We start from the raw sequence: 64020 nt of genomic DNA on the forward strand, positions 1-64020 counted from the left end.
ATGGTAAGTTGGTGGTTGAAGATATCCCTCTAGTGGTGTGGGGGCTGTGCTTTGGCAAAGTGGGTGGGGTTATATCCTTCCTGTTTGGCCCTGTCCGGGGGTGTCCTCGGAGTGGGCCACAGTGTCTCCTGACCCCTCCTGTCTCAGCCTCCAGTATTTATGCTGCAGTAGTTTATGTGTCGGGGGGCTAGGGTCAGTTTGTTATATCTGGAGTACTTCTCCTGTCCTATTCGGTGTCCTGTGTGAATCTAAGTGTGCGTTCTCTAATTCTCTCCTTCTCTCTTTCTCTCTCTCGGAGGACCTGAGCCCTAGGACCATGCCCCAGGACTACCTGACATGATGACTCCTTGCTGTCCCCAGTCCACCTGGCTGTGCTGCTGCTCCAGTTTCAACTGTTCTGCCTTATTATTATTCGACCATGCTGATCATTTATGAACATTTGAACATCTTGGCCATGTTCTGTTATAATCTCCACCCGGCACAGCCAGAAGAGGACTGGCCACCCCACATAGCCTGGTTCCTCTCTAGGTTTCTTCCTAGGTTTTGTCCTTTCTAGGGAGTTTTTCCTAGCCACCGTGCTTCTTCACCTGCATTGCTTGCTGTTTGGGGTTTTAGGCTGGGTTTCTGTACAGCACTTTGAGATATCAGCTGATGTACGAAGGGCTATATAAAATAAATTTGAATATTATCTATCCTGATGACTAGTCACTTTACCCTGCCTTCATATACATATCTACCTCAAATACCTTATTATTATCTATCCTGATGTCTAGTCACTTTACCCTGCCATCATATACATATCTACCTCTAATACCTTATTATTATCTATCCTGATGCCTAGTCACTTTACCCTGCCTTCATGTACATATCTACCTCAAATACCTTATTATTATCTATCCTGATGACTAGTCACTTTACCCTGCCTTCATGTACATATCTACCTCTAATACCTTATTATTATCTATCCTGATGACTAGTCACTTTACCCTGCCTTCATGTACATATCTACCTCTAATACCTTATTATTATCTATCCTGATGACTAGTCACTTTACCCTGCCTTCATGTACATATCTACCTCAAATACCTTATTATTATCTATCCTGATGTCTAGTCACTTTACCCTGCCTTCATGTACACATCTACCTCAAATACCTTATTATTATCTATCCTGATGTCTAGTCACTTTACCCTGCCTTCATGTACTACATATCTACCTCAAATACCTTATTATTATCTATCCTGATGTCTAGTCACTTTACCCTGCCTTCATGTACACATCTACCTCAAATACCTTATTATTATCTATCCTGATGTCTAGTCACTTTACCCTGCCTTCATGTACATATCTACCTCAAATACCTTATTATTATCTATCCTGATGTCTAGTCACTTTACCCTGCCTTCATGTACATATCTACCTCTAATACCTTATTATTATCTATCCTGATGTCTAGTCACTTTACCCTGCCTTCATGTACTACATATCTACCTCAAATACATTATTATTATCTATCCTGATGTCTAGTCACTTTACCCTGCCTTCATGTACATATCTACCTCAAATATCTCGTACCTCTGCATATTGGTAGGCCGTTATTGTAAATAAGAATTTGTTCTTAACTGACTTGCCAAGTTAAATAAAGGTGTAAATACAAATAAATAAATAAATACAACATTTGATCTGGTAATAGCATTGATATTGTAATCCCTGTATAAAGCTCCATTCTTGTGTTACTTATTTTATTTTATTTTTATTCTGCATCGTTGGGGAGAACTCTTAAAGTAGCATGTCACGGTTAACTCTACACTCGTTATATTCGGTGCTTGTGACAAATCAAATTTGATTTAGACTGTTGTTTATGAAACTGTTTTATGAAATGAAAGTATAACTATGTCCACTAGGTGGAGGTATCCAATTTATTGTCTTCGTTTTGACCACTGAAATTCCGCGGAAGAAGAAGAAGGAAGCTGAACTCCGTCACAGCACTCGGTTTATTTTGCTCCAGTGTTGTGTGGTTAGCTACATCAAATAGCCATTCCGTCTCTTGTCTAGTTTCGTCAAATTCCACCCACGTTTTTTTGTTGGGGGGGTGGGGGGGTGGGGATTGTCTTAACGGAGTAGAGGTAAGGTGTATTCGAGATACAATAATTGCACAATTCGTTGTTGAACCGAGACACTATCTGTGAAACAAGGGGCCTGCACAGGCACCCGTTGGCGATAACAGCCACAATGAGCTCGGAGCAGCAGAGCGACGGCGTGGACCCGGACGAGTCGCAGGACACGTCCAGCAGCCGGGTGTCGGACAAGGAACAGGACCCGCAGACAGATGATTCCGCCGATGAAGACAAGACACCGGCGCGTCCTCCGCAGAGCAGCCGAGAGGAGAGTAGTCTTCACCCGAGAAGCTCCAGGGCGGATTCTGCAGCCGCGCAGGACAATCCCCGGTGTCAGCCGAATGTACAAGGCGCCTCGGGGCAAGGGAGGGGTACCTCTATGGCTGGCCCTGGTTCGGTTGAGAGTAGCTCCAACAGCCTGTTCTCCATGCTACAGAGCAGGACTATAAGGAGAGGGCTGTTCGTGGATCCATCTAGAGATAACTTTAGGACAATGACGAACTTGTATTCTTCCATGAGTCCGGCTGCAGACTCGGTCAATCTCAGTACCCAAACTCATGGCGCAGTGTTCAATTTGGAATACTCCCCCGACGGGTAAGGGCAGGATGAAAATGGATGTTACGTGTTTGTTCATTTTTAGACCGAAGTTTTATCCATATTTGTGCAAAATGCACACAATCCACAGACAGACATTTTACATTACACAAGTTGACTTAGGCGAGGTATTTTGGTATTGTATTAGGATCCCCGTTAGCTGCTGCAAAAGCAGCAGCTACTCTTCCTGGGGCCCACACAGAACACAGAACACAGAACACAGAGCACAGAACACAAAACACAATACAGACTGGGCCTGTTGTTGTGACCTTATATCTCACCACTCCCCAGGTCTGTCCTGACAGTGGCCTGTGAACAGACGGAGGTTCTCCTGTTCGATCCCATCTCTTCCAAGCACATCAAGACCCTGGTGGAGGCTCATGAAGACTGTGTCAATAACATCAGGTACCATAGATAGTGGTGTGTTCTCTGCCCCAGTATCTGGGCGTTTAGAGATGTCGACGATGAGTATGTCGTGTCTCCTCTCAAACACCCTGGGAAACTCTCATTCAAACTCCCAATAGACAGCTTTGCAAGCTTTACGTCAAAATATGTTATTTATTTACCAAGTATAGTGTCGCTGAGCAACTACGATCATTTATGGCCAACATGTCCTTCCAAAGAATGGCTAAGTAAAAATGTACAAGCATACAAAAATGTGCCTATTCAGCACAACAGCAATCAATCATTACTGCCGGTCAGAGGTCAGAGGTCAGACATTTTTGACATAACACTTGCAGAGCTGTCTGATGGGAGTCTGATGGGAGTCTGATGGGAGTCTGATGGGAGTCTGATGGGAGTCTGATGGGAGTTTGAATGGGAGTTTCATGGGCCTTTAATGGAGGCACCTCCTCATTGACAACGTCTCTTAACGCCCAGATACTGGTGTTCTCTATCCCAGCCTTTCTCAAACCTTTCCTCAGGTACATCCAGACGTTCCATGTATTTTAACTCTTCCAGAGTTATCACACCACATTCAACTTGTCCTTGTCAACTAGTTATCCAGCCCTTGTCAACTAGTTATCCAGCCCTTGTCTACTAGTTATCCAGCCCTTGTCTACTAGTTATCCAGCCCTTGTCTACTAGTTATCCAGCCCTTGTCAACTAGTTATCCAGCCCTTGTCGACTAGTTATCCAGCCCTTGTCGACTAGTTATCAAGCCCTTGTCGACTAGTTATCAAGCCCTTGTCGACTAGTTATCCAGCCCTTGTCGACTAGTTATCCAGCCCTTGTCGACTAGTTATCAAGCCCTTGTCGACTAGTTATCCAGCCCTTGTCGACTAGTTATCCAGCCCTTGTCTACTAGTTATCCAGCCCTTGTCTACTAGTTATCCAGCCCTTGTCTACTAGTTATCCAGCCCTTGTCTACTAGTTATCAAGCCCTTGTCTACTAGTTATCAAGCCCTTGTCTACTAGTTATCCAGCCCTTGTCAACTAGTTATCCAGCCCTTGTCTACTAGTTATCCAGCCCTTGTCTACTAGTTATCCAGCCCTTGTCTACTAGTTATCCAGCCCTTGTCTACTAGTTATCCAGCCCTTGTCTACTAGTTATCCAGCCCTTGTCAACTAGTTATCCAGCCCTTGTCAACTAGTTATCCAGCCCTTGTCAACTAGTTATCCAGCCCTTGTCAACTAGTTATCCAGCCCCTGTCTACTAGTTATCCAGCCCTTGTCTACTAGTTATCCAGCCCTTGTCTACTAGTTATCAAGCCCTTGTCTACTAGTTATCAAGCCCTTGTCAACTAGTTATCCAGCCCTTGTCAACTAGTTATCCAGCCCTTGTCTACTAGTTATCCAGCCCTTTTCTACTAGTTATCCAGCCCTTGTCTACTAGTTATCCAGCCCTTGTCTACTAGTTATCCAGCCCTTGTCTACTAGTTATCCAGCCCTTGTCGACTAGTTATCCAGCCCTTGTCGACTAGTTATCCAGCCCTTGTCAACTAGTTATCAAGCCCTTGTCTACTAATTCAGGGCTAGAAAACAATTGCGAAAATGAATGTAGGTCCCCAAGGAAAGGTTTGTAATTGTTCTCCTGTTCTCTCCTGTCTGTCTATCTTCCTGTCTGTCTGTCTTCCTGTCTGTCTGTATCATCAGGTATGCAGGCTGGGTGTTCCCCATCTCTGGTCCAAGGCTTTTCCATGTGACTAACTGATGCTGAGTCTTGAGCAGGACACAAACTCCCTGGACCAGAGATACTGCTAGCTGGTTCCCAACCCGCCTCATGTCTGTCTGTCCTCCTGTCTGTCTGTCCTCCTGTCGGCCTGTTGGTCTATTTGTCTGTCTGTCTTCCTGTCGGTCCTGTCTGTCTCTGTCTATTTGTCGGTCTTTCTTCCTCTCTGTCTGTCTGTCGGTCTGTTGGTCTATTTGCCTGTTGGTCTATTTGTCTGTCTGTCTGTCTGGTCTCCTGTCTGTCTGTCCTCCTGTCTGTCCTCCTGTCTGTCTGTCCTCCTGTCTGTCTGTCTTCCTGTCTGTCTTCCTGTCTGTCTATCCTCCTGTTGGTCTATTTGTCTGTCTGTCTGTCCTCCTGTCTGTCTGTTGGTCTATTTGTCTTCCTGTTTGTCCTGTAAGTAGTCTCCCCAGGTCTGCTCCAGCTCTGATACATGGCTATATATCTATATATCTATATCTAGACTGCTATGGCATCCTGCAGTGGGTTTATTTATTTATTTTTCTTCCTCCACCTTTATTTAACCAGGTAGACCAGATCACCTTTATTTAACCAGGTAGACCAGATCACCTTTATTTAACCAGGTAGACCAGATCACCTTTATTTAACCAGGTAGACCAGATCACCTTTATTTAACCAGGTAGACCAGATCACCTTTATTTAACCAGGTAGACCAGATCACCTTTATTTAACCAGGTAGACCAGATCACCTTTATTTAACCAGGTAGACCAGATCACCTTTATTTAACCAGGTAGACCAGATCACCTTTATTTAACCAGGTAGGCCAGATCACCTTTATTTAACCAGGTAGACACCAGATCACCTTTATTTAACCGGGTAGACACCAGATCACCTTTATTTAACCGGGTAGACCAGATCACCTTTATTTAACCGGGTAGACCAGATCACCTTTATTTAACCAGGTAGACCAGATCACCTTTATTTAACCAGGTAGACCAGATCACCTTTATTTAACCAGGTAGACCAGATCACCTTTATTTAACCAGGTAGGCCAGATCACCTTTATTTAACCAGGTAGACACCAGATCACCTTTATTTAACCAGGTAGACACCAGATCACCTTTATTTAACCAGGTAGACCAGATCACCTTTATTTAACCAGGTAGACCAGATCACCTTTATTTAACCAGGGAGGCCAATTGAGAACAAGTTCTCATTTACAACTGCGACCTGGCCAAGATAAAGCAAAATAGTGTGACACAAACAACAACACAGAGTTACACATGGGATAAACAAACGTACATTCAATAATACAGTAGAAAATTCTATATACAGTGTGTGCAAATGGTGTGAGGAGTTAAGGTAATAAATAGGCCAATAGTAGCGAAGAAATTAAAATTTAGCAAATGAACCCTGGAGTGACAGATGAGCAGATGATGATGTGCAAGTAGTGATACTGGTGTGCAAAAGAGCAAAAAAAAGCTGATGTTTAAAGTTAGTGAGGGAAATATAAGTCTCCAACTTAAGCGATTTTTGCAATTCGTTCCAGTCATTGGCAGCAGAGAACTCTAAGGAAAGGCGGCCAAGGGAGGTGTTTGCTTTGGGGATGACCAGTGGAATATTTGGGGATGACCAGTGGAATATTCCTGCTGTAGCGCGTGCTACGGGTGGGTGCTGCGGGCAAAGACTTATAGATGACCTGGAGCCAGTGGGTTTGGTGACGAATATGTAGCGAGGGCCAGCTGACGAGGGCATACAGGTCGCAGTGGTGGGTAGTATATGGGGCTTTGGTGACACAACGGATTGCACTGTGATAGACTACATCCAGTTTGCTGAGTAGAGTGTTGGAGGCTATTTTGTAAATGACATTGCCGAAGTCAAGGATCGGTAGCATAGTCAGTTTTATGAGGGTATGTTTGGCAGCATGAGTGAAGGATGCTTTGTTGCGAAATAGGAAGCCGATTCTAGATTTAATCTAGGATTGGAGATGCTTAATATGAGTCTGGAAGGAGAGTTTACAGTCTAGCCAGACACCTAAGTATTTGTAGTTGTCCACATATTCTAAGTCAGAACCGTCCAGAGTAGTGATGCTAGTCGGGCAGGTGCGGGCAGCGATTGGTTGAAGAGCATGCATTTAGTTTTACTAGTGTTTTAAGAGCAGTTGGAGGCCACGGAAGGAGAGTTGTATGGCATTGAAGCTTGTCCGGAGGTTAGGTAACACAGTGTCTAAGGATGGTCCAGAAGTACACAGAATGGTGTCGTCTGCGTAGAGGTGGATCAGAGAATCACCAGCAGCAAGAGCAACATCATTGATATATACAGAGAAAAGAGTCGGCCTGAGGATTGAACCCTGTGGCACCCCCATAGAGACTGCCAGAGATCTGGACAACAGGCCCTCCGATTTGACACACTGAACTCTATCTGAGAAGTTGTTGGTGAACCAGGCGAGGCAGTCATTTGAGAAACGAGGGCTATTGAGTCTGTCAATCACCGTATTGGCAGAGTCGAAAGCCTTGGCCAGGTCAATGAAGACGGCTGCACAGTACTGTCTTTTACCGATGGCGGTTATGATATCGTTTAGTACCTTGAGCGTGGCTGGGGTGCACCCGTGACCAGCTCGGAAACCGGATTGCAAAGATGAGAAGGTACGGTGGGATTCAAAATGGTCGGTATTCTGTTTGTTAACTTGGCTTTCGAAGACTTTAGAAAGGCAGGGCAGGATGGATATAGGTCTGTAGCAGTTTGGGTCTAGAGTGTCACCCCCTTTGAAGAGGGGGATGACCGCGGCAACTTTCCAATCTTTGGGAATCTCGGACGATACGAAAGAGAGGTTGAACAGACTAGTAATAAGGGTTGCAACAATGGCGGCGGATAATTTTAGAAAGAGAGGGTCCAGATTGTCTAGCCCAGCTGATTTGTGCGGGTCCAGGTTTTGCAGCTCTTTCAGAACATCTGCTATCTGGATTTGGGTAAAGGAGAAGCTGGGGAGGCTCGGGTAAGTAGCTGCGGGGGGGTTTCGGAGCTGTTGGCCGGAGTTGGGGCAGCCGTAGAGAAATGCTTTTTGAAATTCTCGATGATCGTGGATTTATCGGCGGTGACAGTATTCCCTAGCCTCAGTGCAGTGGGCAGCTGGGAGGAGGTGCTCTTATTCTCCATGGACTTTACAGTGTCCCAGAACGTTTTGGAGTTAGAGCTACAGTATGCAAATGTCTGTTTGAAAAAGCTAGCCTTAGCTTTCCTAACTGCCTGTGTATATTGGTTCCTGACTTCCCTGAAAGTTGCATGGCGCGGGGACTATTTGATGCTAATTCAGAATGCCACAGGATGTTTTTGTGCTGGTCAAGGGCAGTCAGGTCTGGAGTGAATCATGGGCTGTTCGTAGTTCTACATTTTTTTGAATGGGGCATGCTTATTTAAGATGGTGAGGAAAGCACTTTTAAAGAACAACCAGGCATCATCTACTGATGGGATGAGGTCAGTACCCTTCCAGGATACCTGCGCCATGTCGATTAGAAAGGCCTGCTTGCAGAAGTGTTTTAGGGAGCGTTTGACAGTGATGAGGGGTGGTCGTTTGACCGCGGATCCATAGCGGATGCAGGCAATGAGGCAGTGATCGCTGAGATCCTGATTGAAAACAGCGGAGGTGTATTTAGAGGGCGAGTTGGTCAGGATAATCTCTATGAGGGTGCTAGATTGTAGGACTGCCGGGGTGATAAGTATATCCCAGTTTAGGTCACCTAACAGAATGAACTCTGAAGATAGATGGGGAGCAATCAATTCACATATGTCTCATGGTTCGGCCTACATGTCTATCTCAATGAATCCATGCTTGATTCCTCTCTTGTGTCTGTTTCAAAACTCATTAGATGATAAGGTCTGAGGGGAGGGACCCTGGACCTTCTCCTCCAATACGATAGAGAAGGTGGCAAGGAATTAGGAGGCAAGGAATCGCCTACGTACGCTATTGTTATTATAATGTATGTTCTGCTCTTCTCTTTACAGGTTTCTGGACAACCGTTTGTTTGCCACCTGTTCTGATGACACCACCATAGCTCTGTGGGACCTGAGGAAGCTCAACTCTAAAGTGTGCTCTCTGCACGGTCACGCCAGCTGGGTCAAGAACATAGAGTACGACACCAACACAAGACTCCTTGTCACCTCTGGCTTTGACGGAAACGTCATCACCTGGGACACCAACAGGTGTGTGTGTGTGTGTCAGTGCGTATACACGTTTCCACTACAGCATGTTTAATTAGTAAGTTGACTTTCATAATAATGTTTTGATTTCACTTTAGAATAACACAGTAAGGTTGTTTTCTGTCTACGTTGAGCTCAGTGTTATCTGTCAGTGTTATCGGTCAGTGTTGTCGGTGACAGGCCGGTGCTATCTGTCGGTGACAGGCCGGTGCTATCTGTCGGTGACAGGCCGGTGCTATCTGTCGGTGACAGGCCGGTGCTATCTGTCGGTGACAGGCCGGTGCTATCTGTCGGTGACAGGCCGGTGCTATCTGTCGGTGACAGGCCGGTGCTATCTGTCGGTGACAGGCCGGCGCTATCTGTCGGTGACAGGCCGGCGCTATCTGTCGGTGTTATCTGTCGGTGATAGGCCGGTGTTATCTGTCGGTGATAGGCCGGTGTTATCTGTCGGTGATAGGCCGGTGTTATCTGTCGGTGTTATCGGTGATAGGCCGGTGTTATCGGTCGGTGTTATCGGTGATAGGCCGGTGTTTGCACAACAGACAGGCTGTGTCCCAAATAGCATGCTATTCTCAATATAGTGTACTACCATAGGTTTCTGGTCAAAAGGAGTGCACTATTTAGGGAATACGGTGGGTGCCAATTAGGATGCAGCCCCTGACTCTTATTCTCTCCTCTACCTGTAGATTTACACAGGATGGCTGACTATTCTCTCCTCTGCCTGTAGGTTTACACAGGATGGCTGACTCTTCTTCTCTCCTCTACCTGTAGGTTTACAGAGGATGGCTGCCCCCACAAGAAGTTCTTCCACACGCGCTACCTGATGAGAATGCGTCTGACTCCAGACTGTTCCAAGATGTTGATCTCCACTTCATCTGGCTACCTGCTGATCCTTCACGACCTGGACCTCACACAGTCTCTGGAGGTGGGCAGCTACCGTATGCTGCGGGCCAGACGCACCCCCCTCAGCTCAGGTGAGACAATGTCACTGCACCACCCCACCCTCACCTCCCTCAGCTCAGGTGAGACCATGTCACTGCACCACCCCACCCTCACCTCCCTCAGCTCAGGTGAGACAATGTCACTGCACCACCCCACCCTCACCTCCCTCAGCTCAGGTGAGACCATGTCACTGCACCACCCCACCCTCAGCTCAGGTGAGACCATGTCACTGCACCACCCCACCCTCACCTCCCTCAGCTCAGGTGAGACCATGTCACTGCACCACCCCACCCTCAGCTCAGGTGAGACCATGTCACTGCACCACCCCACCCTCACCTCCCTCAGCTCAGGTGAGACCATGTCACTGCACCACCCCACCCTCAGCTCAGGTGAGACCATGTCACTGCACCACCCCACCCTCACCTCCCTCAGCTCAGGTGAGACCATGTCACTGCACCACCCCACCCTCAGCTCAGGTGAGACCATGTCACTGCACCACCCCACCCTCACCTCCCTCAGCTCAGGTGAGACCATGTCACTGCACCACCCCACCCTCACCTCCCTCAGCTCAGGTGAGACAATGTCACTGCACCACCCTCACCTCCCTCAGCTCAGGTGAGACCATGTCACTGCACCACCCCACCCTCAGCTCAGGTGAGACCATGTCACTGCACCACCCCACCCTCACCTCCCTCAGCTCAGGTGAGACCATGTCACTGCACCACCCCACCCTCACCTCCCTCAGCTCAGGTGAGACAATGTCACTGCACCACCCCACCCTCACCCCCCTCAGCTCAGGTGAGACCATGTCACTGCACCACCCCACCCTCACCTCCCTCAGCTCAGGTGAGACCATGTCACTGCATCACCCCCCCCCCCCCCCCCCCATCATTATCACCTCAGGCGATTTATTGTGAATCTGTCTCTAGATGGCTCAGCGTCTGCGTCGAGGTCAAGTGGAGCTCCTCGACAGGGTAACGACTCCAGCAAGATCCACCCTCACAGAGAAGGTCAGTTAGAGGCATGCTGGGCTTACTTCAGACAACAATCCTATTGTAGAACAACCATTCAGACAACAGTCCTATTGTAGAACAACCAGTCAGACAACAGTCCTATTGTAGAACAACCATTCAGACAACAGTCCTATTGTAGAACAACCATTCAGACACAAGCTATTAGGTCGAGGGAATAAACACCTAATGAACTCCACCAACGGAGTGGAGCAGAGACCAGGGACTGGATTCACAAAACATTACTTACGGAAAAAAAACGTATAAGGTTAGAAAAAAAATAAGTTTATAAGATAGTTTTGTAAGTGCACTTACGTATGTAAGTGCACTTACAAAACTAAGTGCACTTACAAAACTATCTTATAAACTTATTTTGACATTAGTGACGTGCTTGAAACCAATTAATAAACCTATGTGACAGGGAGGATAAGATTTAATATAATAATTAACTATAATAAAGTGTTGATTTTTCTATTTTATTACATTTATTTATCTGCTTTATGTCTCAAAATTATATATTTTTTTGTTGGCTTGCGAACCCTTTATGCACAAAAAAACAAATGTAATTTTTTTCTCACACATTATAGCCATCAGACTAGCTATATCAAAAACAAAATGGATAACCAGGGAAATAAACAAAAAACTAGAGCAAACAAGAGGTTGAAGTGATGGTGGAGGAAATGGCAGCCAGGAAAAGATTGATGTTGAGGAGACTTGATAACTGAAGGGGTCACTGCAGAGACCAGAAAGAGAGGACGGGCGAGAGAGGCTCTGCCGTCGAGGGTATGGCAGAGGACCGTAGTATGGCAGAGGACCGTAGTATGGCAGAGGACCGTAGTATGGCAGAGGACCGTAGTATGGCAGAGGACCGTAGTATGGCAACAAAAATGAAACGTCCCTTTTTCAGGACCGTGTCTTTCAAAGATAGTTAGTAAAAATCCAAGTAACTTCACAGATCTTCATTGTAAAGGGTTTAAACACTGTTTCCCCATGCTTGTTCAATGAACCATAAACAATTAATGAACATGCACCTGTGGAACGGTCGTTAAGACACTAACAGCTTAAAGACGGTAGGAAATTAAGGTCACAGTTATGAACACTTAGGACATTAAAGAGGCCTTTCTACTGACTCTGAAAAAACACCAAAAGAAAGATGCCCAGGGTCCCTGCTCATCTGCGTGAACGTGCCTTAGACATGCTGCAAGGAGGCATGAGGACTGCAGATGTGGCCAGGGCAATAAATTGCAATGTCCGTACTGTGAGACGCTTAAGACAGGGAGACAGGATGGACAGCTGATCGTCCTCGCAGTGGCAGACCACGTGTAACAACACATGCACAGGATCGGTACATCCGAACATCACACCTGCGGGACAGGTACCGGATGGCGGCAACAACAGCTGCCCGAGTTACACCAGGAACGCACAATCCCTCCATCAGTGCTCAGACTGTCCGCAATAGGCTGAGAGAGGCTGGACTGAGGGCTTGTAGGCCTGTTGTAAGGCAGGTCCTCACCAGACATCACCGGCAACAACATCGCCTTTTGTCTCACCAGGGGTGATGGTCGGATTCGCATTTATCGTTGAAGGAATGAACGTTACACCGAGGCCTGTACTCTGGAGCGGGATCGATTTGGAGGTGGAGGGTCCGTCATGGTCTGGGGCGGTGTGTCACAGCATCATCGGACTGAGCTTGTTGTCCTTCCAGGCAATCTCAGCGCTGTGCGTTACAGGGAAGACATCCTCCTCCCTCATGTGGTACCCTTCCTGCAGGCTCATCTTGACATGACCCTCCAGCATGACAATGCCACCAGCCATACTGCTCGTTCTGTGCGTGATTTCCAGCAAGACAGGAATGTCAGTGTTCTGCCATGGCCAGCGAAGAGCCCGGAGCACATCTGGGACCTGTTGGATCGGAATGTGAGGGGTAGGGCCATTCCCCTTCCCCCCCCAGAAATGTCCGGGAACTTGCAGGTCCCTTGGTGGAAGAGTGGGGTAACATCTCACAGCAAGAACTGGCAAATCTGGTGCAGTCCATGAAGAGGAGATGCACTGCAGTACTTAATGCAGCTGGTGGCCACACCAGATACTGACTGTTACTTTTGATTTTGACCCCACCCTTTGTTCAAGGACTCATTTTTCAATTTCTGTTAATCACATGTCAGTTTGTCTGTTGTTGAATGTTCATACAAATATTTACACATGTTAAGTTTGCTGAAAATAAATGCATTTGACAATGAGAGAACGTTTATTTTTTTTCAGAGTTTTATTTCTATATATATATATAACACACACACACATTCTGTGTTTGAATAGAATCAACTATATGCACTGAGATTGTCTGATGCTTTAAGCACACTGTTTGATTAAATAACTAAGACACATGACTCAAGAAAGAGCCTGATGGTCACATGGTGTTAAAAAACAAAACAATGACAGCGAGTGCCTGTGTGATTGGTCGTCTCTTTCCTCGGTACTGCAGCGAACCGCAGCAAGTTGTTTATAGCTCTGTCCGTGCTGAAGCTGCTACATCATTACAGCCATTTAGTTTCTGACTGAAAAGTTACTGAAATCCCTCATTTTGTTTTGGACAAACATTCCATATTCCCTCAACCCTTGCTCTCTTTGTGATACATGTAAGCATCGCAGGCAATGTGATCAATAGCCTCTGACCTATAGCCGATCATAATCACGTCAATAAATTGGTTATAAACTGAACACCGTAACATGACAGCAAAATGGATGCAGGGGACGTGACAAATATACTCAAAACAGTCAAATGTTTACTGGTTGCTCAGGAGGGAAAGGAGAAGAACAGATGTGTGGAAGACATTTGACTTCGTTGTGGAAACTACTGGAGATCCAGACAAAGGAGGGTAAAGGAGCAGGCCTCCAGCTCCATGGTGGTTCTACAAGGCTGCTATAAGGAGGGTAAAGGAGCAGGCCTCCAGCTCCATGGTGGTTCGGTACTGAGTCTACTAATGATAATGACATATTATTATAATGATGATCGTAACAATAATTGTAATACCAAGAAGACGATCAAGGAAATGGAGGATATCGGAGTGAGAGCTGTGTGGATACTGTGTGACGAGCAGGTGCCGTTTACAATATTATATTTCTGCCCAGTTTGGAACAGTGTAAACAACAATAAATAAATATATTTAAGTAATACCAGTCCGTTCTCACGAAAAAAGAAAGTGCAAAGCCTTTATTACACCAAACCAAGAGATTAAAAACAGCCGAATCGGTAAAATGACTTTATCCAACATTTTGCCGTTACATGAGGATCAGAGCTCCACGTAATCATTATTATTAACCTAATACTCTATTCATATAATATTATTAACCTAATACTCTATAATATTACTAACCTAATACTCTATTCATATAATATTATTAACCTAATACTATATTCATATAATATTATTAACCTAATACTCTATAATAGTACTCACCTAATACTCTATTCATATAATATTATTAACCTAATACTATATTCATATAATATTATTAACCTAATACTCTATTCATATAATATTATTAACCTAATACTCTATAATAGTACTCACCTAATACTCTATTCATATAATATTATTAACCTAATACTATATTCATATAATATTATTAACCTAATACTCTATTCATATAATATTAACCTAATACTCTATTCATATAATATTATTAACCTAATACTCTATAATATTACTAACCTAATACTCTATTCATATAATATTAACCTAATACTCTATTCATATAATATTATTAACCTAATACTCTATAATAGTACTCACCTAATACTCTATTCATATAATATTATTAACCTAATACTCTATTCATATAATATTATTAACCTAATACTCTATTCATATAATATTATTAACCTAATACTCTATAATATTACTAACCTAATACTCTATTCATATAATATTATTAACCTAATACTCTATTCATATAATATTATTAACCTAATACTCTATTCATATAATATTAACCTAATACTCTATTCATATAATATTATTAACCTAATACTCTATAATATTACTAACCTAATACTCTATTCATATAATATTATTAACCTAATACTCTATAATATTACTAACCTAATACTCTATTCATAGAATATTAACCTAATACTCTATTCATATAATATTAACCTAATACTCTATAATATTATTAACCTAATACTCTATTCATATAATATTATTAACCTAATACTCTATAATATTACTAACCTAATACTCTATTCATATAATATTATTAACCTAATACTCTATTCATATAATATTATTAACCTAATACTCTATTCATATATTATTAACCTAATAATCTATAATATTATTAACCTAATAATCTATAATATTATTAACCTAATACTCTATTCATATATTATTAACCTAATACTCTATTCATATAATATTATTAACCTAATACTCTATTCATATAATATTACTAACCTAATACTCTATAATATTACTAACCTAATACTCTATTCATATAATATTATTAACCTAATACTCTATAATATTGCTAACCTAATACTCTGTTCATATAATATTATTAACCTAATACTCTATAATATTACTAACCTAATACTCTATTCATAGAATATTAACCTAATACTCTATTCATATAATATTAACCTAATACTCTATAATATTATTAACCTAATACTCTATTCATATAATATTATTAACCTAATACTCTATTCATATATTATTAACCTAATACTCTATAATATTATTAACCTAATACTCTATTTATATATTATTAACCTAATACTCTATTCATATAATATTATTAACAAACAGGCAACAGAAGTAAGATCTGTCTTTCTGTTGATTTATAAATGGATCATTTGTAAAGCCAGGCACGTTGAACAGTATTGATTATATATGGATCATTTATAGAACAAGGCACGTTGAACAGTATTGATTATAGACCTCATTAAGATGGGGTTTCCTCTCTCCCCAGTTGTTGTTGTTGTTGATAATTAGGCTACTGTAAAGGGCTGTTTCCTCATCTCTGCTGCCCCCGCTGCCACATTGTTCCCAATCTGCTGGGGAACTTTGCTACTATGCACGTGACAAAGAGAAAGGTGCCAACAGCGCACTGGAGATTACGTTTCAGAACCGCAGACGGCGCCTGTATCCAACGCAGGAGAAAGCGCATTTGTTATAAAATAATATTAATTTATTAGTGTTGTACCATTGTTCTTACGTAATGTAAATATGTGCAATTTCAGTATCACTTGTCTTAGAGTGATGGGCTGTGCCTTCCCCGTGGCCTCGGCAATGGATCAGTCCATTGAGACAGGAGCCAATCGGCCTCCGCAATAGGTCAGTTCAACTGAGACAGGAGCCAATCGGCCTCCGCAATAGGTCAGTTCAACTGAGACAGGAGCCAATCGGCCTCCGCAATGGATCAGTCCACTGAGACAGGAGCCAATCGGCCTCCGCAACGGATCAGTCCACTGAGACAGGAGCCAATCGGCCTCCGCAACGGATCAGTCCACTGAGACAGGAGCCAATCGGCCTCCGCAACGGATCAGTCCACTGAGACAGGAGCCAATCGGCCTCCGCAACGGATCAGTCCACTGAGACAGGAGCCAATCGGCCTCCGCAATGGATCAGTCCACTAAGACAGGAGCCAATCGGCCTCCGCAATGGATCAGTCCACTGAGACAGGAGCCAATCGGCCTCCGCAACGGATCAGTCCACTGAGACAGGAGCCAATCGGCCTCCGCAACGGATCAGTCCACTGAGACAGGAGCCAATCGGCCTCCGCAACGGATCAGTCCACTGAGACAGGAGCCAATCGGCCTCCGCAACGGATCAGTCCACTGAGACAGGAGCCAATCGGCCTCCGCAACGGATCAGTCCACTGAGACAGGAGCCAATCGGCCTCCGCAACGGATCAGTCCACTGAGACAGGAGCCGATCGGCCTCCGCAACGGATCAGTCCACTGAGACAGGAGCCAATCGGCCTCCGCAACGGATCAGTCCACTGAGACAGGAGCCAATCGGCCTCCGCAACGGATCAGTCCACTGAGACAGGAGCCAATCGGCCTCCGCAACGGATCAGTCCACTGAGACAGGAGCCAATCGGCCTCCGCAACGGATCAGTCCACTGAGACAGGAGCCAATCGGCCTCCGCTACGGATCAGTTCAACTGAGACAGGAGCCAATCGGCCTCCGCAACGGATCAGTCCACTGAGACAGGAGCCAATCAGACCTCCGTCTTGTGCACCTTGAACATGTTTCGTAATCGACTAATGAAATCTGTCGACCAAACAATTTACCAGTCGACTAAATGGGGTCAGCCCTAGTTGACTGTCAGTGTGTTACGTTGTGTTGACTGTCAGTGTGTAACGTTGTGTTGACTGTCAGTGTGTTGTGTTGACTGTCAGTGTGTTGTGTTGACTGTCAGTGTGTTGTGTTGACTGTCAGTGTGTTGTGTTGACTGTCAGTGTGTTGTGTTGACTGTCAGTGTGTTACATTACCCCTCTATGTTAAGTAATGTGATGTGTAGACTAAGGCTTTATGACAGCGGTTACAGCAATGACAGCGGTCACAGCAATGACAGCGGTCACAGCAATGACAGCGGTCACAACAATGACAGCGGTCACAGCAATGACAGCGGTCACAGCAATGACAGCGGTTACATTTTATTGGTTATGACTGTCTTTACCCATAACTACACATAACTAACCTACGCGGTTAGAAGGTCGTGGTGCCAGCCCTCGTGTTAACACTAACCTACGCAGTTAGGAGGTCGTGGTGCCAGCCCTCGTGTTAACACTAACCTACGCGGTTAGGAGGTCGTGGTGCCAGCCCTCGTGTTAACACTAACCTACACGGTTAGGAGGACGTGGTGCCAGCCCTCGCATTAACACTAACCTACGCGGTTAGAAGGTCGTGGTGCCAGCCCTCGTGTTAACACTAACCTACGCGGTTAGGAGGTCGTGGTGCCAGCCCTCGTGTTAACACTAACCTACGCGGTTAGGAGGTCGAACACTAACCTACGCGGTTAGGAAGTCGTGGTGCCAGCCCTCGTGTTAACACTAACCTACGCGGTTAGGAGGTCGTGGTGCCAGCCCTCGTGTTAACACTAACCTACGCGGTTAGGAGGTCGTGGTGCCAGCCCTCGTGTTAACACTAACCTACGCGGTTAGGAGGTCGTGGTGCCAGCCCTCGTGTTAACACTAACCTACGCGGTTAGGAGGTCGTGGTGCCAGCCCTCGTGTTAACACTAACCTACGTGGTTAGGAGGTCGTGTTGCCAGCCCTCGTGTTAACACTAACCTACGCGGTTAGGAGGTTGTGGTGCCAGCCCTCGTGTTAACACTAACCTACACGGTTAGGAGGACGTGGTGCCAGCCCTCGTGTTAACACTAACCTACGCGGTTAGGAAGTCTTGGTGCCAGCCCTCGTGTTAACACTAACCTACGCGGTTAGGAGGTCGTGGTGCCAGCCCTCGTGTTAACACTAACCTACGCGGTTAGGAGGTCGTGGTGCCAGCCCTCGTGTTAACACTAACCTACGCGGTTAGGAGGTTGTGGTGCCAGCCCTCGTGTTAACACTAACCTACGCGTTTAGGAGGTCGTGGTGCCAGCCCTCGTGTTAACACTAACCTACGCGGTTAGGAAGTCGTGGTGCCAGCCCTCGTGTTAACACTAACCTACGCGGTTAGGAGGTTGTGGTGCCAGCCCTCGTGTTAACACTAACCTACGCGGTTAGGAGGTTGTGGTGCCAGCCCTCGTGTTAACACTAACCTACGCGGTTAGGAGGTTGTGGTGCCAGCCCTCGTGTTAACACTAACCTACGCGGTTAGGAAGTCGTGGTGCCAGCCCTCGTGTTAACACTAACCTACGCGGTTAGGAGGTCGTGGTGCCAGCCCTCATGTTAACACTAACCTACGCGGTTAGGAGGTCGTGGTGCCAGCCCTCGTGTTAACACTAACCTACGCGGTTAGGAGGTCGTGGTGCCAGCCCTCGTGTTAACTTCATGTTGCTGCCCCTCTTCCCTCTCCCAGGTCTCTCCCCCAGGAATAGTTTGGAGGTGTTGACTCCAGAGATCCCAGGAGAGAGAGACAGGGGGAACTGCATCACGTCTCTCCAGCTTCACCCTAAAGGCTGGGCTGCCCTCATACGCTGCTCCTCCAACATGGATGACCAGGAGGTGAGTCACCTGACCCCCCAAAACCCCCAGGAGGTAACTTTCACCACACTGCACCCCGACATCTACACGCACCTCTCCCTACATTTACACACCTCTCCCTACATCAACACACACCTCTCCCCTACATCAACACACACCTCTCCCCTACATCAACACACACCTCTCCCTACATCAACACACACCTCTCCCTACATCAACACACACCTCTCCCCTACATCAACACACACCTCTCCCTACATCAACACACACCTCTTCCCTACATCAACACACACCTCTCCCCTACATAAACACACACCTCTCCCTACATCAACACACACCTCTCCCTACATCAACACACACCTCTCCCTACATCAACACACACCTCTTCCCTACATCAACACACACCTCTCCCTACATCAACACACACCTCTCCCCTACATCAACACACACCTCTTCCTACATCAACACACACCTCTCCCTACATCAACACACACCTCTCCCCTACATCAACACACACCTCTCCCCTACATCAACACACACCTCTCCCTACATCAACACACACCTCTTCCCTACATCAACACACACCTCTCCCTACATCAACACACACCTCTTCCCTACATCAACACACACCTCTCCCCTACATCAACACACACCTCTCCCCTACATCAACACACACCTCTCCCCTACATCAACACACACCTCTCCCCTACATCAACACACACCTCTCCCCTACATCAACACACACCTCTCCCTACATCAACACACACCTCTCCCTACATCAACACACACCTCTCCCTACATCAACACACACCTCTCCCCTACATCAACACACACCTCTCCCTACATCAACACACACCTCTCCCCTACATCAACACACACCTCTCCCCTACATCAACACACACCTCTCCCCTACATCAACACACACCTCTCCCTACATCAACACACACCTCTTCCCTACATCAACACACACCTCTCCCTACATCAACACACACCTCTCCCCTACATCAACACACACCTCTCCCCTACATCAACACACGCCTCTTCCCTACATCAACACACACCTCTCCCTACATCAACACACACCTCTTCCCTACATCAACACACACCTCTCCCCTACATCAACACACACCTCTCCCCTACATCAACACACACCTCTCCCCTACATCAACACACACCTCTCCCCTACATCAACACACACCTCTCCCCTACATCAACACACACCTCTCCCCTACATCAACACACACCTCTCCCCTACATCAACACACACCTCTCCCCTACATCAACACACACCTCTCCCCTACATCAACACACGCCTCTTCCCTACATCAACACACGCCTCTCCCTACATCAACACACACCTCTTCCCTACATCAACACACACCTCTCCCTACATCAACACACACCTCTCCCTACATCAACACACACCTCTCCCTACATCAACACACACCTCTCCCCTACATCAACACACACCTCTCCCCTACATCAACACACACCTCTCCCCTACATCAACACACACCTCTCCCTACATCAACACACACCTCTCCCTACATCAACACACACCTCTTCCCTACATCAACACACACCTCTCCCCTACATCAACACACACCTCTCCCTACATCAACACACACCTCTCCCTACATCAACACACACCTCTCCCTACATCAACACACACCTCTCCCTACATCAACACACACCTCTTCCCTACATCAACACACACCTCTCCCCTACATCAACACACACCTCTCCCCTACATCAACACACACCTCTCCCCTACATCAACACACACCTCTCCCTACATCAACACACACCTCTCCCCTACATCAACACACACCTCTCCCTACATCAACACACACCTCTCCCTACATCAACACACACCTCTTCCCTACATCAACACACACCTCTCCCCTACATCAACACACACCTCTCCCTACATCAACACACACCTCTCCCCTACATCAACACACACCTCTCCCCTACATCAACACACACCTCTCCCCTACATCAACACACACCTCTCCCCTACATCAACACACACCTCTCCCCTACATCAACACACACCTCTCCCCTACATCAACACACACCTCTCCCCTACATCAACACACACCTCTCCCTACATCAACACACACCTCTCCCCTACATCAACACACACCTCTCCCCTACATCAACACACACCTCTCCCCTACATCAACACACACCTCTCCCCTACATCAACACACACCTCTCCCCTACATCAACACACACCTCTCCCCTACATCAACACACACCTCTCCCCTACATCAACACACACCTCTCCCCTACATCAACACACACCTCTCCCCTACATCAACACACACCTCTCCCTACATCAACACACACCTCTCCCTACATCAACACACACCTCTCCCCTACATCAACACACACCTCTCCCTACATCAACACACACCTCTCCCTACATCAACACACACCTCTCCCTACATCAACACACACCTCTCCCCTACATCAACACACACCTCTCCCCTACATCAACACACACCTCTCCCCTACATCAACACACACCTCTCCCCTACATCAACACACACCTCTCCCCTACATCAACACACACCTCTCCCCTACATCAACACACACCTCTCCCCTACATCAACACACACCTCTCCCCTACATCAACACACACCTCTCCCCTACATCAACACACACCTCTCCCCTACATCAACACACACCTCTCCCCTACATCATCTACTTCATGATTCTTCTTTCTCGTAACGCCAAAGTCTTGTGTGTTACAACCTGAATGTAAAATGTATTAAGTTGAGGTTGTGTTTCTCTCTGGTCGACACACAATAACCCCATAATGTCATGTTCTCCAAATTCATTAAAATTATACCATGGCTTCTTGGATACTTGTTTCTGATTGGCCTGAAGGGCGTTCTAGAACCTGCGTTCTTTCCCTATAGAACATTTACTCCAGTAAAAGTGAAAATCACCCAGTTAAATAATACTTCAGTAAAAGTCTATAAAGTATTTGGTTCTAAATATACTTAAGTATGAAAAGTAAAAGTAAATTAATTAACTTATATTAAGCAAAGCAGATGGCATGATTTTTTATTTGTTATTTAATTTAATTTACAAATAGACAGGGGCACGCTCCAACCCTCAGACATCATTTACAAACTAAGCATTTGTGTCTTCCAGATCAGAGGCAGTAGGGATGACCAGGGATGTTCTCTGTTTAGTGAGTCCTCCAGATCAGAGGCAGTAGGGATGACCAGGGATGTTCTCTGTTTAGTGAGTCCTCCAGATCAGAGGCTGTAGGGATGACCAGGGATGTTCTCTGTTTAGTGAGTCCTCCAGATCAGAGGCAGTAGGGATGACCAGGGATGTTCTCTGTTTAGTGAGTCCTCCAGATCAGAGGCAGTAGGGATGACCAGGGATGTTCTCTGTTTAGTGAGTCCTCCAGATCAGAGGCAGTAGAGATGACCAGGGATGTTCTCTGTTTAGTGAGTCCTCCAGATCAGAGGCAGTAGGGATGACCAGGGATGTTCTCTGTTTAGTGAGTCCTCCAGATCAGAGGCTGTAGAGATGACCAGGGATGTTCTCTGTTTAGTGAGTCCTCCAGATCAGAGGCAGTAGGGATGACCAGGGATGTTCTCTGTTTAGTGAGTCCTCCAGATCAGAGGCAGTAGGGATGACCAGGGATGTTCTCTGTTTAGTGAGTCCTCCAGATCAGAGGCAGTAGGGATGATCAGGGATGTTCTCTGTTTAGTGAGTCCACCAGGTCAGAGGCAGTAGGGATGCCCAGGGATGTTCTCTGTTTAGTGAGTCCTCCAGATCAGAGGCAGTAGGGATGACCAGGGATGTTCTCTGTTTAGTGAGTCCACCAGGTCAGAGGCAGTAGGGATGACCAGGGATGTTCTCTGTTTAGTGAGTCCTCCAGATCAGAGGCAGTAGGGATGACCAGGGATGTTCTCTGTTTAGTGAGTCCACCAGGTCAGAGGCAGTAGGGATGCCCAGGGATGTTCTCTGTTTAGTGAGTCCTCCAGATCAGAGGCTGTAGAGATGACCAGGGATGTTCTCTGTTTAGTGAGTCCTCCAGATCAGAGGCAGTAGGGATGACCAGGGATGTTCTCTGTTTAGTGAGTCCTCCAGATCAGAGGCAGTAGGGATGACCAGGGATGTTCTCTGTTTAGCGAGTCCTCCAGATCAGAGGCAGGAGGGATGACCAGGGATGTTCTCTGTTTAGTGAGTCCTCCAGATCAGAGGCAGTAGGGATGACCAGGGATGTTCTCTGTTTAGTGTCCTCCAGATCAGAGACAGTAGGGATGACCAGGGATGTTCTCTGTTTAGTGAGTCCTCCAGATCAGAGGCAGTAGGGATGACCAGGGATGTTCTCTGTTTAGTGAGTCCTCCAGATCAGAGGCAGTAGGGATGACCAGGGATGTTCTCTGTTTAGTGAGTACTCCAGATCAGAGGCAGTAGGGATGACCAGGGATGTTCTCTGTTTAGTGAGTCCTCCAGATCAGAGGCTGTAGAGATGACCAGGGATGTTCTCTGTTTAGTGAGTCCTCCAGATCAGAGGCAGTAGGGATGACCAGGGATGTTCTCTGTTTAGTGAGTCCTCCAGATCAGAGGCAGTAGTGATGACCAGGGATGTTCTCTTGATAAGTTTGTGAATTGGATCAATTTCCTGTCCTGCTGGCCATTCAAAATGTAACTAATACTTTTGAGTGTCAGGGACAATGTAACTAATACTTTTGAGTGTCAGGGACAATGTAACTAATACTTTTGAGTGTCAGGGACAATGTAACTAATACTTTTGAGTGTCAGGGACAATGTCTGGAGTAAAAAGTACTTTTATTTTCTTTAGGAATGTAATGGGGTAAAAGTAGTGAAAAATATAAATAGTAAAGTACAGATATCCCCCCAAAAACTACTGAAGTAGTACTACTAAAGTATCTTTACACCACTGAATATCCCTTTGGGCATGGTAGAGTTATGAATCACACATTGGACGGGGGCCGAGTTTCAGTGTTGACTTAAGTCTAGTTAAGTCTATGGTAAGACCTGAAAATGGTTGTCTTAACAATGATCAACAACCAATTTGACAAAGAGTTTCAACAATTTAAAAAAAGAAAAATAGTAATTGGTAAATGTTTCAGAATCCAGGTGTGGAAATGTCTTAAAGAAACGTACCCAGAAAGACTCTCAAACTTACCCAGAAAGACTCTCAAACGTACCCAGAAAGACTCTCAAACTTACCCAGAAAGACTCTCAAACTTACCCAGAAAGACTCTCAAACTTACCCAGAAAGACTCTCAGCTATTTTAGCTGCCAAAGGGGCTTGACAGAGTATTGACTGAGCTGTGTGAATACTTATGTAAATTCAATATTTCTGGATTTCGTTTTCAATAAATTTGCTAACATTTCTAAAAAACAGGTTTTCACTTTGTCATTATTATGTGTAGATGGGTGAGTTTATTTTTTAATTCCAGCTGTAACAACAAAATGTGGAATAAGTCGAGGGGTGTGAATACTTTCTGAAGGCCCTGTATCTCCACCTTGCCCTTTGATTGGCTCGGTGGACGTTTCATTATTGCTTGTACCAATCAAATCCTCTCAGATCTCCACAAGGGCTTTGGGGTCCATTTAAGATTGCACTTGGACATGCTCTGTCTGTCAGCATTGATGAGCAGGTTACGTTTAGTCTCTAACCCTCTTCTGTTTCTCCACTCTTCCTCTGTCTTCCTGTTATCCTCCCTCTCTTCTCCCCCTCCCTCCCCCTCTCTTCTCTTCCCTCCCCCTCTCTCCTCTTCCCTCCCCCTCTCTCCTCTTCTCTCCCCCTCTCTCCTCTTCTCTCCCCCTCTCTCCTCTTCTCTCCCCCTCTCTCCTCTTCCCTCCCCCTCTCTCCTCTTCCCTCCCCCTCTCTCCTCTTCCCTCCCCCTCTCTCCTCTTCCCTCCCCCTCTCTCCTCTTCTCTCCCCCTCTCTCCTCTTCTCTCCCCCTCTCTCCTCTTCTCTCCCCCTCTCTCCTCTTCTCTCCCCCTCTCTCCTCTTCTCTCCCCCTCTCTCCTCTTCTCTCCCCCTCTCTCCTCTTCCCTCCCCCTCTCTCCTCTTCTCTCCCCCTCTCTCCTCTTCTCTCCCCCTCTCTCCTCTTCTCTCCCCCTCTCTCCTCTTCCCTCCCCCTCTCTCCTCTTCTCTCCCCCTCTCTCCTCCTCCCTCCTTTTCTCCCCTCCCCCCCTCTCTCTCTCCTCTCCAGTGGACATGTGTGTATGAGTTCCAGGATGGCTCCCCTACACGTCCCCCCGTCTCCCCGCGCTGTTCTCTACGTCTGACCCACTACATCGAGGAGGCTAACGTGGGGAGGGGCTACATCAAGGAGTTGTGCTTCAGTCCTGACGGGCGGCTCATCTGCTCCCCCTACGGGTAGAGAGTATTATGACATCTGCTCCCCCTACGGGTAGAGAGTATTATGACATCTGCTCCCCCTACGGGTAGAGTATTATGACATCTGCTCCCCCTACGGGTAGAGTATTATGACATCTGCTCCCCCTACGGGTAGGGGGTATTATGACATCTGCTCCCCCTACGGGTAGAGGGCAAGGTGCAAGGTGCACTTATTGTCATATTGCTTAGCCTATCAGAGGGAAAGGTGCACTTATTGTCATATTGCTTAGCCTATCAGAGGGCACGGTGCACTTATTGTCATATTGCTTAGCCTATCAGAGGGCACGGTGCACTTATTGTCATATTGCTTAGCCTATCAGAGGGCACGGTGCACTTATTGTCATATTGCTTAGCCTATCAGAGGGCACGGTGCACTTATTGTCATATTGCTTAGCCTATCAGAGGGCACGGTGCACTTATTGTCATATTGCTTAGCCTATCAGAGGGCACGGTGCACTTATTGTCATATTGCTTAGCCTATCAGAGGGCACGGTGCACTTATTGTCATATTGCTTAGCCTATCAGAGGGCACGGTGCACTTATTGTCATATTGCTTAGCCTATCAGAGGGCACGGTGCACTTATTGTCATATTGCTTAGCCTATCAGAGGGCACGGTGCACTTATTGTCATTGCTTAGCCTATCAGAGGGCACGGTGCACTTATTGTCATATTGCTTAGCCTATCAGAGGGCACGGTGCACTTATTGTCATATTGCTTAGCCTATCAAATCCCCGGGATTGGGGTCTATTTGGAGCTCGGACACAATTTTCCACTTTTGTAATCAAGTTTTGTCCCAGCAGGTACGGAGTACGGCTGCTGTCCTTCGATGAGAACTGTATGGAGCTGTCTGACTGCCTTCCCGTCCAGACCAGCTGTCTCCGAGAGGTGCGGTCCATCTACTCCCACAGTGATGTGGTCCTGACCACCAAGTTCTCCCCAACCCACTGCCAGCTGGCGTCAGGCTGTCTCAGTGGCCGCGTCGCCTTATACCAGCCCAGGTTCTAACAGCGGGGCTGTCCCGAATGGCCCCCCCCCCCTATTCCCTATGGGCTCTGGTCAAAAGTAGTGCACTATTTTAGGGAATAGGGTGCCATTTTTTGGGGGGGACACTCCGGTAATCAAGTAGACCTTTATTCATTAGGCGCCAAACGGAAGAAACCGGAAACGAAGGGACTACCTTGAACTTGGTTTTGCTACCGTTATACCCCGATGCAATGGGCACCAACCTTTTCTGAGTCAAGAACACTTTGTCAAAACCAACCCGAGCTCAACCGCCACAACGTTTATTTTAAAAAATGTAACATTAACCTAATAAAAAGTTACATTTTCACAGCATATTGTCTCTCTGGCTTGACCTGGCTGTATTGTTCACACCATATTATGTCTCCCAACTCAAGCTTTGATGAGAAATTAGATCAGTCGGTGTAGCGCTGAGCAGGAACTCTGAAATGATTATCCTTATTGTACTGGATTTATGGTATCTGATGGTTTCAAGACAACTGGCGGCTCTGGGGGGGTTCGAATCATGATGTGGGGGAGGGACAAGGTCAAATCATGGTGTGGTGGGGGAAACAAGGTCAAATCATGATGTGGTGTGGGGGGGACAAGGTCAAATCATGGTGTGGTGGGGGAAACAAGGTCAAATCATGATGTGGTGGGGGAAACAAGGTCAAATCATGATGTGGTGGGGGAAACAAGGTCAAATCATGATGTGGGGGGGGGGGGAACAAGGTCAAATCATGATATGGGGGGGGGAACAAGGTCAAATCATGATGTGGTGGGGGAAACAAGGTCAAATCATGACGTGGGGGGGAAACAAGGTCAAATCATGATGTGGGGGGGGGGGAAACAAGGTCAAATCATGATGTGGTGGGGGAAACAAGGTCAAATCATGATATGGGGGGGGGGGAACAAGGTCAAATCGTGATGTGGGGGGGGGAACAAGGTCAAATCATGATGTGGTGGGGGAAACAAGGTCAAATCATGATGTGGTGGGGGAAACAAGGTCAAATCATGATGTGGTGGGGGAAACAAGGTCAAATCATGATGTGGGGGGGGGGGACAAGGTCAAATCATGATGTGGGGGGGGGGGGGGGAAACAAGGTCAAATCATGATGTGGTGGGGGAAACAAGGTCAAATCATGATGTGGGGGGGGGGAACAAGGTCAAATCATGATGTGGGGTGGAAACAAGGTCAAATCATGATGTGGGGTGGAAACAAGGTCAAATCATGATGTGGGGGGGGGACAAGGTCAAATCATGATGTGGGGGGAAACAAGGTCAAATCATGATGTGGTGGGGGGGGGGGGGAACAAGGTCAAATCATGATGTGGTTGGGGGGGGGGGAACAAGGTCAAATCATGATGTGGGGGGGGGGGGACAAGGTCAAATCATGATGTGGGGGGGGGGGGGAACAAGGTCAAATCATGATGTGGGGGGGGGGAACAAGGTCAAATCATGATGTGGGGGGGGGGGGGAAACAAGGTCAAATCATGATGTGGGGGGGGGGAAACAAGGTCAAATCATGATGTGGGGGGGGGGGAACAAGGTCAAATCATGATGTGGGAGGGGGGAAACAAGGTCAAATCATGATGTGGTGGGGGGGGGGGCAAGGTCAAATCATGGTGTGTGGGGGGGGGGACAAGGTCAAATCATGATGTCAGTGATCTTCAGGTCGTGAAGTCGGAGCTCGAGAAAGACGTCCGAGTTTCTGATTTGGAGTTCTGAGTTGGGTGACCGTTCAAAGAGATTTTTTTCCAGTCAGATCTCGTTTTTTTCCTGAGTTTCCAGTTGTATTCAATGCACTGAAATCGTAAGTCAGAGATTTCCGAGTTCCAAGTTGTTTTGAACACAGCATTTGTCTCAGTGGGAGGGAGACAGCAGCAGATGGTCCACCTCTCACGGTCCCTGCTCTCTCCTTTCCTCCGGTGAGACCGGCCAGAGAGAGGGGACACCCGTCTTCTACCTTATGGCCTTTCCTCCGGTGAGACCGACCAGAGAGAGGGGACACCCGTCTTCTACCTGATGGTCAACTCTAGTGAGACCGACCAGAGAGAGGGGACACCCGTCTTCCACCTGATGGTCAACTCTAGTGAGACCGACCAGAGAGAGGGGACACCCGTCTTCTACCTGATGGTCAACTCTAGTGAGACCGACCAGAGAGAGGGGACACCCGTCTTCTACCTGATGGCCTTTCCTCCGGTGAGGCCGACCAGAGAGAGGGGACACCCGTCTTCCACCTGATGGTCAACTCTAGTGAGACCGACCAGAGAGAGGGGACACCCGTCTTCTACCTGATGGCCTTTCCTCCGGTGAGGCCGACCAGAGAGAGGGGACACCCGTCTTCCACCTGATGGTCAACTCTAGTGAGACCGACCAGAGAGAGGGGACACCCGTCTTCTACCTGATGGCCTTTTTTCCGGTGAGGCCGGCCAGAGAGAGGGGACACCCGTCTTCTACCTGGTGGCCTTTCCTCCGGTGAGACCGACCAGAGAGAGGGGACACCCGTCTTCCACCTGATGGCCTTTCCTCCGGTGAGACCGACCAGAGAGAGGGGACACCCGTCTTCCACCTGATGGCCTTTCCTCCGGTGAGACCGACCAGAGAGAGGGGAGACCCGTCTTCCACCTGATGGCCTTTCCTCCGGTGAGACCGACCAGAGAGAGGGGACACCCGTCTTCCACCTGATGGCCTTTCCTCCGGTGAGACCGGCCAGAGAGAGGGGACACCCGTCTTCCACCTGATGGCCTTTCCTCCGGTGAGGCCGGCCAGAGAGAGGGGACACCCGTCTTCCACCTGATGGCCTTTCCTCCGGTGAGACACCGACCAGAGAGAGGGGACACCCGTCTCCCACCTGATGGCCTTTCCTCCGGTGAGACCGGCCAGAGAGAGGGGACACCCGTCTTCCACCTGATGGCCTTTCCTCCGGTGAGACTGACCAGAGAGAGGGGACACCCGTCTTCCACCTGATGGCCTTTCCTCCGGTGAGGCCGGCCAGAGAGAGGGGACACCCGTCTTGCACCTGATGGCCTTTCCTCCGGTGAGACACCGACCAGAGAGAGGGGACACCCGTCTTCCACCTGATGGCCTTTCCTCCGGTGAGACACCGACCAGAGAGAGGGGACACCCGTCTTCCACCTGATGGCCTTTCCTCCGGTGAGACCGGCCAGAGAGAGGGGACACCCGTCTTCCACCTGATGGTCAACTCTAGTGAGACCGACCAGAGAGAGGGGACACCCGTCTTCCACCTGATGGCCTTTCCTCCGGTGAGGCCGACCAGAGAGAGGGGACACCCGTCTTCCACCTGATGGTAACTCTAGTGAGACCGACCAGAGAGAGGGGACACCCGTCTTCTACCTGGTGGCCTTTCCTCCGGTGAGACCGACCAGAGAGAGGGGACACCCGTCTTCCACCTGATGGCCTTTCCTCCGGTGAGACCGACCAGAGAGAGGGGACACCCGTCTTCCACCTGATGGCCTTTCCTCCGGTGAGGCCGACCAGAGAGAGGGGACACCCGTCTTCCACCTGATGGTCAACTCTAGTGAGACTGACCAGAGAGAGGGGACACCCGTCTTCTACCTGGTGGCCTTTCCTCCGGTGAGACCGACCAGAGAGAGGGGACACCCGTCTTCCACCTGATGGCCTTTCCTCCGGTGAGACCGACCAGAGAGAGGGGACACCCGTCTTCCACCTGATGGCCTTTCCTCCGGTGAGACCGACCAGAGAGAGGGGACACCCGTCTTCCACCTGATGGCCTTTCCTCCGGTGAGACCGGCCAGAGAGAGGGGACACCCGTCTTCCACCTGATGGTCAACTCCAGTCGCACCTCATCTTCCTCGTGCATTAATTCATGTTGTTCCTATGACCAGAGGAAGTGAAATACTCCTCTATATTAAAATAGACACGACTCGGCTAATCATTCATGGCAGCTGCAGCGTCTGTGGACATTGGGAGAAGCATAGTTTACGTTTTATAATAGTGTTGAATAAAACTGCATTGACAGTGCTGAATAACAACTTAAACATGAACTCGGTCAGTAAAAACAGCAACTCTCTGCTGTACTCTTTGACAGTTTCTCTCTGGTCATGGTTTTAAAAGTGATGAAATCTCACGTAGGCTCGTATCAAACTTCGCTGTGACCAGCGCCATGGAATCTGTAGGCGCTGTGATTTGAGCTATCCGATTGGCTAGCGCAGTAGGCACACTCGATTTAGCAACAGATAAATAAAATGGGGATGCACACGGCCTTCTGAATCAAGTGCACCTGTCTACCAACAACGCAACACTAATGCACAGGGCCTTCTGAATCAAGTGCACCTGTCTACCAACAACGCAACACTAATGCACAGGGCCTTCTGAATCAAGTGCACCTGTCTACCAACAACGCAACACTAATGCACAGGGCCTTCTGGATCAAGTGCACCTGTCTACCAACAACGCAACACTAATGCACAGGGCCTTCTGGATCAAGTGCACCTGTCTACCAACAACACAAAACTAATGCACAGGGCCTTCTGGATCAAGTGCACCTGTCTACCAACAACGCAACACTAATGCACAGGGCCTTCTGGATCAAGTGCACCTGTCTACCAACAACACAAAACTAATGCACAGGGCCTATGGAATCAAGTGCACCTGTCTACCAACAACACAACACTAATGCACAGGGCCTATGGAATCAAGTGCACCTGTCTACCAACCACACAACACTAATGCACAGGGCCTTTATCGTTGGCTTTTCTACAGAAATGTTTGTTGATCGACTAGGAAGACCAGTTGGCCACCTCTGTTCTAATGGCTACATCCCCGGATGAGCTGCAGCTGTTCTGTGGGTCTCCTGTCAGACGGACAGACACTGACTGGGGGGTGCTGGAGTCTGGTGGACTGTAGACCTCATGAACAGAGAAGAGAATAGGAGAGGTTAAAGGATGAAGACACTGGCTCTCCTGCACCTGACTTCTACACCAGTAGATCACAACTCTCTGCTCTCCTGCACCTGACTTCTACACCAGTAGATCACAACTCTCTGCTCTCCTGCACCTGACTTCTACACCAGTAGATCACAACTCTCTGGTCTCCTGCACCTGACTTCAACTCCAGTAGATCACAACTCTCTGCCCTCCTGCACCTGACTTCTACACCAGTAGATCACAACTCTCTGCTCTCCTGCACCTGACTTCTACACCAGTAGATCACAACTCTCTGCTCTCCTGCACCTGACTTCTACACCAGAAGATCACAACTCTCTGCTCTCCTGCACCTGACTTCTACACCAGTAGATCACAAGTCTCTGCTCTCCTGCACCTGACTTCTACACCAGTAGATCACAACTCTCTGCTCTCCTGCACCTGACTTCTACACCAGTAGATCACAACTCTCTGCTCTCCTGCACCTGACTTCTACACCAGTAGATCACAACTCTCTGCTCTCCTGCACCTGACTTCTACACCAGTAGATCACAACTCTCTGCTCTCCTGCACCTGACTTCTACACCAGTAGATCACAACTCTCTGCTCTCCTGCACCTGACTTCTACACCAGTAGATCACAACTCTCTGTTCTCCTGCACCTGACTTCTACACCAGTAGATCACAACTCTCTGCTCTCCTGCACCTGACTTGCAGTTTATCTGGGGTTTATTCACTAGGAACCAAACTGAAGGAAACAGGATGAAACAGGGAGGAACTATCTGAATTTGTCCAATAGAAACTCATGAGAAACTAATTTTACTCATGAGTAACCCTCTAGTGATCGATAGGAGCATGTTTTACTCATGAGTAACCCTCTAGTGATCGATAGGAGCCTGTTTTACTCATGAATAACCCTCTAGTGATCGATAGGAGCCTGTTTTACTCATGAATAACCCTCTAGTGATCGATAGGAGCCTGTTTTACTCATGAGTAACCCTCTAGTGATCGATAGGAGCCTGTTTTACTCATGAGTAACCCTCTAGTGATCGATAGGAGCATGTTTTACTCATGAGTAACCCTCTAGTGATCGATAGGAGCCTCTTTTACTCATGAATAACACTCTAGTGATCGACGCTTAACGTCATCCCATCTAGCTATATTAGGAGGTTGACGCTTAACTTCAGCCCATCTAGCTATATTAGGGGGTCGACGCTTAACGTCAGCCCATCTAGCTATATTAGGGGGTCGACGCTTAACGTCATCCCATCTAGCTATATTAGGGGGTTCGACGCTTAACGTTATCCCATCTAGCTATATTAGGGGGTTCGACGCTTAACGTCATCCCATCTAGCTATATTAGGGGGTCGACGCTTAACGTCATCCCATCTAGCTATATTAGGGGTTCGACGCTTAACGTCACCCCATCTAGCTATATTAGGAGGTTGACGCTTAACGTTATCCCATCTAGCTATATTAGGGGGTTCGACGCTTAACGTCATCCCATCTAGCTATATTAGGGGGTTGACGCTTAAAGTTATCCCATCTAGCTATATTAGGGGTCGACGCCTAACGTCACCCCATCTAGCTATATTAGGAGGTTGACGCTTAACGTTATCCCATCTAGCTATATTAGGGGGTTCGACGCTTAACGTCATCCCATCTAGCTATATTAGGGGGTCGACGCTTAACGTCATCCCATCTAGCTATATTAGGGGTTCGACGCTTAACGTCATCCCATCTAGCTATATTAGGGGGTTCGACGCTTAACGTTATCCCATCTAGCTATATTAGGGGGTCGACGCCTAACGTCACTCCATCTAGCTATATTAGGGGTCGACGCCTAACGTCACTCCATCTAGCTATATTAGGGGGTTCGACGCTTAACGTCATCCCATCTAGCTATATTAGGAGGTTGACGCTTAACTTCAGCCCATCTAGCTATATTAGGGGGTTCGACGCTTAACTTCAGCCCATCGAGCTATATTAGGGGGGTCGACGCTTAACGTCATCCCATCTAGCTATATTAGGGGGTTCGACGCTTAACGTTATCCCATCTAGCTATATTAGTGGTCGACGCCTAACGTCACCCCATCTAGCTTTTTTAGTGGTCGACGCCTAACGTCAGCCCATCTAGCTATATTAGGAGGTTGACGCTTAACTTCAGCCCATCGAGCTATATTAGGGGGGTCGACGCTTAACGTCATCCCATCTAGCTATATTAGGGGGTTCGACGCTTAACGTTATCCCATCTAGCTATATTAGTGGTCGACGCCTAACGTTATCCCATCTAGCTATATTAGTGGTCGACGCCTAACGTCAGCCCATCTAGCTATATTAGGAGGTTGACGCTTAACTTCAGCCCATCGAGCTATATTAGGGGGTTCGACGCTTAACGTCATCCCATCTAGCTATATTAGGAGGTTGACGCTTAACGTCATCCCATCTAGCTATATTAGGAGGTTGACGCTTAACTTCAGCCCATCGAGCTATATTAGGGGGGTCGACGCTTAACGTCATCCCATCTAGCTATATTAGGGGGTTCGACGCTTAACGTTATCCCATCTAGCTATATTAGTGGTCGACGCCTAACGTTATCCCATCTAGCTATATTAGTGGTCGACGCCTAACGTCAGCCCATCTAGCTTTTTTAGTGGTCGACGCTTAACGTCCACCCATCTAGCTTTATTAGGGGGTCGACGCCTAACGTCAGATAACAGTGAATTTGTCCTTCCGTCAGGTTATTTACCCTGTTATACAGCGTCAGTTGCCCAGTTGGGGGCAAACTCGGGGAAGATTTGCTTTTTCCAACATTGCTTGTAATTCTCTCGGAGTGAGGATGGCGCTGAAAAGGATCCACAAGGTAACGGGCTCACTAGGTTGCTTTAGTGAAAACCAAAAAAAACGTTCGTTAGCTCGATTGTTGATGTACGTCGTTAGCTATCGCTAGTTAACGTTTTTAATGATGGCTAAAGTTAGCTATAGCTAGCTAACGCCCCGTTCCCATATCCAAATAGTATTTTGTCTTTCCATCTGTACCATCGGTTTGTTGACACTAGACTGGCTAACTCGTTAGGTAGTATGTAGCTACCTAGCTAGTACCATATGTATTACTAGTTATTTGGGTGTCAAACTACTGATTTCAGCACCTAAAGAATAGCCTGTAATTTATACATTATGATTTTTTTTTGTTGATACAATCTAGTTAAGGGGACGTCTAGCTATCGTTAGGGGGACGTCTAGCTAACGTTAGGGGGACGTCTAGCTATCGTTAGGGGGACGTCTAGCTAACGTTAGGGGGACGTCTAGCTAACGTTAAGGAACGTCTAGCTATCGTTAGGGGGACGTCTAGCTAACGTTAAGGGACGTCTAGCTAACATTAGGGGACGTCTAGCTAATGTTAAGGGACGTCTAGCTAACATTAGGGGAATTTCAGTCGTCGTTGTTGTTGTGCTGCCAGCTAGATGTTAGCTGAACGGTAGATAGCCATCACAACCAGACCTAGTTAACAGTTACCGGTAACGAAACGTTAGTAAAATGTACATGTAAGAGACGGGGTAACTAGCTAGGTGGATAAAACGTTAGCTAGGTGGGTCACTAACAATGTAACTGAATATAAATGTGTGTATCTAATTCTTGTACTCTTATCTGAACCTGCTCCTCTATAAGCCACTAGCCAGCGACACATCAGCCGTTTTGATGAGGTTGGGCCATTGATATCCCAATGGAGAGTCCCCTGGGGTGGGTTTGGGGGGGCACATGAATACAGGCATCACTGGTTATCACTCACTGTTACACATCAGCAGGTGTAGTTAACGGTTCATATTTGATTTAAAGTCATTTTAAAACAGTGTTAAAGGGGCTTAAATTAAGTTACATAAATACAACATAGGTAATGCCACACAAACTCCGTGGTCGCTGGTTGTTTGGACGTACTGCGTTGGAGGCGGCTTATGGTAGAGAAATTAACATTAAATGATCAGGTAACAGCTCTGGTGGACATTCCTGGAGACAGCATTCCAGTTGTACGCTCCCTCAACTTGATTGGACTGTAGCATTGTGTGCATTTCATTTCCCCCCAGCTGCAAAGAGCTGCAGTTAGTTCCAGAATCGGTGGCAAGATGTTAGTCCCAAATATTCCCAAAACTAAATGCATTGTATTTAGGACTAAACCCTAATAAACCTCAACAAAATCTTGTTATTGAACAAATTGAGGTGACTAAACTGCTTGGAGTAACCCTGGATTGTAAGCTGTCATGGTCAAAACATATTGATACAACAGTATCAGTATCAGTGTGCTGCTCTGCCTTAATAAATTCCCAGTCTGGCCATCAAACCATCACGGTCACCTAATAATCCCCAGTTTCCAATTGGCTCATTCATCCCCCTCCTCTCCCCTGTAACTATTCCCCAGGTCGTTGCTGCAAATGAGAACGTGTTCTCAGTCAATTTACCTGGTAAAATAACGAATAAATAAAAAAATAACACTATCAACAAGGCGGGTCCTACAGGCCCTAGTTTTGTCGCACCTAGGCTACTGTTCAGTCGTGTGGTCAGGTGCCACAAAGAGGGACTTAAGAAAATTGCAATTGCCTCAGGACAGCACAGCTGGCCCTTAAAAGTACACAGAGAGATAACATGAATAATATGCATGTCAATCTCTCCTGGCTCAAAGTAGAAGAGATTGAAGTCATCACTACTTTTTTTTTGTAAGAAGTGTTGACAAGCTGAATGCACAGAGCTGTCTGTTTTTAAAATGCTAGCATACAGCTCAAGACACCCATGCATACCCCACGAGACATGCCATCAGAGATCTCTTCACAGTCCCCAAGCTAGAACAGACTATGGGAGGCGCACAGTACTACATAGAGCCATGGTTACATGGAATTCTATTCCACAGTACTACATAGAACCATGACTACATGGAATTATATTCCACAGTACTACATAGAGCCATGACTACATGGAATTCTATTCCACAGTACTACATAGAACCATGGCTACATGGAATTCTATTCCACAGTACTACATAGAGCCATGGTTACATGGAATTCTATTCCACAGTACTACATAGAGCCATGACTACATGGAATTCTATTCCACAGTACTACATAGAGCCATGGTTACATGGAATTCTATTCCACAGTACTACATAGAACCATGGCTACATGGAATTCTATTCCACAGTACTACATAGAACCATGGCTACATGGAATTCTATTCCACAGTACTACATAGAACCATGGCTACATGGAATTCTATTCCACAGTACTACATAGAACCATGGCTACATGGAATTCTATTCCACAGTACTACATAGAGCCATGGCTACATGGAATTCTATTCCACAGTACTACATAGAGCCATGGCTACATGGAACTCTATTCCACAGTACTACATAGAGCCATGACTACATGGAACTCTATTCCACAGTACTACATAGAGCCATGACTACATGGAACTCTATTCCACAGTACTACATAGAGCCATGGCTACATGGAACTCTATTCCACAGTACTACATAGAGCCAAGACCACATGGAACTCTATTCCACAGTACTACATAGAGCCATGACTACATGGAACTCTATTCCACAGTACTACATAGAGCCATGACTACATGGAACTCTATTCCACAGTACTACATAGAGCCATGACCACATGGAACTCTATTCCACAGTACTACGTAGAGCCATGACTACATGGAACTCTATTCCACAGTACTACGTAGAGCCATGACTACATGGAACTCTATTCCACAGTACTACATAGAGCCATGACTACATGGAACTTTATTCCACAGTACTACATAGAGCCATGACTACATGGAACTCTATTCCACAGTACTACATAGAGCCATGACTACATGGAACTCTATTCCACAGTACTACGTAGAGCCATGACTACATGGAACTCTATTCCACAGTACTACATAGAGCCATGACTACATGGAACTCTATTCCACAGTACTACATAGAGCCAAGACCACATGGAACTCTATTCCACAGTACTACATAGAGCCATGACTACATGGAACTCTATTCCACAGTACTACATAGAACCATGACCACATGGAACTCTATTCCACAGTACTACATAGAGCCATGACTACATGGAACTCTATTCCACAGTACTACATAGAGCCATGACTACCTGGAACTCTATTCCACAATACTACATAGAACCATGACTACATGGAATTCTATTCCACAGTACTACATAGAGCCATGACTACATGGAATTCTATTCCACAGTACTACATAGAACCATGGCTACATGGAATTCTATTCCACAGTACTACATAGAGCCATGACTACATGGAATTCTATTCCACAGTACTACATAGAACCATGGCTACATGGAACTCTATTCCACAGTACTACATAGAGCCATGACTACATGGAATTCTATTCCACAGTACTACATAGAGCCATGACTACCTGGAATTCTATTCCACAGTACTACATAGAACCATGGCTACATGGAATTCTATTCCACAGTACTACATAGAACCATGACTACATGGAATTCTATTCCACAGTACTACATAGAGCCATGACTACCTGGAATTCTATTCCACAGTACTACATAGAACCATGGCTACATGGAATTCTATTCCACAGTACTACATAGAGCCATGACTACATGGAATTCTATTCCACAGTACTACATAGAGCCATGACTACATGGAACTCTATTCCACAGTACTACATAGAGCCATGACTACATGGAATTCTATTCCACAGTACTACATAGAGCCATGACTACATGGAATTCTATTCCACAGTACTACATAGAGCCATGACTACATGGAACTCTATTCCACATCAAAATATATAAAAAACTGGTATAAATGCACCTTATGGAACAGCTGTGACTGTGAAGAGACCCACACACACAGGTACATACATACACATACATTGTAGTATTGCTATATGGTGGTATTATACATGTTGTATTGTAGATATGTAGTGGTGTAATAATGTCATCTGATCTACCGTGTTTGGACCCCAGGAAGAGTAGCTGATGTCTTGGCAGGAACTAATGGGGATCCATAATAAACCCCAGGAAGAGTAGCTGCTGCCTTGCAGGAACTAATGGGGATCCATAATAAACCCCAGGAAGAGTAGCTGCTGCCATGGCAGGAACTAATGGGGATCCATAATAAACCCCAGGAAGAGTAGCTGCTGTCTTGGCAGGACCTAATGGGGATCCATAATAAACCCCAGGAAGAGTAGCTGCTGCCATGGCAGGAACTAATGGGGATCCATAATAAACCCCAGGAAGAGTAGCTGCTGCCTTGGCAGGAACTAATGGGGATCCATAATAAACCCCAGGAAGAGTAGCTGCTGCCATGGCAGGAACTAATGGGGATCCATAATAAACCCCAGGAAGAGTAGCTGCTGTCTTGGCAGGACCTAATGGGGATCCATAATAAACCCCAGGAAGAGTAGCTGCTGCCATGGCAGGAACTAATGGGGATCCATAATAAACCCCAGGAAGAGTAGCTGCCTTGGCAGGAACTAATGGGGATCCATAATAAACCGCAGGAAGAGTAGCTGCTGCCTTGGCAGGAACTAATGGGGATCCATAATAAACCCCAGGAAGAGTAGCTGCTGCCTTGGCAGGACCTAATGGGGATCCATAATAAACCCCAGGAAGAGTAGCTGCTGTCTTGGCAGGACCTAATGGGGATCCATAACAAACCCCAGGAAGAGTAGCTGCTGCCATGGCAGGAACTAATGGGGATCCATAATAAACCCCAGGAAGAGTAGCTGCCTTGGCAGGAACTAATGGGGATCCATAATAAACCCCAGGAAGAGTAGCTGCTGCCTTGGCAGGACCTAATGGGGATCCATAATAAACCCCAGGAAGAGTAGCTGCTGCCATGGCAGGAACTAATGGGGATCCATAATAAACCCCAGGAAGAGTAGCTGCTGTCTTGGCAGGAACTAATGGGGATCCATAATAAACCCCAGGAAGAGTAGCTGCTGTCTTGGCAGGAACTAATGGGGATCCATAATAAACCACAGGAAGAGTAGCTGCTGTCTTTGCAGGAACTAATGGGGATCCATAATAAACCCCCAGGAAGAGTAGCTGCTGTCTTGGCAGGAACTAATGGGGATCCATAATAAACCCCAGGAAGAGTAGCTGCTTTCTTGGCACTAACTAATGGGGATCCATAATAAACCCCAGGAAGAGTAGCTGCTGCCTTGGCAGGAACTAATGGGGATCCATAATAAACCCCAGGAAGAGTAGCTGCTGTCTTGGCAGGAACTAATGGGGATCCATAATAAACCACAGGAAGAGTAGCTGCTGTCTTGGCAGGAACTAATGGGGATCCATAATAAACCCCAGGAAGAGTAGCTGCTGCCTTGGCAGGAACTAATGGGGATCCATAATAAACCACAGGAAGAGTAGCTGCTGTCTTGGCAGGAACTAATGGGGATCCATAATAAACCCCAGGAAGAGTAGCTGCTGCCTTGGCAGGAACTAATGGGGATCCATAATAAACCCCAGGAAGAGTAGCTGCTGCCTTGGCAGGAACTTACGGGGATAAGTTCCTGCCAATAAAGTTAGTGCTAATAAATGCAAATTGTCATGCTGAGACAGGAAACGGCCTTCACCAAACTGTTCCCACAATGCTGTAGCGTTAAGATGTCCCTTCATTGTAACTAAAGTGTCAAGCCCGCATCTGCCAAACTCAGATTCATCCTTTCGACTGCCAGGTGGTGAAGTGTGATTCATCACTCCAGAGAACACGTTTCCACTGCTCCAGAGTCCAATGGCAGCAAGCTTTTACAACCCTTCAACAGTGTAGGTACAGCAATAGGTTGTCTTGGATGGCCATGACTAGACTGCAGTGTAGGTACAGCAATAGGTTGTCTTGGATGGCCATGACTAGACTGCAGTGTAGGTACAGCAATAGGTTGTCTTGGATGGCCATGACTAGACTGCAGTGTAGGTACAGCAATAGGTTGTCTTGGATGGCCATGACTAGACTGCAGTGTAGGTACAGCAATAGTTGTCTAGGATGGCCATGACTAAGCTGCAGTGTAGGTACAGCAATAGTTGTCTAGGATGGCCATGACTACAGTATGTAAACATTATTAATAGGGGCAGCAGGTAACCTAGTGGTTAGAGCTTTGGGCCAGTAACCGAAAGGTTGGTGGATCGAATCTCCAAGCTGACAAGGTAAAAATCTGTCTTTCTGCCCCTGAACAAGGCAGTTTAACCCACTGTTCCCCGGTAGGCCGTCATTTTAAATACGAATTTGTTCTTAACTGACTTGCCTAGTTAAATGAAGGTTACATTTTTTTATTTATTAACAGAGCTGTCCCCAACTAAAACATTTTGGTAGACCAATGACCAAATGTTCTTTAGAACAATTGATTGGTCATAATTTTCTATCATGTATTTTTCCATATTTACACACATCCTATGTGTTTTAATCCAATCAACTATATGCACTGAGGTTGTCTGATGCTTTAAGCACACTGTTTGATTAAATAATTAAGACACACAAATGACTAGAGGGAGTCTGACCCGCAATTGATTTGATTGGGCCTGTGGGTCTGGCTCAGACTTGCTGCACCATGTTAAAAAGGACTGCTAGTGACCAGCACCCATTGTCTCCGTCTCTCCTCCCTGCTGCAGCGACCACCACATTAACACTTGGATGTTATCGCGCTGAAGCTGCAACATACCTTTTCAGTCAGAAATGGCTGTAATTATCATCCTGAAATCCCTCATTTGTTTAGGAAAAACATTCCGTCAACCCCGACTCTCTTCACGTGTAACGTATGCGTCACATGCCCGTGATCAATAGGGCCTGACCTATAGCCTATCATAATCGTATCAATACATTTGTTATAACAAACTCTGAACATCGTAACATTTTGTTACCTTACAGATTGGTTAAATTGTTTGCGACATGTTGTGGTCGGTGCTCACGGAATCAGTAGGCTATTAAACAAACACTCAAAACAGAAGCAGGTTCTGTCATCTTTCATACAGAGCTTTCAGAAAGCAGTCAGACCCCTTTGGGCTTTTCCCCATTTTGTTACCTTACATTCTTATTCTAAAATGGATTGTGTCAAGGCACAGATCTGTTGAAGGCACAGACAGACGAATGGATTGTGTCAAGGCACAGATCTGTTGAAGGCAGAGTCAGACAAATGGATTGTGTCAAGGCACAGCTCTGTTGAAGGCAGAGTCTGACAAATGGATTGTGTCAAGGCACAGCTCTGTTGAAGGCAGAGTCTGACAAATGGATTCTGACAAATTGTCAGACGGTTCTGTCTGCTACCGCACGGCAAGTGGTACCGCAACGCCAAGTCGAGGTCCTGCTGCTACTCGCTGTTTATTATCTATGCATGGTCACTTTATCCCTACCGTCATGTACATATTGGCTCAACTAATAGTCTCCACATTGACTCTGTACCGGTACCCCCTGTATATAGCCTCCACATTGACTCTGTACCGGTACCCCCTGTATATAGCCTCCACATTGACTCTGTACCGGTACCCCCTGTATATAGCCTCCATATTGACTCTGTACTGTAATAACCTGTATATAGCCTCCACATTGACTCTGTACCGGTACCCCCTGTATATAGCCTCCACATTGACTCTGTACCGGTACCCCCCTGTATATAGTCTCCACATTGACCCTGTACCAGTACCCCCTGTATATAGCCTCCACATTGACTCTGTACCAGTAGCCCCTGTATATAGCCTCCACATTGACTCTGTACCGGTACCCCCTGTATATAGCATCCACATTGACTCTGTACCGGTACCCCCTGTATATAGCCTCCACATTGACCCTGTACCGGTACCCCCTGTATATAGCCTCCATATTGACTCTGTACTGTAATAACCTGTATATAGCCTCCACATTGACTCTGTACCAGTACCCCCCTGTATATAGTCTCCACATTGACCCTGTACCGGTACCCCCTGTATATAGCCTCCACATTGACTCTGTACCGGTACCCCCTGTATATAGTCTCCACATTGACTCTGTACCGGTACCCCCTGTATATAGTCTCCACATTGACTCTGTACCGGTATCCCCTGTATATAGCCTCCACATTGACTCTGTACTGGTACCCCCTGTATATAGCCTCCACATTGACTCTGTACCGTAACACCATGTATATAGCCTCCACATTGACTCTGTACCGTAACACCATGTATATAGCCTCCACATTGACTCAGTACCGGTACCCCCTGTATATAGCCTCCACATTGACTCTGTACCGTAACATCCTGTATATAGCCTCCACATTGACTCTGTACCGGTACCCCCTGTATATAGCCTCCACATTGACTCTGTACCAGTACCTCCTGTATATAGTCTCCACATTGACTCTGTACCGGTACCCCCTGTATATAGCCTCCACATTGACTCCGTACCGGTACCCCCTGTATATAGCCTCCACATTGACTCTGTACCAGTATCCCCTGTATATAGACTCCACATTGACTCTGTACCGTAACACCCTGTATATAGCCTCCACATTGACTCTGTACCGGTACCCCCTGTATATAGCCTCCACATTGACTCTGTACCAGTACCCCCTGTATATAGCCTCCACATTGACTCTGTACCGGTACTCCCTGTATATAGCCTCCACATTGACTCTGTACCGGTACCCCCTGTATATAAACATTGCACCATCTCTACAGTGAAGCGTGGTGGCAGCATCATGCTGTGGGGATGTTTTTCAGTGGTAGGGACTGGGAGACTAGTCAGGATTGAGGGAAAGATGAACGGAGAAAAGTACAGATCTCCTTGATGAAAACCTGGTCAGGACCTCAGACTGGGATGAAGGTTCATCTTCCAACAGGACAATGACCCTAAGAACACAGCCAAGACAATGCAGGAGTGACTTTGGGACAAGTCTCTGAATGTCCTTGTGTGGCCCAGCCAGAGCCCGGACTTGAAGCCAATCTACTGTCTCTTGATAGACCTGAAAATAGCTGTGCAGCGACGCTCCCCATCCAACCTGACAGATCTTGAGAGGATCTGCAGAGAAGAATGGAAGAAACTCCCCAAATACAGGTGTGCCAAACTTGTAGCGTCATACCCAAGAAGACTCGAGGCTGTAATCGCTTTTTTTTTTAAATTGCGCGTGTTTGTAAAACCCTGTTTCTGGCTGTAACGTAACAAAATGTGGTCTGAATACTTTCCAAATGCATTGTATATATGGATGATTTCTAAAGCCAGGCACATTTAACAGTTAGGCTGTTGATTCTAGACTTCATTCATTTGGTGTCCTCTCTCCTCAGTTTTCTTAGACAGTTAAAAGTCGTGTTTTCTCATCTCCTAACTCCGCTGCTTCCTCCATCACATTGTTGTCAACAGTCAAAATGGTGGTTGGCTTTGCACTGCTCTACTGTTGACCAGGACCCATAGGGTAGTGCTCTACTGTTGACCAGGACCCATAGGGTAGTGTACTACTGTTGACCAGGACCCATAGGGTAGTGTACTACTGTTGACCAGGACCCATAGGCTAGTGTACTACTGTTGACCAGGGCCCATAGGGTAGTGTACTACTGTTGACCAGGACCCATAGGGTAGTGTACTACTGTTGACCAGGACCCATAGCTAGGACCCATAGGGTAGTGTACTACTGTTGACCAGGGCCCATAGGGTAGTGTACTACTGTTGACCAGGGCCCATAGGGTAGTGTACTACTGTTGACCAGGGCCCATAGGGTAGTGTACTACTGTTGACCAGGCCCCATAGGGTAGTGTACTACTGTTGACCAGGACCCATAGCTAGGACCCATAGGGTAGTGAACTACTGTTGACCAGGACCCATAGGGTAGTGTACTACTGTTGACCAGGACCCATAGCTAGGACCCATAGGGTAGTGAACTACTGTTGACCAGGACCCATAGGGTAGTGAACTACTGTTGACCAGGACCCATAGGGTAGTGTAGTAATGTTGACCAGGTCCCATAGGGTAGTGCTCTACTGTTGACCAGGACCCATAGGGTAGTGCTCTACTGTTGACCAGGTCCCATAGGGTACTGTACTACTGTTGACCAGGACTCAAAGGGTAGTGTACTACTGTTGACCAGGGTCTATAGGGTAGTGTACTACTGTTGACCAGGGCCCATAGGGCAGTGTACTACTGTTGACCAGGACCCATAGGGTAGTGTACTACTGTTGACCAGGACCCATAGGGTAGTGCTCTACTGTTGACCAGGGCCCATAGGGTAGTGTACTACTGTTGACCAGGACCCATAGGGTAGTGTACTACTGTTGACCAGGACCCATAGGGTAGTGTACTACTGTTGACCAGGGCCCATAGGTCTGTTTTCTGTAAATGTGAACAGCACAACAACTTTCCGTCATGGTAGAGGTCATGGTAGAGGTCATGGTATGCTTTACCTCATTGTATAGGTGGTGTTGAATGACCGTCTGACTGGTTCTTGGAGAAATGGCATCTTCCTTTCACAAGAACACCCAGTTGGGTTGTATTCACTACTAGTATGCACCAAATGGAAGAAAACAAACAGCAACGAGGAGGGACTACCTGAACTTTCAAATACAAAACACTTGTTTTCCTTTTGCCAAACGTTTTGCTACTGAGTATGTAGTAGGTGTAGGCTACTTTGGGCTGATAGCCTGTCACTGGGATTATAGTCTGTCACTGGGTTTATAGCCTGTCACTGGGTTTATAGCCTGTCACTGGGATTATAGCCTGTCACTGGGCTGATAGCCTGTCACTGGGCTGATAGCCTGTCACTGGGCTGATAGCCTGTCACTGGGCTGATAGCCTGTCACTGGGATTATAGGCTGTCACTGGGCTGATAGCCTGTCACTGGGCTGATAGCCTGTCACTGGGCTGATAGGCTGTCATTCATTCTTCTTTGTTCTCAGACTGGAGCTCACCGTGTTGCTTTAATCATTCAAAATGTCTGCCTCTGGTTTAGAGCTAAGTGTTCCTGGTCTCTCTTGTTGCTTGGTTTAGAGCTAAGTGTTCCTGGTCTCTCTTGTTGATTGGTTTAGAGCTAAGTGTTCCTGGTCTCTCTTGTTGATTGGTTTAGAGCTAAGTGTTCCTGGTCTCTCTTGTTGATTGGTTTAGAGCTAAGTGTTCCTGGTCTCTCTTGTTGATTGGTTTAGAGCTAAGTGTTCCTGGTCTCTCTTGTTGCTTGGTTTAGAGCTCAGTGTTCCTGGTCTCTCTTGTTGCTTGGTTTAGAGCTCAGTGTTCCTGGTCTCTCTTGTTGCTTGGTTTAGAGCTCAGTGTTCCTGGTCTCTCTTGTTGCTTGGTTTAGAGCTAAGTGTTCCTGGTCTCTCTTGTTGCTTGGTTTAGAGCTAAGTGTTCCTGGTCTCTCTTGTTGCTTGGTTTAGAGCTAAGTGTTCCTGGTCTCTCTTGTTGATTGGTTTAGAGCTAAGTGTTCCTGGTCTCTCTTGTTGCTTGGTTTAGAGCTAAGTGTTCCTGGTCTCTCTTGTTGCTTGGTTTAGAGCTAAGTGTTCCTGGTCTCTCTTGTTGATTGGTTTAGAGCTAAGTGTTCCTGGTCTCTCTTGTTGCTTGGTTTAGAGCTAAGTGTTCCTGGTCTCTCTTGTTGATTGGTTTAGAGCTAAGTGTTCCTGGTCTCTCTTGTTGCTTGGTTTAGAGCTAAGTGTTCCTGGTCTCTCTTGTTGATTGGTTTAGAGCTAAGTGTTCCTGGTCTCTCTTGTTGATTGGTTTAGAGCTAAGTGTTCCTGGTCTCTCTTGTTGCTTGGTTTAGAGCTAAGTGTTCCTGGTCTCTCTTGTTGCTTGGTTTAGAGCTAAGTGTTCCTGGTCTCTCTTGTTGCTTGGTTTAGAGCTAAGTGTTCCTGGTCTCTCTTGTTGCTTGGTTTAGAGCTAAGTGTTCCTGGTCTCTCTTGTTGCTTGGTTTAGAGCTAAGTGTTCCTGGTCTCTCTTGTTGATTGGTTTAGAGCTAAGTGTTCCTGGTCTCTCTTATTCCATTGCAGGAGCTGAATGATCTGGCTCGTGACCCTCCAGCACAGTGCTCAGCAGGACCAGTGGGAGATGACAGTAGGTGTCTTAGACTTTATCATTTTATGGAACTGTTGAAGGCAGTTATTCTTCATCTTGGTCCTGGAGAACCAAAGGGCTGAATATTTTAGTTTTTTGCCCAAAAGCACTAATACACCTGATCAAAGGTGCGTTAAGAAACACTGGTTAAAGATTTACAATGACCCTGAATGTGCACTAACTCTCCTTCTCCCCCTCTCCTTCCGCCAGTGTTTCACTGGCAAGCCACGATCATGGGACCTGTGAGTACCAGTCACGTATCCCACTAGAACGGGAGAACTCTAAAGTCTTGAATGTCTGTTTTGACGAAGGTATAACATTTTCCTGGACGTACAGGTGGTTGGATCAGTCGTCATGACAGACGTTCTTTCTCTCCTTTCAGAATGACAGTCCATATCAGGGGGGCGTTTTCTTCCTCACCATTCATTTCCCCACAGACTATCCTTTCAAACCCCCTAAGGTAAGGGTCCATGTCCCTTCACATAGGTTTGGAAAGGGGCTCGTTCCTAAGTCCCTGTCAGTGGTTACACTTAGGGACATTTTTATTGTTCTGGACTGCAGCCTCGTGATGCTGCATGTAGTTAATGTTGTGTGGTAGGAGGGGGTGATTTACTAGTTAATGTGTGGTAGGAGGTGTGATTTACTAGTTAATGTGTGGTAGGAGGGGTGATTTACTAGTTAATGTGTGGTAGGAGGGGTGATTTACTAGTTAATGTGTGGTAGGAGGGGTGATTTACTAGTTAATGTGTGGTAGGAGGGGTGATTTACTAGTTAATGTGTGGTAGGAGGGGTGATTTACTAGTTAATGTGTGGTAGGAGGGGTGATTTACTAGTTAATGTGTGGTAGGAGGGGTGATTTACTAGTTAATGTGTGGTAGGAGGGGTGATTTACTAGTTAATGTTGTGTGGTAGGAGTGGTGATTTACTAGTTAATGTTGTGTGGTAGGAGTGGTGATTTACTAGTTAATGTGTGGTAGGAGGGGTGATTTACTAGTTAATGTGTGGTAGGAGGGCTGATTTACTAGTTAATGTGTGGTAGGAGGGGGTGATTTACTAGTTAATGTTGTGTGGTAGGAGGGGGTGATTTACTAGTTAATGTTGTGTGGTAGGAGTGGTGATTTACTAGTTAATGTGTGGTAGGAGGGGTGATTTACTAGTTAATGTGTGGTAGGAAGGGGTGATTTACTAGTTAATGTGTGGTAGGAAGGGGTGATTTACTAGTTAATGTGTGGTAGGAGGGGTGATTTACTAGTTAATGTTGTGTGGTAGGAGGGGTGATTTACTAGTTAATGTTGTGTGGTAGGAGGGGTGATTTACTAGTTAATGTTGTGTGGTAGGAGGGGTGATTTACTAGTTAATGTGTGGTAGGAGGGGTGATTTACTAGTTAATGTGTGGTAGGAGGGGTGATTTACTAGTTAATGTGTGGTAGGAGGGGTGATTTACTAGTTAATGTGTGGTAGGAGGGGTGATTTACTAGTTAATGTGTGGTAGGAGGGGTGATTTACTAGTTAATGTTGTGTGGTAGGAGGGGTGATTTACTAGTTAATGTGTGGTAGGAGGGGTGATTTACTAGTTAATATGTGGTAGGAGGGGTGATTTACTAGTTAATATGTGGTAGGAAGGGGTGATTTACTAGTTAATGTGTGGTAGGAGGGGTGATTTACTAGTTAATGTGTGGTAGGAGGGGTGATTTACTAGTTAATGTGTGGTAGGAGGGGTGATTTACTAGTTAATGTGTGGTAGGAGGGGTGATTTACTAGTTAATGTTTGGTAGGAGAGGTGATTTACTAGTTAATGTGTGGTAGGAGGGGTGATTTACTAGTTAATGTGTGGTAGGAGGGGTGATTTACTAGTTAATGTTGTGTGGTAGGAGGGGTGATTTACTAGTTAATATGTGGTAGGAGGGGTGATTTACTAGTTAATGTGTGGTAGGAAGGGGTGATTTACTAGTTAATATGTGGTAGGAAGGGGTGATTTACTAGTTAATATGTGGTAGGAGGGGTGATTTACTAGTTAATATGTGGGAGGAGGGGTGATTTACTAGTTAATATGTGGTAGGAAGGGGTGATTTACTAGTTAATGTTGTGTGGTAGGAGGGGTGATTTACTAGTTAATGTGTGGTAGGAGGGGTGATTTACTAATTAATGTGTTGTAGGAGGGGTGATTTACTAGTTAATGTTGTGTGGTAGGAGGGGGTGATTTACTAGTTAATGTGTGGTAGGAGGGGTGATTTACTAGTTAATATGTGGTAGGAGGGGTGATTTACTAGTTAATGTGTGGTAGGAGGGGTGATTTACTAGTTAATGTGTGGTAGGAGGGGTGATTTACTAGTTAATATGTGGTAGGAAGGGGTGATTTACTAGTTAATGTGTGGTAGGAGGGGTGATTTACTAGTTTATGTGATAGGAGGGGTGATTTACTAGTTAATATGTGGTAGGAGTGGTGATTTACTAGTTAATGTGTGGTAGGAGGGGTGATTTACTAGTTAATGTGTGGTAGGAGGGGTGATTTACTAGTTAATGTGTGGTAGGAGGGGTGATTTACTAGTTAATGTTGTGTGGTAGGAGGGGTGATTTACTAGTTAATGTGTGGTAGGAGGGGTGATTTACTAGTTAATGTGTGGTAGGAAGGGGTGATTTACTAGTTAATGTATGGTAGGAGAGGTGATTTACTAGTTAATGTGTGGTAGGAGAGGTGATTTACTAGTTAATGTGTGGTAGGAGGGGTGATTTACTAGTTAATGTGTGGTAGGAGAGGTGATTTACTAGTTAATGTGTGGTAGGAGGGGTGATTTACTAGTTAATGTGTGGTAGGAGGGGTGATTTACTAGTTAATGTTGTGTGGTAGGAGGGGTGATTTACTAGTTAATATGTGGTAGGAGGGGTGATTTACTAGTTAATGTGTGGTAGGAAGGGGTGATTTACTAGTTAATATGTGGTAGGAAGGGGTGATTTACTAGTTAATATTTGGGTAGGAGGGGTGATTTACTAGTTAATATGTGGGAGGAGGGGTGATTTACTAGTTAATATGTGGTAGGAAGGGGTGATTTACTAGTTAATGTTGTGTGGTAGGAGGGGTGATTTACTAGTTAATGTGTGGTAGGAGGGGTGATTTACTAGTTAATGTGTGGTAGGAGGGGTGATTTACTAGTTAATATGTGGTAGGAAGGGGTGATTTACTAGTTAATGTGTGGTAGGAGGGGTGATTTACTAGTTTATGTGATAGGAGGGGTGATTTACTAGTTAATATGTGGTAGGAAGGGGTGATTTACTAGTTAATGTGTGGTAGGAGGGGTGATTTACTAGTTAATGTGTGGTAGGAGGGGTGATTTACTAGTTAATGTGTGGTAGGAGGGGTGATTTACTAGTTAATGTGTGGTAGGAGGGGTGATTTACTAGTTAATGTGTGGTAGGAAGGGGTGATTTACTAGTTAATGTGTGGTAGGAGGGGTGATTTACTAGTTAATGTGTGGTAGGAGGGGTGATTTACTAGTTAATGTGTGGTAGGAGGGGTGATTTACTAGTTAATGTGTGGTAGGAGGGGTGATTTACTAGTTAATGTGTGGTAGGAGGGGTGATTTACTAGTTAATGTTGTGTGGTAGGAGGGGTGATTTACTAGTTAATATGTGGTAGGAGGGGTGATTTACTAGTTAATGTGTGGTAGGAAGGGGTGATGTACTAGTTAATATGTGGTAGGAAGGGGTGATGTACTAGTTAATGTGTGGTAGGAGGGGTGATTTACTAGTTAATGTGTGGTAGGAGGGGTGATTTACTAGTTAATGTGTGGTAGGAGGGGTGATTTACTAGTTAATGTGTGGTAGGAGGGGTGATTTACTAGTTAATGTGTGGTAGGAGGGGTGATTTACTAGTTAATGTGTGGTAGGAGGGGTGATTTACTAGTTAATGTTGTGTGGTAGGAGGGGTGATTTACTAGTTAATATGTGGTAGGAGGGGTGATTTACTAGTTAATGTGTGGTAGGAAGGGGTGATTTACTAGTTAATATGTGGTAGGAAGGGGTGATTTACTAGTTAATATGTGGTAGGAGGGGTGATTTACTAGTTAATATGTGGTAGGAAGGGGTGATTTACTAGTTAATGTTGTGTGGTAGGAGGGGTGATTTACTAATTAATGTGTTGTAGGAGGGGTGATTTACTAGTTAATGTTGTGTGGTAGGAGGGGTGATTTACTAGTTAATGTGTGGTAGGAGGGGTGATTTACTAGTTAATGTGTGGTAGGAGGGGTGATTTACTAGTTAATATGTGGTAGGAAGGGGTGATTTACTAGTTAATGTGTGGTAGGAGGGGTGATTTACTAGTTTATGTGATAGGAGGGGTGATTTACTAGTTAATATGTGGTAGGAAGGGGTGATTTACTAGTTAATGTGTGGTAGGAGGGGTGATTTACTAGTTAATGTGTGGTAGGAGAGGTGATTTACTAGTTAATGTGTGGTAGGAGGGGTGATTTACTAGTTAATGTGTGGTAGGAGGGGTGATTTACTAGTTAATGTTGTGTGGTAGGAGGGGTGATTTACTAGTTAATATGTGGTAGGAGGGGTGATTTACTAGTTAATGTGTGGTAGGAAGGGGTGATTTACTAGTTAATATGTGGTAGGAAGGGGTGATTTACTAGTTAATATTTGGGTAGGAGGGGTGATTTACTAGTTAATATGTGGGAGGAGGGGTGATTTACTAGTTAATATGTGGTAGGAAGGGGTGATTTACTAGTTAATGTTGTGTGGTAGGAGGGGTGATTTACTAGTTAATGTGTGGTAGGAGGGGTGATTTACTAGTTAATGTGTGGTAGGAGGGGTGATTTACTAGTTAATATGTGGTAGGAAGGGGTGATTTACTAGTTAATGTGTGGTAGGAGGGGTGATTTACTAGTTTATGTGATAGGAGGGGTGATTTACTAGTTAATATGTGGTAGGAAGGGGTGATTTACTAGTTAATGTGTGGTAGGAGGGGTGATTTACTAGTTAATGTTGTGTGGTAGGAAGGGGTGATTTACTAGTTAATGTGTGGTAGGAAGGGGTGATTTACTAGTTAATGTGTGGTAGGAGGGGTGATTTACTAGTTAATGTGTGGTAGGAGGGGTGATTTACTAGTTAATGTGTGGTAGGAGGGGTGATTTACTAGTTAATGTGTGGTAGGAGGGGTGATTTACTAGTTAATGTGTGGTAGGAGGGGTGATTTACTAGTTAATGTTGTGTGATAGGAGGGGTGATTTACTAGTTAATGTGTGGTAGGAGGGGTGATTTACTAGTTAATGTGTGGTAGGAGGGGTGATTTACTAGTTAATGTGTGGTAGGAGGGGTGATTTACTAGTTAATGTGTGGTAGGAGGGGTGATTTACTAGTTAATGTTGTGTGATAGGAGGGGTGATTTACTAGTTAATGTGTGGTAGCAGGGGTGATTTACTAGTTAATGTGTGGTAGGAGGGGGTGATTTACTAGTTAATGTGTGGTAGGAGGGGTGATTTACTAGTTAATGTGTGGTAGGAGGGGTGATTTACTAGTTAATGTGTGGTAGGAGGGGTGATTTACTAGTTAATGTTGTGTGGTAGGAGGGGTGATTTACTAGTTAATGTGTGGTAGGAGGGGTGATTTACTAGTTAATGTGTGGTAGGAGGGGTGATTTACTAGTTAATGTGTGGTAGGAGGGGTGATTTACTAGTTAATGTTGTGTGGTAGGAGGGGGTGATTTACTAGTTAATGTGTGGTAGGAGGGGTGATTTACTAGTTAATGTGTGGTAGGAGGGGGTGATTTACTAGTTAATGTGTGGTAGGAAGGGGTGATTTACTAGTTAATGTGTGGTAGGAAGGGTGATTTACTAGTTAATGTGTGGTAGGAGGGGTGATTTACTAGTTAATGTGTGGTAGGAAGGGTGATTTACTAGTTAATGTGTGGTAGGAGGGGTGATTTACTAGTTAATGTTGTGTGGTAGGAGGGGGTGATTTACTAGTTAATGTGTGGTAGGAGGGGTGATTTACTAGTTAATGTGTGGTAGGAGGGGGTGATTTACTAGTTAATGTGTGGTAGGAGGGGTGATTTACTAGTTAATGTGTGGTAGGAGGGGTGATTTACTAGTTAATGTTGTGTGGTAGGAGGGGGTGATTTACTAGTTAATGTGTGGTAGGAGGGGTGATTTACTAGTTAATGTGTGGTAGGAGGGGTGATTTACTAGTTAATGTGTGGTAGGAGGGGTGATTTACTAGTTAATGTGTGGTAGGAAGGGTGATTTACTAGTTAATGTGTGGTAGGAAGGGTGATTTACTAGTTAATGTGTGGTAGGAGGGGTGATTTACTAGTTAATGTGTGGTAGGAGGGGTGATTTACTAGTTAATGTGTGGTAGGAAGGGGTGATTTACTAGTTAATGTGTGGTAGGAGGGGTGATTTACTAGTTAATGTGTGGTAGGAGGGGTGATTTACTAGTTAATGTGTGGTAGGAAGGGGTGATTTACTAGTTAATGTGTGGTAGGAGGGGTGATTTACTAGTTAATGTGTGGTAGGAGAGGTGATTTACTAGTTAATGTGTGGTAGGAGGGGTGATTTACTAGTTAATGTGTGGTAGGAGGGGTGATTTACTAGTTAATGTGTGGTAGGAGGGGGTGATTTACTAGTTAATGTGTGGTAGGAGGGGTGATTTACTAGTTAATGTGTGGTAGGGAGGGGTGATTTACTAGTTAATGTGTGGTAGGAGGGGTGATTTACTAGTTAATGTGTGGTAGGAGGGGTGATTTACTAGTTAATGTGTGGTAGGAGGGGTGATTTACTAGTTAATGTGTGGTAGGAGGGATGATTTACTAGTTAATGTTGTGTGGTAGGAAGGGGTGATTTACTAGTTAATGTGTGGTAGGAGGGGTGATTTACTAGTTAATGTGTGGTAGGAGGGGTGATTTACTAGTTAATGTGTGGTAGGAGGGATGATTTACTAGTTAATGTTGTGTGGTAGGAAGGGGTGATTTACTAGTTAATGTGTGGTAGGAGGGGTGATTTACTAGTTAATGTTGTGTGGTAGGAGGGGTGATTTACTAGTTAATGTGTGGTAGGAGGGGTGATTTACTAGTTAATGTGTGGTAGGAGGGGTGATTTACTAGTTAATGTGTGGTAGGAGGGGTGATTTACTAGTTAATGTGTGGTAGGAGGGATGATTTACTAGTTAATGTTGTGTGGTAGGAAGGGGTGATTTACTAGTTAATGTGTGGTAGGAGGGGTGATTTACTAGTTAATGTTGTGTGGTAGGAGGGGTGATTTACTAGTTAGTGTGTGGTAGGAAGGGGTGATTTACTAGTTAATGTGTGGTAGGAGGGGTGATTTACTAGTTAATGTGTGGTAGAGGGGGTGATTTACTAGTTAATATGTGGTATGAGGGGTGATTTACTAGTTAATGTGTGGTAGGAGGGGTGATTTACTAGTTAATGTGTGGTAGGAGGGGTGATTTACTAGTTAATGTGTGGTAGGAGGGGTGATTTACTAGTTAATATGTGGTAGGAGGGGTGATTTACTAGTTAATGTGTGGTAGGAGGGGTGATTTACTAGTTAATGTGTGGTAGGAGGGGTGATTTACTAAATGTCTCTCTCTCTCCCCCAGTTAGCGTTTACCACAAGAATTTACCACCCCAATATTAACAGTAACGGCAGTATCTGTTTGGATATTCTCCGATCACAGTGGTCGCCGGCTTTAACCATTTCTAAAGGTGAGTTAGGACCACTCTGTGAAGGACAGATTCACTGAAGGTGCATTATGGGGCAGTTTACCGGACACAGATTAAGCCTGGTCTCGGACTACAAAGTTATTTCAATGAAGATTGTGGAGATGTTTTCTACAATGTTTAATGTGCCTCTGTGTGTGTGTGTATCATAAGAAATCAGACGTCACTACATCACATGGCCTAGATGTCTACGTGAGAGTCGTCTGTAATGGGGATCCAATCCCCCCCATTGCTCCCGTTCCCAGTTACACTGCTGAGAAACGGGGTTTCTAACTCTTGTAACTGTCTTCCTCTGCAGTTCTGCTCTCCATTTGCTCCCTGTTATGTGATCCCAACCCAGACGACCCTCTAGTACCAGAGATCGCACGCATCTATAAAGCAGATAGTGACAAGTAAGTATCCTGTACTGCCGTCTGTTGGAGACATCCCTTCAGTGTCATTTTATATACTGCAGATGTCAGGACATTTTTCATTCTGTATAACCCAGTGAAAATACGTTATTTTCAACATGTTTTTTTGGCTCACTGGGAAGTTGATAAACATAACATGTTCCTGTCTGCTTTCAGTCGGGGACCTGTACACACGATCATTGTCTACAGCCGAGACAAAGCAAAATAATGTCCCGTGTCTCTTACGAAGCCACTCCTTCGTTGCCCGGGCGGTGTGTTTGGGATCATTGTCATGCTGAAAGACCCAGCCACGTTTAATCTTCAATGCCCTTGCTGATGTAAGGAGGTTTTCGCTCAAAATCTCACGATACATGGCCCCATTCATTCTTTCCTTTACACGGATCAGTCGTCCTGGTCCCTTTGCAGAAAAACAGCCCCAAAGCATTATGTTTCCACCCCCATGCTTCACAGTAGATATGGTGTTCTTTGGATGCAACTCAGCATTCTTTGTCCTCCAAACACGACGAGTTGAGTTTTTACCAAAAAGTTATATTTTGGTTTCATCTGACCGTATGACATTCTCCCAATCTTCTTCTGGATCATCCAAATGCTCTCTAGCAAACTTCAGACGGGCCTGGACATGTACTGGCTTAAGCAGGGGGACACGTCTGGCACTGCAGGATTTGAGTCCCTGGCGGCGTAGTGTGTTACTGATGGTAGGCTTTGTTACTTTGGTCCCAGCTCTCTGCAGGTCAATCACTAGGTCCCCTCGTGTGGTTCTGGGATTTTCACCGTTCTTGTGATCATTTTGACCCCACGGGGTGAGATCTTGCGTGGAGCCCCAGATCGAGGGAGATTATCAGTGGTCTTGTATGTCTTCCATTTCCTAATAATTGCTCCCACAGTTGATTTCTTCAAACCAAGCTGCTTACCTTTTGCAGATTCAGTCTTCCCAGCCTGGTGCAGGTCTACAATTTTGTTTCTGGTGTCCTTTGACAGCTCTTTGGTCTTGGCCATAGTGGAGTTTGGAGTGTGACTGAGGTTGTGGACAGGTGTCTTTTATACTGATAACAAGTTCAAACAGGTGCCATTAATACAGGTAACGAGTGGAGGACAGAGGAGCCTCTTAAAGAAGAAGTTACAGGTCTGTGAGAGCCAGAAATCTTGCTTGTTTGTAGGTGACCAAATACTTATTTTCCACCATAATTTGCAAATAAATTCATTAAAAATCCTACAATGTGATTTTCTGGATTTGTTTTCTCATTTTATCTGTCATAGTTGATGAAAATTACAGGCCTCTCTCATCTTTTTAAGTGGGAGAACTTGCACAATTGTTGGCTGACTAAATACTATTTTGCCCCTCTGTATATATATTTAACATTTATTTAACCTGGCAAGTCAGTTAAGAACAAATTCTTATTTACAGTGACTGTCTACCCTGGCCAAACCCTCCCCTAACCCGGACGGCGCTGGGCCAATTGTGCGCTGCCCTATGGGATTCCCGATCGCGGCCGGTTGTGATACAGCCTGGGATCGAACCAGGGTCTGTAGTGATGCCTCATTTAGGCAGATTACCTTGACATTCTTGTGCGCAGGCACTATGGTGTCCTGCTTGAAACATGTAGGTCTTACAGACTCGGTCAGGGACGTAGGGATCCGCAGGGACGTTCCCCTGGCAGACCAGGATCCGTAGGGACGTTCCCCTGGCAGACCAGGATCCGTAGGTACGTTCCCCTGGCAGACCAGGATCCGCAGGGACGTTCCCCTGGCAGACCAGGATCCGTAGGGACGTTCCCCTGGCAGACCAGGATCCGCAGGGACGTTCCCCTGGCAGACCAGGATCCGCAGGGACGTTCCCCTGGCAGACCAGGATCCGCAGGGACGTTCCCCTGGCAGACCAGGATCCGCAGGGACGTTCCCCTGGCAGACCAGGATCCGTAGGGACGTTCCCCTGGCAGACCAGGATCCGCAGGGACGTTCCCCTGGCAGACCAGGATCCGCAGGGACGTTCCCCTGGCAGACCAGGATCCGCAGGGACGTTCCCCTGGCAGACCAGGATCCGCAGGGACGTTCCCCTGGCAGACCAGGATCCGCAGGGACGTTCCCCTGGCAGACCAGGATCCGCAGGGACGTTCCCCTGGCAGACCAGGATCCGCAGGGACGTTCCCCTGGCAGACCAGGAAACATGGTGACTGTACCCTAGTACGGCTTTGGTGAAAAGTAGTGCAGCCGATAGGGTGCCGTTTGGGAAGCTGCCTCTATTGTTTTTGTTTGTTTTCCCTCTTACAGATACAGCAGAATAGCAAGAGAATGGACGCAGAAATACGCCATGTGATGACTGGTCTGAACGGATCATCGGAAGGAGAACGTCGTTGTAGCTGGAGTCAACTTTAATTGCTTGTTTTCATTATTTTGTTCATTTTGTTATTGAATTAGACTCATTTTGCCCCCATTTTCACTCCTTCATTTATGTGCTATTAAAAAGATAGTGTTTGTTGCTCGGACAGTCAACGTGTGTACTAGTTTAATTTAAGTGCGGGAAAAAACACAACATTTTAATGTAAGTCTTTCATGGGTTCTGAACTCTTCATGTTGAGCATGCAACAACAGTATACGGCCGTGCCGACTGGCCTTTTGGTTATCAGACTAAACCACTAGACTGCGTTCCATCCATGTTGTTCTGAGGACGTTGAAGACACCTGACCAAACCGGACAGACGTGTCTCTTCAGGATACACCAACTGGTGTGTGATGTTGTTGGCTGTGTCTGAAATGGCAGTCTATTCCCTATATACACTACTTTTAACCAGAGATTTTCTAGGGGAATATCCCTGTGGATCCTGTTCTACTAGGGGAATATCCCTGTGGATCCTGGTCTACTAGGGGAATATCCCTGTGGATCCCGGTCTACTAGGGGAATATCCTGGTCTACTATGGGAATATCCCGGTCTACTAGGGGAATATCCCTGTGGATCCTGGTCTACTTGAGGAATATCCCTGTGGATCCCGGTCTACTAGGGGAATATCCCTGTGGATCCCGGTCTACTTGGGGAATATCCCTGTGGATCCCGGTCTACTAGGGGAATATCCTGGTCTACTAGGGGAATATCCCTGTGGATCCTGGTCTTCTAGGGAAATATCCTGGTCTACTAGGAGAATATCCTGGTCTACTAGGGGAATATCCCTGTGGATCCCGGTCTACTAGGGGAATATCCTGGTCCACTAGGGGAATATCCCTGTGGATCCCGGTCTTCTAGGGGTGGATCTCGGTCTACTAGGGGAATATCCTGGTCTACTAGGGGAATATCCCTGTGGATCCCGGTCTACTAGGGGAATATCCCTGTGGATCCCGGTCTACTAGGGGTGGATCCCGGTCTACTTGGGGAATATCCTGGTCTACTAGGGGAATATCCCTGTGGATCCCGGTCTTCTAGGGGAATATCCTGGTCTACTAGGGGAATATCCTGGTCTACTAGGGGAATATCCCTGTGGATCCCGGTCTACTAGGGGAATATCCTGGTCTACTAGGGGAATATCCCTGTGGATCCCGGTCTACTAGGGGAATATCCTGGTCTACTAAGGGAATATTCCTGTGGATCCTGGTCTACTAGGGGAATATCCCTGTGGATCCCGGTTTACTAGGGGAATATCCCTGTGGATCCTGGTCTACTAGGGGAATATCCCTGTGGATCCCGGTCTACTAGGGGAATATCCCTGTGGATCCCGGTCTACTAGGGGAATATCCCTGTGGATCCCGGTCTACTAGGGGAATATCCCTGTGGATCCTGATCTACTAGGGGAATATCCCTGTGGATCCCGGTCTACTAGGGGAATATCCCTGTGGATCCCGGTCTACTAGGGGAATATCCCTGTGGATCCTGGTCTACTAGGGGAATATCCCTGTGGATCCCGGTCTACTAGGGGAATATCCCTGTGGATCCCGGTCTACTAGGGGAATATCCCTGTGGATCCCGGTCTACTAGGGGAATATCCCTGTGGATCCCGGTCTACTAGCGGAATATCCCTGTGGATCCCGGTCTACTAGGGGAATATCCCTGTGGATCCCGGTCTACTAGGGGAATATCCCTGTGGATCCCGGTCTACTAGGGGAATATCCCTGTGGATCCCGGTTTACTAGGGGAATATCCCTGTGGATCCCGGTCTACTAGGGGAATATCCCTGTGGATCCCGGTCTACTAGGGGAATATCCCTGTGGATCCTGATCTACTAGGGGAATATCCCTGTGGATCCCGGTCTACTAGGGGAATATCCCTGTGGATCCCGGTCTACTAGGGGAATATCCCTGTGGATCCTGGTCTACTAGGGGAATATCCCTGTGGATCCCGGTCTACTAGGGGAATATCCCTGTGGATCCCGGTCTACTAGGGGAATATCCCTGTGGATCCCGGTCTACTAGGGGAATATCCCTGTGGATCCCGGTCTACTAGGGGAATATCCCTGTGGATCCCGGTCTACTAGGGGAATATCCCTGTGGATCCCGGTCTACTAGGGGAATATCCCTGTGGATCCCGGTCTACTAGGGGAATATCCCTGTGGATCCCGGTCTACTAGGGGAATATCCCTGTGGATATCGGTCTACTAGGGGAATATCCCTGTGGATATCGGTCTACTAGGGGAATATCCCTGTGGATCCCGGTCTACTAGGGGAATATCCCTGTGGATCCCGGTCTACTAGGGGAATATCCCTGTGGATCCCGGTCTACTAGGGGAATATCCCTGTGGATCCCGGTCTACTAGGGGAATATCCCTGTGGATCCCGGTCTACTAGGGGAATATCCCTGTGGATCCCGGTCTACTAGGGGAATATCCCTGTGGATATCGGTCTACTAGGGGAATATCCCTGTGGATCCTGGTCTACTAGGGGAATATCCCTGTGGATCCCGGTCTACTAGGGGAATATCCCTGTGGATCCCGGTCTACTAGGGGAATATCCCTGTGGATCCCGGTCTACTAGGGGAATATCCCGGGCTACTAGGGGAATATCCCTGTGGATCCCGGTCTTCTAGGGGAATATCCCTGTGGATCCCGGTCTAAAGTAGTGCATTTTATCAAGAATTTGATGCCATTTCGATGGCAAGCAGTGTTATGCTTTTTAATATTGTTTGCGACACATGGGCCTGAGAGGAATATTTACCGCCTCGTATCCAAATGTGTGAACAGACAAACAAACGCTGCTCGGTATGTCAACAAACAGCAACAAACAAACAAAAGAAATGTAATGTATTTTATGCATGTTATAGGAATAGGTTGGATGTTACCCATAGGAAGTGGCTACAAAGAGCAAATGGGGAAATTATTCAATGAAAGCTTTCTATCTTTGATGATGATTGTTTTTTTTTTTTTTTTAAGTTGAGAGCTTATAGTTAGGTCACCTACCTAAACACTGTCTTGTAGCCCTGAGACGCGACGCAGAGCTATTGGTTCAACTATCTACTGGTGCCTCTGGTCGTCTTGGTTTTTTTGTTGTTGAGTTTCCCCTTCAATAAAGGTAAATCATAAACACTTTCTAGGTTCTTATCCATTTTATTGTTGGCTACTGTAAATGTTCTACGTACTTGTGTTTTGATCTGTTGAGTTTATAATGTAGTGATTAAAGGGTAGGTCCAGGATTCTGTGCAATAAAGGTTCAGACCTCTTGGCACTCTGTTTTGGGGGCCACGGGTGGAAAAGAAGACTACCGGGATACTATGATAGTGGCAGCATATTGAGTTGGATAAAGTAATGGTTATGGCTGTTTTAACGTACTGTATATTAATGACTTTTAAAAAAAATCAATAGTTGTATTCTTTTATCAATAATTACATTTTTCATATAAAAAAATGTTATCAATGATTTGAATTTTTGAAAAGTGATAATTTCATTTTTTATATAAAAAAATCAAATAATGACCATGGGGTGGGATTGCATTTGCATGCTCCTTCCTACATACAGTGACTCGAAAGTCTACACCCACCTTGCACAGCCTTCACATTTTTCTGCCTTAAAATACACGAGACAATTATTGATATAAAAAAATATATTATTGATATAAAAAAATATTTGTTTATAAACACAAATTAGAATTATTAATATTTTTTTTTAAACATTTTGTATCAAGCTATTTTTTATATATATTTTTTTTTTAATGATTTATATCAATAATGTCATTATCAATGTCATTTTTTTTCCATTATCGATATCAAAAATGTCATTATCATTACCGAGAATTGTGCGACAAACAAAAAACATCCAGCTAGAAAGCGGGCCACAAACAGGCAAGTAACAGAACAACAGTGGTGCGCAGAACGGCATCTCGGAAACACACAACTCCTCGATCCTTGTCACGGATTGGCTATTGCAGCAGACGGCCACACCGGGTTCTACTCCTATCGGCTAAAAACAAGAAGTGGCTCCAGTGGGCACAATTGAGGAGTGGAAAAGCATTGCCTGGTATGATGAATAACGGTTTTTGTTGCATCGTGCTGATGTCAGAGTTAGGATTTGGCGAAAGAAGCATGAGTTCATGGACCTATCTTGCCCGGTGACAACGGTACAGGCTGGTGACGGGGGTGTAAAGGTTTGGGGAATGTTTTCCTGGCACATGTTAGGTCCCTTGATACCAATTGAGTAACGTTTCCATGCCTGGAGGGAATTCAGGCTGTTCTGGAGGCAAAGTGGGGGGTTGGCCCGACTAGATGGGTGTGCCTAATAAACTGTGTATATATTAAAAACAGCTTTACACAATTGTTTCATACAATTTTCTATTTTGACTGGAATTGTGTTTGGCATTGTTAATAAATACAGCATTTATTTTGAGTTCAAAATAGTTTAGAAAAATACTTTTCTCATCAGATAGTGCTACTTTCCCCTCTTCTTGTAAGAAGAGGCTGGGACCAGGGTGGCAGGAAATATTTATTTGGTGTCACATCCCTGGTAGTATCAATATCACATCCCTGGTAGTATCAATATCCCATCCCTGATAGTGTCAATATCCCATCCCTGGTAGTATCAATATCCCATCCCTGGTAGTATCAATATCCAATCCCTGGTAGTATCAATATCCCATCCCTGGTAGTGTCAATATCCCATCCCTGGTAGTATCAATATCCCATCCCTGGTAGTGTCAATATCCCATCCCTGGTAGTGTCAATATCCCATCCCTGATAGTGTCAATATCCCATCCCTGGTAGTATCAATATCCCATCCCTGGTAGTATCAATATCCCATCCCTGGTAGTGTCAATATCCCATCCCTGGTAGTATCAATATCCCATCCCTGGTAGTATCAATATCCCATCCCTGGTAGTGTCAATATCCCATCCCTGGTAGTGTCAATATCCCATCCCTGGTAGTATCAATATCCCATCCCTGATAGTGTCAATATCCCATCCCTGGTAGTGTCAATATCCCATCCCTGGTAGTATCAATATCTCATCCCTGGTAGTATCAATATCCCATCCCTGGTAGTGTCAATATCCCATCCCTGGTAGTATCAATATCCCATCCCTGGTAGTGTCAATATCCCATCCCTGGTAGTGTCAATATCCCATCCCTGGTAGTGTCAATATCCCGTCCCTGGTAGTGTCAATATCCCATCCCTGGTAGTATCAATATCCCATCCCTGGTAGTGTCAATATCCCTTCCCTGGTAGTGTCAATATCCCATCCCTGGTTGTGTCAATATCCCATCCCTGGTAGTTTCAATATCCCACCCCTGGTAGTATCAATATCCCACCCCTGGTAGTATCAATATCCCACCCCTGGTAGTATCAATATCCCACCCCTGGTAGTATCAATATCCCATCCCTGGTAGTATCAATATCCCATCCCTGGTAGTATCAATATCCCATCCCTGGTAGTATCAATATCCCATCCCTGGCATTATCAATATCCCTATCAATATCCCATCCCTGGTAGTATCAATATCCCTATCAATATCCCATCCCTGGTAGTATCAATATCACATCCCTGGTAGTATCAATATCCCATCCCTGGTAGTATCAATATCCCATCCCTGGTAGTGTCAATATCACTATCAATATCCCATCCCTGGTAGTGTCAATATCACATCCCTGGTAGTATCAATATCCCATCCCTGGTAGTGTCAATATCACTATCAATATCCCATCCCTGGTAGTGTCAATATCACATCCCTGGTAGTATCAATATCCCTATCAATATCCCATCCCTGGTAGTATCAATATCCCATCCCTGGTAGTATCAATATCCCATCCCTGGTAGTATCAATATCCCATCCCTGGTACTGTCAATATCCCATCCCTGGTAGTTTCAAAATCCCATCCCTGGTAGTGTCAATATCACTATATATATCCCATCCCTGGTAGTATCAATATCACATCCCTGGTAGTATCAATATCCCATCCCTGGTAGTATCAATAACCCATCCCTGGTAGTATCAATATCACATCCCTGGTAGTGTCAATATCACTATCAATATCCCATCCCTGGTAGTGTCAATATCCCATCCCTGGTAGTATCAATATCCCATCCCTGGTAGTATCAATATCCCATCCCTGGTAGTATCAATATCCCATCACTGGTAGTATCAATATCCCATCCCTGGTAGTGTCAATATCACTATCAATATCCCATCCCTGGTAGTGTCAATATCCCATCCCTGGTAGTATCAATATCACATCCCTGGTAGTATCAATATCCCTATCAATATCCCATCCCTGGTAGTGTCAATATCCCATCACTGGTAGTATCAATATCCTATCCCTGGTACTGTCAATATCCCATCTCTGGGAGAATCGGAAGGATAGTCAGTTTTACTAGGGTAAGTTTGGCGGTGTGAGTGAAGGAGGCTTTGTTGCGGAATAGAAAGCCGACTCTAGATTTGATTTTAGATTGGAGATGTTTGATATGAGTCTGGAAGGAGAGTTTACAGTCTAGCCAGACACCTAGGTACTTATAGATGTCCACATATTCTAGGTCGGAACCATCCAGGGTGGTGATGCTAGTCGGACGTGCGGGTGAATATCCCACGTAGAGTCACATTTTCATGAATAAAGTGAGGAAGACCCAAGTCATTGAAACGAATCCCTGCCATCAGAAAAGAGTTGTGTAAATTCCATAGTCTGACAAGTATATCATGTAAATTCCTAATGGATATTCTTGCATAGTGTAAAGCACAGATTATTACGAATCACAATCCATCTGACCAATGCGAGGAAGGAGATCATTTTGCGCCAAACCTGTTTTGATGTTGTCACGTGGGGAAAAGATGGCGGAAGTGGATGATGAGTTGGAATCAAGCAGCGCGTCAAGTAAAGTTGGCGAATACGATTGTTCTGAAGTATCAATAAACTGGAACTAAAAGGAAATAGTCTCAAGTGGAGGATACGTTTATGAATCATAATGAATCACTTCCTGTTTGAGATGCATTTGTTGGG

At 45.9% G+C, this 64020-nt stretch overlaps 2 protein-coding genes across 3 annotated transcripts; both read left to right on the forward strand.

The window, feature by feature from the left end:
* The first annotated feature begins 2077 nt into the window (after nt 1–2077).
* On the forward strand, nt 2078–26895 carry wdr32 (WD repeat domain 32). Of its 2 annotated transcripts, none has more exons than XM_036955407.1 (8): nt 2078–2711; nt 3003–3116; nt 8843–9040; nt 9809–10011; nt 10909–10989; nt 19020–19198; nt 25372–25538; nt 26361–26895. In XM_036955407.1, exons 1-8 carry the CDS (start codon nt 2233–2235, stop codon nt 26563–26565), a joined length of 1626 nt encoding a protein of 541 aa, XP_036811302.1. In that variant the 5' UTR covers nt 2078–2232; the 3' UTR covers nt 26566–26895. The 2 variants fall into 2 exon arrangements, with proteins under 2 accessions (XP_036811302.1, XP_036811303.1); XM_036955408.1 differs by having other exon boundaries at nt 2079–2711; nt 19020–19165.
* Nucleotides 26896–34046: 7151 nt separating this feature from the next.
* On the forward strand, nt 34047–60132 carry LOC110498306 (ubiquitin-conjugating enzyme E2 D2). The gene is made up of 7 exons (XM_036955409.1): nt 34047–34328; nt 46441–46504; nt 46715–46746; nt 46887–46964; nt 54098–54203; nt 54517–54610; nt 56897–60132. The coding sequence occupies exons 1-7, from the start codon at nt 34305–34307 to the stop codon at nt 56940–56942; spliced, it is 444 nt and encodes a 147-aa protein (XP_036811304.1). The 5' UTR covers nt 34047–34304; the 3' UTR covers nt 56943–60132.
* Nucleotides 60133–64020: the final 3888 nt, after the last annotated feature.

This window comes from Oncorhynchus mykiss, chromosome 19, assembly GCF_013265735.2.
Source record: "Oncorhynchus mykiss isolate Arlee chromosome 19, USDA_OmykA_1.1, whole genome shotgun sequence".
In the NCBI taxonomy this organism is placed as follows: Eukaryota; Metazoa; Chordata; class Actinopteri; order Salmoniformes; family Salmonidae; genus Oncorhynchus; species Oncorhynchus mykiss.

What these genes read in the sequence shown, in the direction of transcription:
- wdr32 (XM_036955407.1), top strand. Translation starts at nt 2,233, where the DNA reads ATGAGCTCGGAGCAGCAGAGCGACGGCGTGGACCCGGACGAGTCGCAG. An exon ending in GACTGTGTCAATAACATCAG is followed by an intron (nt 3,117 to 8,842) that starts GTACCATAGATA and finishes TTCTCTTTACAG; the next exon opens with GTTTCTGGACAACCGTTTGT. An exon ending in CCCCCCAAAACCCCCAGGAG is followed by an intron (nt 19,199 to 25,371) that starts GTAACTTTCACC and finishes TCTCCTCTCCAG; the next exon opens with TGGACATGTGTGTATGAGTT.
- LOC110498306 (XM_036955409.1), top strand. Translation starts at nt 34,305, where the DNA reads ATGGCGCTGAAAAGGATCCACAAG. An exon ending in ATCCTTTCAAACCCCCTAAG is followed by an intron (nt 46,965 to 54,097) that starts GTAAGGGTCCAT and finishes TCTCTCCCCCAG; the next exon opens with TTAGCGTTTACCACAAGAAT. An exon ending in GGCTTTAACCATTTCTAAAG is followed by an intron (nt 54,204 to 54,516) that starts GTGAGTTAGGAC and finishes CTTCCTCTGCAG; the next exon opens with TTCTGCTCTCCATTTGCTCC.